The sequence below is a fragment of the Rattus rattus genome, chromosome 16 (genome assembly GCF_011064425.1).
Source record: "Rattus rattus isolate New Zealand chromosome 16, Rrattus_CSIRO_v1, whole genome shotgun sequence".
NCBI lineage: Eukaryota > Metazoa > Chordata > Mammalia > Rodentia > Muridae > Rattus > Rattus rattus.
The window spans coordinates 38,488,002-38,548,949 of record NC_046169.1 but is presented as its reverse complement, the minus strand read 5'-3'; the positions used below and the strand labels follow the sequence as shown (position 1 = coordinate 38,548,949).

The window sequence follows — 60,948 nt, the reverse complement described above, 5'->3', positions numbered from 1 at the left end:
TGAGCAGAGAAGGCACTCTCCATTTCAAATTACTTTCTTAGGATCCTTGGCACCTTCTCCTTGCGAAATATTTACAGAAAATATACATTTAAAAGGGGGATTTAAAACAGAAACAGAAATCCAAGCAAAATCCAGCAAGCTCTATACTGGCTTTTGCACAAGATGGTCTGTAATATGTTATCCTTTCCATAAAAAGAAAAAAGCAAATTAAGATTTTTTTAAAAAGGGGGGGTGCCTAGTGATATAGTCCTTTAATCCCACCTACCAGGAAGATCAAAAGTTCAAAGCCTTGAACGTGAGTTCAAGGCCTTGCCAACTTAGTGACATTCTACCTCAAAATAAAAGATACCGACTGGCAAGGTGGCTCAGTAGGTCAGAGTGCCTGCTTTGCAAGCCTGAGGTTCTGAGTTCAATTCCCAGGGCCATGGAGAACTGACTCCTGAAAGTCATCTTCTGACCTCCACATTGGACCTTGGCATGTGCACACTTGCATTCGAGAACCCTCACATGCACACTCATCAGAAAGACACACACACACAAAATAAAAATACACTACCAGCCTCGGTGGTGCATGCCTTTGATCCCAGCACTCAGGAGGCAGAGACAGACAGATCTCTGAGTTTCAGGCCAGCCTGGAACTTGCTACAGAGTAAGTTCCAGGACAGTCAGGGCTACACAAAGAAACCCTGTCTCAAAAACGAACGAACAAACAAAACAACCAGAATTAAATACATTTTAAAAACACTAGGGTAGGGGTTTAGTGGCACAGCCTTGTTCAAGCAGGTGCAAGAACCTACATTCCATTCCAAAAGCCACTTAAGAGAGGCAAGAGGAGCTTGTTTGTGTTGTCAGAGGGAACCGAGCCAGTTTATCATGAGTTCAAGTACACTCTGGACTACATAAACTAGTTCCAGCTTTTAAAAACTATGCTCACACGAGGCGCCAAAGAGCTGACTCATCAACTACAATTCTTGTCACCAGCACCCAAATCAGTGGGCTCACCTGCCTACAACTACAGTTTTAAGATATCTGACACGTCTAGGTTCCACAGGCACCTGCGCTCACATACACATTCCAGCACAGACACACAAGTGTCATACTTCACTTTAGATTCGTGTGGTGTGTGTGTGTGTAACTAAAAAAAAATTTCAAATCATGTAATCTTGGTTTTTTAACTACATGCCTCAATTTCAGCCAGATCCTGCACCAGAAAACAAAAGTTGCAGAGTTTGTAGAGCTCTCCAGCACCTGGGTGGATCTCTGCGAGCTCTGTCCAGCCTGGTCGCTATAGTCGACTTTACCACAATAGTCTTTAGCCGTAGCTAATACCACTGGATGGAAATATGGACGCTGAAATAGAATTAGGGCCTCTCTCTGAGCTCTTCTTGTTCCTAGTAAACTCTAGATTCAGTCAGGAAACACAGGCAAGGCTTTCTTTCAGGTTTTCAAATCCTAAACCAGGCGGGACTCCTTAAAAAACAGGCGTTTTAGAGTGCGTCCCACTAATGTGTCTCCTGCCGGCAGCCTTCACTCGGCTGGTGACGCAACCCGACGTTCTCCCCGCCCGCCGTCGCCGGGATATCAAGATGGCGGCGCCCAGGAGCTGTGTTCTATGGCGCTACTGCGGCCACGGGTGGTCGCGATTAGCAGGAGACTGCAGGCTCCCCGGGTTTCGTAGATCCTGGCTGGGGGCCACGCTGAGTGCGCGGTCCTTGTCCCAAGAGAAGCGAACCGCGGAAACTCACTTCGGGTTTGAGACGGTGTCGGAAAAGGAAAAAGGAGGCAAAGGTGACAGGGCGAGAGGGTGGATGGAGCGACCTGTTGGGCTTCTGTATGGTTTCCTTTACTCATCCAAGTGTTGATTTGATGCCCTGTTGGTCCTGACTTCCGAGGAATACCCACCTCCCAGACCCAGCTTTCCTTTCGAGGCCCATTTTCTGTAACTGCGATTGCAGGCATTTGAGACGCTGGACCTGGCGAAGCGTCCCCCCGCCCCCTTTTTGACAGCATTTCTCTGAGTAACTTTGAATGCCCTGGAGTTTGATATGTAGGCCAGGCTAGCCTCGAACTCACAGAGTTGCACCTGCCTCTGCCTCTGGAGTGCTGTGTCTAAAGGCGTACACCACCAAACCCGGCTTGCCCCCTTTTTAAGCACTGCACGACCCTTAACTCGCATCAACTGCGAGATTGTCATAAAGGACACGTGCCCTCGTAGACATTTTTTCCCACCCATTTTTCACTTCAGTTGTCCACCAGTGACTGTTGTTAATACTTTTCTTAGGATATACAGAGTTAAGGTTAAGCAAGAAGAACTTGCACAGTTTAAAATGGTAACCAGGAGCTGGGACTGTGGCTCAATTCGTAGAGTGCTTGCCTGTCACTCCCTGCAGCTCAGTTCCATTCCCAGCACTACATAAATTGTGTGTGATGGTGTAAACTTGTGTTCAACACCTGAGAGGTGTATGTGAGTGGATTAGAAGTTCAAGTTAATTCTCTACTATACTATGGATCTGAAGCCAAGCCTCAGACAAGAGTTTAACCCTACAGAAAGAAATACAAACTTGCTAGTAAGTTGGAGAACTACTGTTCTACCACAGAATTTACATTATTTTCTCACTAAAGAGAGGCACTATCCCCTCCATTTAATCAAACTACTGTTATGTACTTAGGAAGTAGCAGTGGAAATAATTTTATAATTGAGGAATGATACTAAAGGGTCCCAGAATTAGGAGGTTGAGAACCACAGATTATAACCATTTCCAAGGGATCTGAAGGCTTCTTCTGGTCTCCATGGGCACCAGACACACATGTGACTCACAGACATATATGCAGGCAAACACTCAGACACAACATAAAAATTAATGTCTTTTGAAAAGCCCAACAGATGGGATTTCGATAACGTTTTAACCGTTCTTAATGTTGGCTCAAAAGTTTAAATCCTAAGAAAAATTACGGTTTTGAGGAGAGTAATAGTGTTTTGTTTTTGTTTAAAAATGTAACAGGGGTGATTCGAGCACCTTATTCCCTCATCATGGGGCCTACCGTAGCGACTAAGCCTTCTTCCTATGTGTTGGCAGATTCAACCCTTTCTAAGCTTTCATTTGGAGCGTGGAGAGGTAGCTTGGTCAGCTTCTGGCCCCGGTGCTTTCAACATCATGAAACACCTCCTAGAACCTATTATATTTGTGTGTGGTGTGTGTGTGGTGTGTGTGTGTGTGTGTGTGTGTGTGTGTGTGTGTGTGTGTGTGTGTCTGACTGTCTGTTTGTCTGTCTTCTCTGTCTGTCTGAGAGCTCTGTGAGGTCTGTCTGAGAGCTCTGTGAAGTCTGTCTGTCTGTTTCTCTGAGAGCTCTGTGAAGTCACATGACAACATGCAGGTGTCAGTTTTCTCCTTTGCCATGTGAGTCCTGGACCTCAAACTCACATCTCCAGCCTTGGAGTGCTCCACCCACTGAGCCATCTCTCTGGCCTTGTGATTTTATTCCCTGCCTTCTTCCTCTGGAGCACCCTGAACCTGACTGACACAACCCTCGAGCCTCCCCTAGGTTAGAGAGTTCACCCTCACTCACAGGGTTCCTCGGCTGCGTCCCGAGTCACCTCTTCCGCATGCCACTGCACTGACAGGCGTCCTCCTACCAGTTTCTGTTCCCATGGTGCTCGTTGCTGCTCTTTTTCTTTGGTTTTTGTTTGTCTCAGTGCTGGGGATTAGCCCCGGGCGTCCGTCGTTCAGTCATGATCTACACCCTCATTCCCTTGTTCTCTCCCTTTTTGTTGCTCAATTTCCTCTTTCATGTCTCTAAGCATGCAACATAGTGTTGTAAAAATTTAAAAATAAAAGTAAAAAGGTAAAAGTAAAAACAAAGACGGTGAATGTTTTCCCTCAGGGTGTTTTTCCCTGCTAGGGTTCCACACCTCACTGCCCCAGATATCTGCTGGATATCTTGGCATAAACTCAGCCCAGCCACACACTTTCTTATACTGAGACTCTTACACAAAAGAGCATACAACTGGTGTTTTTACCCTGCTAGGAGAAAGAAGGGAACGGTTTAGAGACAAGATGGGGAACTGAGAAGGGTTAGAAGAGACAAGAGATGGAGAGAGAGGAGAAGCTAGGAGTCGTTGTAAGAGAAGGAGAAACTAAAGCATAAAAGAATTGATATATTTGGGAGAGTGAGTAAAAAACTCTCCCAAATATAGAGAGAGGAGAAGCAAGACTTCTCCTCTCTCCAGTCGTTGTGGAGAAGGAGAAGCTGGAGACCTGGCAAATAAAAGGTGCAAGGATGGATGGTTCTCCTTTGTCCATGTGTAAGTCAATTATATCCCCACCAATTGGATCTAAGATTATTGTGTGGTGTGTCCTTTTGTGTAGGAGTCTCAGTATAAGAAAGTGTGTGGCTGGGCTGAGTTTATGCCAAGATATCCAGCAGATATCTGGGGCAGTGAGGTGTGGAACCCTAGCAGGGAAAAACACCCTGAGGGAAAACATTCACCGCTTTTGTTTTTACTTTTTTATTTTTATTTATTTACAACAACAACATAGGTTTGTCCCGAAGAGACAAGGAAACAGTAGAAGTATTAGGCTCCAGCCTGAGCGCAAACTGTGTATAAAGCCCATGACATAACTGGTCACTGATTAGGACCTGAACCACTGCTTCCCTTTCTGCCTTCTTTTCTTCTAGACAGGGTTTCTCGATGTAGCCTCAGCTGTCCTAGAACTCACTCTATCGTCCAGGCTGGCTTCATACTCAGAGAGCTCCGCCTGCCTTTGCCTCCCTGAGTACTGGGATTGGAGGTGTGTACCACCGCCTGGTCCTCCTATTTTCATAATGAGTCATGGAGTGAAGAACTTCCTGAAGCTTGTATTTCATGCTCATACTCACGGCTAACCCAACCTCAGGTTGGGGTGCTGGCGTTGGACGTTGTTAGTTAAGAGGTTTATTTCTTTTGTGGACTTTTTTTTTTTTTTTTTTAATTTTATTTAATGTATATGAGTGCACCATCTGTCTTCAGACACACCAGAAGAGGGCACCAGATTCTGTTCCAGATGGTTGTGAGCCACCATGTGGTTGCTGGGGATTGAACTCAGGACCTCTGGAAGAGCAGTCAGTGCTCCTAACCACTGAGCCATCTCTCCAGCCCTCTTATGTGGACTTTTAAGCCTTTTGATACAAGGTGGTGTTGAGGGCTGAGGAAGTCACTCTCTGATAGGGTTCTTGCCTGCTGTGTGCAAGGCCCTGGATTCAATTTCCAGCATCAGGAGAGGGGGAGACATAATGTTAAGATGTATCTTGGGCATCGAAAATTTTGGCTTAGTGGCACCGTGCAAAGACAGGCCCTTTCAACAGGGAAAGCTTCTCCTTCTCGTCTTCACTTACATTTTCTCAACTTGATTCCCCGAGTCACTCCTGCTAGTCACAGTGTGTCTGTCCTGCACCCCCGAGTCACTCCTGCTGGTCACAGTGTGTCTGTCCTGCACCCCCGAGTCAGTCACTCCTCTTGGTCACAGTGTGTCTGTCCTGCACCCTGAGTCACTCCTGTTGGTCACAGTGTGTCTGTCCTGCACCCCCGAGTCACTCCTGCTGGTCACAGTGTGTCTGTCCTGCACCCCCTGAGTCACTCCTGCTAGTCACAGTGTGTCTGTCCTGCACCCCCGAGTCACTCCTGCTAGTCACAGTGTGTCTGTCCTGTACCCTGAGTCACTCCTGCTGGTCACAGTGTGTCTGTCCTGCACCCCCGAGTCACTCCTGCTAGTCACAGTGTGTCTGTCCTGCACCCCCGAGTCAGTCACTCCTCTTGGTCACAGTGTGTCTGTCCTGCACCCTGAGTCACTCCTGTTGGTCACAGTGTGTCTGTCCTGCACCCCCGAGTCAGTCACTCCTCTTGGTCACAGTGTGTCTGTCCTGCACCCCCGAGTCAGTCACTCCTCTTGGTCACAGTGTGTCTGTCCTGCACCCCCGAGTCACTCCTCTTGGTCACAGTGTGTCTGTCCTGCACCAGTCTACCAGGTGTTTCAGAGCGTGGCCAGGAAGTACGACCTGATGAATGACATGATGAGCCTCGGCATCCACCGTGCCTGGAAGGATTTGCTGATCAGAAAAATGCACCCGCTGCCCGGGACCCAGCTGCTCGATGTGGCTGGAGGCACAGGTAATGCTGTGTTTGACATCTGTCTGCTGCTGAAGTGGCTGCCTCACCCACCATTAGGTTGAAGGTCAGTCAGTGTGTGTCAGCCTCTGAGAGAGGACAGACATGTTAGTCCAAAGCAGCTGTGTGCCTGGCACTTTTCTGTTTGTTTGGTTTTCAAGACAGGGTTTCTCTGTGTAACCCTGGCTGGCCTCAAACTCATAAAGATTCACTTGCCCCTGCCTCCCAGTGCCACCACCCCTGATGTGCTTGGTGCTTTTCTCTCTCTCTTTCTTTCTTTCTTTCTTTCTTTCTTTCTTTCTTTCTTTCTTTCTTTCTTTCTTCCTTTCTTTCTTTCAAGGCATGATGGTACATGTCTTTTTTTTTTTTTTTTTTTAAGATTTTTTTTTTTTTTTTTTTTTTTTTCGGAGCTGGGGACTGAACCCAGGGCCTTGCGCTTGCCTAGGCAAGCGCTTTACCACTGAGCTAAATCCCCAACCCCTCTTTCTTTTTTTTTTTTTTTAGATTTATTAATTTTATGTATGTGGGTGCTGTATATCCATGTATGCCTGCATGGAACAAGATGGTTGTGAGCCACCATGTGGTTGCTGGGAGTTGAACTCAGGACCTCTGGAAGAGCAGTCAGCACTCTTAACCACTGAGCCATCTCTCCAGCCCTTGCCTGGCGCTTTTCTAACAGAGCACCTTACAAGGTGAAAGACCTGAGTTCTGTGACACTTCATTCTCTGAATGACAGTTACATCTGTTTTCATTGTTGTTTTGTGGCATTCAGGACTGTGTGGTCTTGGCTGGCCTTAAAATCACCGGTTAACAATCCAAGATGGCCTTACAACTCCTTGCCATCTGCTGTCCTCCTGCCTCTGCCTCCCAGGTGCTGGGACTACAGGCCTTGGACACCACACCCAACTTGGGTTTTTTTCCCCCATGTTTTTTTCCCCCTCGATGCTGGGGAGTGAACCTAGGACTTCACAAATACCATAGTTAAGTGGTGTGCTGTGGAGATCTGCCCCAGCCTGCTCTGTCTTGTTTGGCCTTTAATCCACTTTCCTTCTGTTTGGAGAGAAGCCTTTCCTCACATTACATAAGCTACTTAGGCCACCTTCTTTTTTTTCGGATCTGGGGACCGATTAGGCCACCTTCTTATCCGATCAATCCACTCCCACGTAAGGTATCAATCATACTGTAGGTCTTTGTTCCCTGTTGCACACTGAGTACCTGGGAGAAAAGTGTTAAGAAAGTATGTGTCAGAAAGCCTTTAATCCCAGAAGGCTGAGGCAGGAGGATTCAAGCCAATTCAAAGCCAGGCTGGATGCTAGGCTGTGGAACCTGTAGGGCCAGACTGGGCTGCAGATCAAGCCCCAAATCTAGAGGCTAAGGAGGTGGCTCAGTGGTCAAGAGTGCGTACTCCGGGCAGGGCCTCACTGTGTAGCCCCGGCTGTCTCGGAACTTGCTTTATAGAGCATGCTAGCCTCACAGATCCAAATCCTCTGCCTCCGAGCACTGTGGTTAAAGGGATGTGTCACCACTGCCCAAAGTACACTGAGAATCCTGATCTTCAGAAGGTGTGGGCCAAAGAAACAGACTGTCATCCCTTGCTACATAACAGACGTGAAGACAGCCTAGGCTGCATGAGCCCCCATCTCAACCACGAAACAGCAACAACAACAACAACATTAATAGAGCACATGCTTGGGGCTAAGGCGTGCTCAGCAGAGGACATTGGTCTAGGTTCATTCTTCAAACCCTTGGTTGATGGCAAGAACCGGGCAACAACAGACCAAGCCAGCCTCACACGCCAAGTGCGTTGTCACGCTGCAGTGTTGTGTAGGAGTGATGACGGAGTCTGGGGGTTTGATCCTCACTGCACAGCGATCCGTAGCTAGACCCACGGATGTGGAACCTGCAGCAGCAGAGCCACCCTTTACTGCTTGTATTTCACACAAGGTTGTTTCTTGTTTCTTAGAGCTGGAGGCTTGCAGTGTTGCTGAGGCTAGCTAGCTTGGAACGTTGTACGTAGATCAGGCAGGACCTAAAGATCCACCTGCCTCCCAATCCGTGGGATTGCAGGCACGTGCTTTTTTTGTTTTTAAGAGACAGGGTTTCTCTGCGTAATAAGCCCCAGCTGCCTTGGACTCACTTTTTAGACCAGGCTGGCTCGGTTTTTTTGTTTTGTTTTGTTTTCCTTTTGTTTCTGAGATGGGTCTCCTGCTGACTTCAAAGTCATATATTTGAGGTTGGCCTGATCACTTCCTCCACCTCCCTAGAGCTGGGATCACAGGCATGCAGCAAGCTTGGTGTTTGGCATGCACGGCATGACGCTCTGAAGTTCGTGTGTCCTAGTCAAGCCCTCTCCCAACACCCACAGCCCTTAATATGAAAATTATTGTAAGCACCAGTTGTGTGGGGTACACATATAATCCGTGGTCACACGAGGACCTGGAGGTCAAAACATCCTTAGCTACACAGTGAATGCCTGGTCAAACTGGGCTACGTGAAGCAGTACCAGGGGTGGGGGAGGGAGGGAGGGAGGGAGGGAGAGGGAGAAGGAGAGAGAGAAAAATAAAGGAAGAAAAGTAGGGGAGAGAGAAGGGAGGGAGGGAAGGTTTGTCAGTTTAGTTTAATCAGGAGTGGGAACATACGTCTGTAATCAGCTCAGGAGACCACAGCCGGAGGACCAGGAGTTGAAGGCCAGCCTGGACCACGTAGACATATCCTTCATTGGGGTGGTGGTGAGGAACTGTCTCTGCTGACAGGCGGGTAAACGCCCATCCTCGACTGAGTCCCCTCTTTGCCTCTTTTCGCTCTCGGCCTGGAGACTGTTTCCTCAGTCTTACTTGCATCTTTCCTTCTGTTGGCTCCCGCAGGTGACATTGCATTCCGGTTCCTTAGTTACGTTCAGGCGCAGCATGAGAGGAAACAGAGGAGACAGCTGAGGACGCGGCAGAATTTATCCTGGGAAGAAATTGCCAGAAAGTACCAGAGTAAAGAGGACCCCCTGGGAGGTTCGCTCGTCATGGTCTGCGACATCAACAGGGAGATGCTGAAGGTCGGAAAGCAGAAAGCCTTGGCCCAGGGACACACGGCTGGTGAGTCCCGGGCAGTGAAGTGCAGGCATGTGTGCATGTCTGCATGTGTGCATGTCTGCATGTGTGCATGTCTGCATGCGTCTGAGCCAAGTGCTGAAGAGCTCAAGATGGCGGTGTACTTAGCGCAGCTCATAGGCGTGCTCCAGAATCAGAGCACGCTGAGCCTCACCAACAGCCTTGCGAGGCCCACAGAGCGCAGGGATCTTTTTTCATTATGACTTTTTTTAAATGCCCGTAGGTGTTTACCTTGCATTTGTGTCTCTGCAGCATGAGGGTGCCTGGTGCCTCAGAGGCCAGAAGAGGGCATCAGGTCTCTTAGAACTGCAGCTACAGAGGGTCGTAAGCCAACTGGATGTTGGAAGTCAGATTCGGGTCCTCTGGAAGGACAGCCAGTGCTCTGAACCGCTAAGCCACCTTTCCGGCCATTGTCAGTTTTTTAAATTATGGCTTTTTTTTTTTTTTTTTTTTTTCCGGGGCTGGGGACCGAACCCAGGGCCTTTCGCTTCCTAGGCAAGCGCTCTACCACTGAGCCAAATCCCCAACCCCAAATTATGGCTTTTACTTAATGGAGGTAGGGGGGAATTAGCACTCCTGCGGAGGTCAGAGGACAACCCATGGGAGTTGGTTCTGAGTATCGAACTCATGTCGTCAGGGTTGGCAGCAGCCACCTTTACCCACTGAGCCATCTCACTAGCCCTTAAGAGTCTTCTTTTTCAAGTTTTCGTTTGTTTGGTTGGTTTGGTTTTGAGACAGGATCTTAACTGTATATATAGCCTTGGCTAGCCTGGAGCCTACTCTGTATACCAGGCTGGCCTTGAACTCACAGCAGGATCTTCTGAAGTCATATAGTTTTCTTTTTCTTTTTAAATATGTTCCTAGTGCTGGGGAGTGAGCTCAGGTTCTTGCACATGCGGACTATGCTACCTCTGATTTTACCTCTGGCCATTGAATGTTTCAAAATGCTTTCCCTAGCCAGGTGTGGTGGTGCATACTTTTTTTTTTTTTTTAATAATTTATTTAATACACCGTCACTGTCTTCAGACACATAAGAAGAGGGCATCAGATCCCATTACAGATGGTTGTGAGCCACCATGTGGTTGCTGGGAATTGAACTCAGGACCTCTGGAAGAACAGTCAGTGCTCTTAGCGGCTGAGCCATCTCTCCAGCCCCCGGTGGTGCATACTTTTAATCCTAGAGTTTGGGCGGCAAAACCAGGTCGATCTTTGTGATTTTTGAGGCTAACTTGATCTACCTCGTGTGTTCCAAGCTAGTCCATTTTTGACAGGTTACACGAAAGCTTGCCCCTAACATTTGCAAGGTCACCAGTGTTGCCGGATGACCCAGCTTCCCGGCAGCTGGACTGACTCTTCCACTTTGGCAGCAAGGCAGTGCGGGCAGCCAGAGACGGGTGTATCACAAAACGTCCTCTGGGCATCGTCAGCATTCCCCTCACCCCCCCAAGGAATGTCTGGTTATTTTAGGCCAATTGTTGCCCTCCTCCTCCTCACACACCAAGAAGGAACTGCCTAGACGAACTGCAGCCCACTTGGCCTTCACGATGAAGGCCTCTTTGTCAGCTGTCCACACTAGTCAGAAGGCAGTCACTGGACAAAGCACTGTGTGTCTTACTCCTACTGACAAATGTGTCTGTCCCCTCTCTGGTGTCAGCCATAAGAAGCGAGAGAGCAGTAAGGACAGATGTTTTCTCTCTGGAACCGTCTCTTCCACAGTGTAGCTATGGGCCTGCTCAGGAAGCTGTCGTTTGAGACAGGGCGTCACATTAGCCAGCCTAGCAGCTCAGTCTGGCTTGGAGCGCCTGGTAATTAGTCCTTCCTCTGCCCGCCTCACTATGGAATGGAAAATAAAGCCACTTAGCAGTGTTTTAGCTGGGGCTGGAGAGATGGCTGAGCGACTGAGAGAGGATACTCCTCTCGCAAGGGATTCCCAGCATCCAAATGGGCAGCTTACAGCTGCCTAAAACTCCAGTTCCGGGGGCTCCAGCACCCTCTTCTGACGCTCGTGGGCTCCTCTGCATTTGTGGTTCACATACACACTCCAGCTTGTGCATGTGAACGTTAAAGAAACAAACTCAACCAAGCCTCTAAGCTAAATGATTGGAACCTGTCCTTTGCCAGCATTAGTCAGCATAGAGCATTAGACACCGACACTGACATGGACAACATTTGGTCCAGGGTGCTGCATTAGTGTCATCAGAGCCCTTGGGGGCTGAGGCAGGTGGATCTCTGTGAGTTCACGACCAGCCTAGACTTTCAATGGCCAAAGAATGTTCTTATTTATTGATTTTATGTGCACTGGTGTTTGCCTGCATGAGTGTCTGTGAAGATGCCGTATCTCCTGGAACTGGAGCTACAGACAGGTGTGAGCGGCCATGTGGGTGCCGGAAATTGAACCCAGGTCCTCTGGAAGATGCGCCGGTGCTCTTAACCACCAAGCCATCACTTTAGCCCCTGGAGGTTGGTTTTATAAAAAGGTAAAGACTAGAGAAAATGAGGAGGGGAGAATCAAGAGCTGATTGGTTGTTGCAGAGTTGCCGTCTGCAGATGAGGCTGGAAGGGCAGAGACCGGTCAGCTGCAGGCCCTTCTGGTGATGCCTTTCCTTTTGTAAGATTCAAGCCCTCAGCTCTCTGCCTGCTTTCACGGCGTTCATGTGGCAGCTTGAGTGTGAGAATTTCCTGGTGCTTTTCAGTCTGGCAGGCGCACTCACGCACGCACTCACGCACTTGAGCACGCCCACACATGCAAGAACAAAAGCGTGTTCTGTGGCGGTCAGAGAACAGTGAGTGAGACGTGGCTCTGTCCCTCCACTGTGTGTTTCCAGGGGGCAGACTCCGTGTCAGACTTGGCGACCACGCCGTCTCTGCCGAGCATCTTGCTGGTATTAGTTACTCAGTCCCACACCCTTCAGGAACATCACGCTGACAAGGATCTATCCTTTTCCGAATTCAGAACTAGGCCAGTGATGCAAGCCTGCAATCCCAGATATTTTGGAGGCTGAGGCAAGAGAATCAAAAGCTCCAGGGCAGTCTGGGCTTGGTGAATGAGTCCTTAGTTAGCTTTGGACAATTTCATTCAATTTATCCCGAAATGAAAAGTTAAAAGAGAGCTGGAGATGGGAGTAGTGCCATCCATGGACAGTCCCAGCACTCAGGAAGTGGAGGCAGGAGGATTACTGCAAGTTGGTAGAGGCACATGCCCATAAGCCTATGACCCAGGAAGATCAGAAGTTCCAGGTCATTCTCAGCTGCATTTAAATTTGCTCCCAGCATTGGTCTGTCCTCCTGTCTCAGAGAGAAGGGGATGGAGTTGATGCTACCCTGAACCCAGGGATTTAGGGACCCTGACTATCCACTCTGCCTCTGAGCCTTTAACATTTTACCTAGTCACACATTTTCTCTGTAAAGACTTGATTTGTTTATATGTATGCTTTTCTTGCATGTATGTTGGTGCACTGAACACATGCCTGGCGCCCAAAGAGGTCAGAAAAGGGTGTTGGATTTCCTAGAACTGGAGCTACAGGTGTTTGTGGCCACCAGGTGGGTGCTGGGAATTGAACCCAGGTCCTCTGTAAGAGCAACAACTACTCTTAACAACTGAGTCATCTCTCAGCCCAGCCCCTCTTCAAATATTTCAACATAGAATCCATGGCTAGAGGATTTGAAGATGTGATAGCAGCTGTAGACATAGGAACGTGCTAAACTCTGTACTCGTCGCTCATTAAAACCTCCGGTCTATTTCCATTTTACACATAAACTGAAACAGGCTGGAGTAACAGCGCAGTGATCAGGAGTACTCCCACTCTTCCAGGGGCCGGAGCTCAGTTCCCAGCACCCATGTGAGCCGTTTGTAACTCCAGCTCCAGAGGAACCAATGACCTCCTGACTTTTTTAGGCCTAGGCCTTAACCACATGTGTGGTAGGCACGTAGATAAATAAGAAACCAAAACCAAGAGTATTTTTGAATATATCACAAGGGCTGGGAGTGTGGCTCAGTGCAGAATGCTTGCATAACGTATGCAAGGCTCTGAGTTTGCCGCCCCGCTCCCAGCTAAAGTAAAGGACCTAACAGTAGATGAGAGTGGTCTCCAAAGGCCGTGGCCCTTCAGCACAGTGCTAACCATGCGGTTCCTGGTTGGGGAAATTGCTTAGGGTAGGGTAGATGTGTAGCTCAGCTCAGGGGCGGCACCTGCCCAGCCCAGAGTGCCAGGGTTTGTCCCCCGGCACTGAGAGAGAAAATGCTATTTATTAGATGACTGTCCCCAAATAAGGTAGGTTCTCAGAATTGGAGGATGGCAGTGAAGGCAGCCGGAATACAGTGAAGGCAGGGATGTCATGCTTTCTAATGCAATCCACGGTCCCCACAACACAACACCTATGGTCCCCACAACACCAAGCATTTCTCAAATTCTCCCTTCATTTCTGACATGGCCCAGACCTTGCATCATGGGCTTCATGTCACTGGACGTCCCCACCACACTGCCTAGGGCACTAGCCTTTTATTTGGTGTACCACAGAAGGCTCGATTCACTGCTCGGGTGCATGGGAAACTGCTTCCTCCTGTCCCTCTGCACACCAGAGTCGCTTTTGTCTTCCAGGACTTGCGTGGGTGCTGGGAGACGCAGAAGAACTGCCCTTTGATGATGACAGATTTGATGTTTACACCATTGCCTTTGGGATCCGGAATGTCACGCACATTGACCGGGTATGAAGGGCTGCATGCTCTGCCTCTGTGACTTTGAGGATAACGGTGTCCCTGGAGTGGACCTACCTCAACTGAGGATAGGGAAGGATCCTCTCTGGGTCCAGTTCTGAGGAGGAAGGACTGTTTTAAACTTAGAGGTCTCTTTCTCCTCCTCCTCCTCCTCTATGTATTTATTTGTGGTGTGTTTGTGTGTGTGTGTGTGTGTGTGAGAGAGAGAGAGAGAGTGTGTGTGTGTGTGTGTGTGTGTGAGAGAGAGAGAGAGAGAGAGAGAGAGAGAGAGAGAGAGAGACTGTGTGTGTGAGTGAGGGGCATGCTGGCCCTATGAAGCATGGCTGGCTTCTACGTAGGTGCTGAGGATTTGAACTGAGGTCCTCCCGCCCCACAGCAAGTGCTCTGAGCTATCTCCATAGCCCTCTTCTCTTTTAAATATATACATAATTTTCATTGATGTGTGTGTATTTGGGCCTGTGTGAGTCTGTGTGCCCCCTGAGTACACAGTGCACTTGGAGACCAGAGGGTTGGGTCCCCTGAAGCTGGAGTTATAGGCAGTTAAACGTCATCTGACATGGGTGCCAGGGACTTGAACTTGGGTGCTTTCAGCCACCGAGCCATCTCTCCAACCCAGGAGTTAGTTCTTTTTTCTTTTTCTTTCCTTCTGTCCTTCCCTCCTCCTCCTCCTCTACTTCCTCCTCTTCTTCCTCCCTTCCTCCTTCTTCCTTTTCCCCACAAGACAGGGTTTCTCTGTGTAGCCCTGACTGCCCTGGACTCCTTCAGTAGTCCAGGCTGGCCTGGAACTCAAATCCAGCTGCCTCTGTCTCCAAGTCCTGGAGTTAAAGGTATGTGCCACCACTGCCTGGCAGCAGGTTTCTTCTTTCTAAGTTGCCAGTTGTTTTAGTCAGGAAATTGAGTCAGCATCACAGAACAGTTCTTGGTTGCTCAGGTTGCCGCCTGCGTTCTCTGGGTGGTTGGGCCTGCTGCATCACTTCCTGTTTCCTCTTGGGAAGCTGTGTAAGTTTGCAGGTCAGAGGTGTGATCAGACACAGGAAAGGCCTTAAGGCAGAAGGGAACATCATAGGTCCTCTACAGCAGACAGGAATGCTCTTCTCATAATAGGATTCCACTCTTTATTTCTACCTGAACATTCTGTTCAAAGCATTTAAAGTCTGTTTGCTGCTGGCTTCTGTGGTGTGGGCTCCACTCTGTGACTCCCCGACTTCCTTTGCAGCGATTGCTCTGGTTTGAGTATGGGTCGCACTTTCCAAAAGACCTGCGGGAGCTGCTGTGGAAAGGTTCTATGTGCCTTTAGGTGGGTCTGTTAAGTGTATGCATGCCTCCTGGGGTGTGGAGGCCTCCCCCTCCCCTCTCCCTCCCTCCCTGTTTGTTTGTTTTGGTTTTCTCTCTCCCTTACTTCTTCCTCTCTGTCAGTCACTCTTTCCCTCTCTCTGTAGAACTTGGAAACCAAGATCAAAAGAGCAGGGTAGCTGGTGGTGGCTCACACCGTTAGTCCCAGCACGTTGGAGGCAGGGGCAGGCAGATTTCTGGGAGTCTACCCAGAGAAACCCTGTTTTGAAAAGTAAATGAGGGGTTGGGGATTTAGCTCAGTGGGAGAGCGCTTGCCTAGCAAGCACAAGGCCCTGGGTTCGGTCCCCAGCCCCGGAAAAAAAAAAAAAAAAAAGAAAAAGGAAAAAGGAAAAGTAAATGAACCAGATAGAGGGAGAGCAGGCAGGGTAAATTCACCTGCTACCGAACCTAGCAACCTGAGATCAGTCCCCAAGACATACAAGGTAGAAGGAAGGAACCAACTCCTACATGTAGCGAGAATTTGGTTTCTTTGAAAAACAGAATACAAGAATACAAGACTATGTTTTCACCTTAACCCCAGTTGTAGGCTATAGGGCTGCTTCACATCGTTCACAGCAGCTATGATTTGCCTCATGATTTTGCCAATTGCGGATCGTTTCTGCAATTAGGTGATGTTTGGAATTCTGGGATCTTTCAGAGGATGTATAAATGCTGGTTCCGCAAAGGCGGGTTGGATTGTTGGTGTGAGTTATTAAGTAGTGGTACACAAAGAAGAATCAAGAATAAGAAATCAGACATCCTGACTGCAAAGATGAGACGTGCCCCAAGGAACTGGATACCGTAAGCAGCAGGAAGCAGTCTAACTACAGGGCATGGGACTTAGCATCTGTGACTGACCAGGCTGTCACAGACCAGGCTGGCCTGAGTTCAGAGTCACCTTCCCCTGCCTCCCCAGGGCTGGGCTCAGGTGCGTGGCCACACTGCTCAGCTGTCTATTCTGTAGGCAGCTGTCGTGGCACATGGCTGTAATCTCAACACTGCAAAGGCAAGAGTTCAGTCTGAGACCTGCTCTACATGGTGAATTCCAGACCAGCAAGATCTAAGTAACAATATCCTGTCTCCACAAACAAACAAACAAACAAACAAACAAACAAACAAACACATCCTTTTTGTTCTTTGGAAGCAGAGTCTCTAACCCAGGCTGGCCTGGAACTCGCTGTGTAGCCGGGGCTGTTTTTTTTTTTTTTTTTTTTTTTTGCCGGGGCTGTTTTTGAACTGCAGCAATTCTGTTTAGTTTCTCAGATGCTAGAATTATAGACATGGGCTACCACATCCAGCTTAAAAAATTAAGACTTACTAAGACTTTAAAAAAAAACCCTTTTTTTGGACAGAATATGCTATACAAATTAATCCTTTTTTTTTTTTTTTTTTATGATTTGGATCTCAGAACAAATTAATCCTTAAATAATTACCTCTTTTTTTTTTTTTTTTTTTTTTTTTCCGGAGCTGGGGACCCCAACCCATGGCCTTTTTGCTTTCTTGCTAGGCAAGTGCTCACCACTGAGCTAAATCCCCAACCCCAATTACCTCTTTTTTATGTAGCGGGAAAGTATCTTTCCACACTCTACGCTGTGTCTGACTCCAGTCTCCTGGGGTTTCCCCACACTGCAGAAAGCCAAGCCACTGAGTGCCCTCCAGTTCTGACGCTGGCTACCTGGACTTACACACACTCCTCCAGGCTCAGGGCTCCGTCCACCAAACTGCCCTCCTGTTCAGATCTGCATTCCTCTCTGCCTTGAGAGGAATCAGAGGGGCTTTGCAACCCTCTGTGGGTCTGATCATTTGCTAGGGTGCAGCTCTTCTAAGCCAGGCATGACAGGATAGGCCTGCAGTTGCAGGATCTGGGAGGCTGAGTGAGTCCCAGACCCGAGTCCAGCCAGAGCCTTGCTGCCGTTTCTGAGAAAAGGTCTCACTCGGTAACCCCGTCTGGTCTCAAGCTCACCATACCTGCTCCTAGTTCCAGACTGCTGGGGTTAAGGCATGTAGTACCTGTGCGAGACCTGTCTCAAAGAGACAAAAAAAATAAAAAAATTTTTTTAAAAAGGCAGTCTTGGGGTTGGGGATTTAGCTCAGCGGTAGAGCGCTTGCCTAGCAAGTGCAAGGCCCTGGGTTCGGTCCTCAGCTCCAAAAAAAAAAAGGCAGTCTTTGTTGTTTCTTGGCTCTGAGGACAGTGGTTTGCTCTTCTGTGTAGACCCATCCCGTGCGTCTTCACCAGAGTGTGAAAGCAGACGTCCCTCCCTGTGACCCCGGAGCCTAAACTGTAAGCTCAAACGATCCTGTCTTGAAGCTTCTGTGCCGCGGTTTGCTGCAGCCCAGGGCGGCCAGCACTGCGCTTTGTAGCTTGGTTTGGATGGCCTCCCTGCGTCTGTAGACAGGTTATTAATTTTCTGACTGAACGTGTCTTTGCCAGTTGTGGTGGCTCACACCTGTGATCTGTCACTCCAGAGGCAAGTGTAAGGCCAAAGGGGTCTCTGTGATGACTTCTCAGCCCACTACCAGGACAGTGACAAGACTCTCTCTCACAAACAAAACTGGAGGATTAAATCGAAATACTTTGTGAGTAGGGTCAAAGTTGAAGATTGTGTCGATGAGAACTTCCTTCCCCAATCAGCCGTTCTGTGCCGTTCCCATGTACTCCCCAGCTCCTGTGTACCTTTGCAGAGATGTTTCCTGCCTATTACGGTCAGGCGCGGTGGCGTAGGCCTGTTTCAGTCAGGCTCGCTGGCGTAGGCCTGTAGTCCCAGTGCTTAGGATGGGTAGGGAGGTGGCTCCCCAGTTAACTGATTTCTACGCACACAGGAGGATCAGTGCGCAAGGCCATCCTCTCGGCCTACAGCAAATTCAAGGAAACTATATTCAGGGTTGGGTTTGTTGTTTTGTTTTGCAAGATGTGACATGGCTCAGCCTGGCCTCCATCTCCAGTTACTTTTACTTCTGCCTTCCCTAAGTGCTGCGGATGCAGCCCTGTGCCTCTGTCATGACCAGCTGCGGGGCGATTGCGCGCGCGTGTGTGTGTGTGTGTGTGTGTGTGTGTGTGTGTGTGTGTGTGTGTGCGCTTCTGTCTATGTTTGTGTCTCTGATGTGAATCTCTGCAAGTCTAAGAGACAGTGTGTGTGTCTTTGTGTGTATGAGTGTGTGGGGTGATTGTGTGTGGTTGTGAGTGTGTATGTATGTATGAGTGAGTGTGCCTATATCTGTGTGTGTGTGTGAGAGTGAGAGTGAGTGTGTGTGTGTGTATATGTGTGTGAGAGTGAGTGTGTGTGAGTGAGTGTGTGTGTGTGTGAGAGTGAGAGAGTATGTGTGAGTGTGTGTATGTGTGAGAGAGAGTGAGTGTGTGTGTGTGTGTGAGAGAGAGTGAGAGTGAGCGTGTGTGTGTGTGTGTGTGTGAGTGTGTGTGTGGTTTTGGCAGGATGGGGTAACGCCCTGGCACATGTGTGGAAGGCCCCAGGGATCCAACTGAAGATGCCGGGTTTGTGACTTTCCCTGATTGGCCCCTGTCTCACCGCCCCCTCCATCTTAGCTTCTGAGACAGGTCTGTCACTTAACCAGGTCACCTACTGCTTCGAGCCTAACCAGCTGCCAGTGAGCCCTGAGAATCCCCCTATCTCTGCCTCTCCTGTTAACTCCTAGAGGATTTGACCTTAAACCCTTAAGATCTGGAAGCACTGGGGTTGGGGATTTGGCTCAGTGGTAGAGCGCTTGCCTAGGAAGTGCAAGGTCCTGGGTTCAGTCCCCAGCCCCGGGGAAAGATCTGGAAGCACATTTCCTACTGAGCCACCTCCAGGTCCTAATTTCCTTTTTTTTTTTTTTTTTTTTTTTTTTTTTTTTCTTTTTTTTTTTTGGAGCTGGGGACCGAACCCAGGGACTTGTGCTTGCTAGGCAAGCGCTCTACCACTGAGCTAAATCCCCAACCCCAATTTCCTTTCTTTTTAATGGGAATATTAGCACACTAAACATTTCCCCATCGTATTGCTTTTGCATTTTTTTTAAAGATTTATTTATTTATTACATATAAGTACACTGTCACTGTCTTCTGACACACCAGAAGAGGTCATTGTATCCCATTACAGATGGTTGTGAGCCACCATGTGGTTGCCGGGATTTGAACTCAGGACCTCTGGAAGAGCAGTTGGTGCTCTTAACCACTGAGCCATCTCTCCAGCCCTGCTTTTGCATTTTTGAGAAAGGATCTCATGTACCCAGAGCATGCTAGAATTCAATAAGCAGTGCCGCTGACCTTGCTCACCTGCTGCCCTGGTTCCCAGAGCGCTGGGCCTGCAGTGTGGTTCCTCACACCCAGTCCAGTGCAATTTTAACTTTAAAATCTGATCAGGAGGCAAGACAGGCAGATCTCTGTGAGTGTGATGCTAAGTTGGTCTACACAGTGAGTTCTAGGCCAGCTCGGGCTGCATAGTGAGAGCTTATCTCAAAATAAGTAACTATATACTGAGGGAAAGGCCAGATACGTACTGGGGCTTCAGTCAAGTAGTTGAATATTTGTCTGGCATGTGCAAGGCCCTGAGTTCAGTCTCCAGCACCCTAAAGACACACACACACACACACACACACACACACACACACACACACACACACACTATAAACAGTGATTGTGTATGTCTGTGTGCACAAGAATTAAACTCAGGGCTTGTATACATGCTCGTTAATAGTCTCATTAAGTTAACCTGGCCTTAAGTGCACCCAGTAACCCAGTCTGGCCGTAAGCCTACAACCCTCTGTGCTCAGTCTCCCGAGCAGCTTTCTCCTCATGGAACTGTGCCTCTGTCTGTATCAGCAACTCTCTCTAGCTGTGGTCCGCAGTGGCCTGTGATGAGGGTGATGTCTGCACCATGACATCTAGGATGTGAAGGGAGGTCACGGGTGTTAATGCACTAGGAAGCTAACGAGCCTCTGCCTGCTGGAACCGAGGAGAGGTCTGCTGAGGCTTTCTTCTCGCTTTTTCACCCAGGCTCTCCAGGAAGCCCATCGAGTCCTAAAGCCTGGAGGACGGTTTCTCTGTCTGGAGTTTAGCCAAGTGAATGACCCCCTCATCTCCAGGTCAGCACCGGCGACAGGACTTTATAAACTTACCCACAAAAGGCTCTCCAGCCCACAGTGGAGAGGAGGTCGTCAGTGAGCCACAGCCACTGACTGTGAGTTCAGAGGACCCAGAGGAAGGGGTCCCTTCAGAGGTCAGTGAGTCCCACGTGGAAATGCACAGGCCAGGAGAGCCTCAACCTATACCCACAGGCCTACTCAGGAGACTGAGGCAGGAGGATCTCCTCCAGTTCAACACTTGCTTTGTCTAATGAGTTCCAGGCCTGGCTAGTCTATAGTCTCATTAGACTATCTCAAACCCACTGGCCAACCAAAAACTTAAAATCAGGAAATTGATTTCCAGCATCCTTGAAAAAACCAGATGTCATGGGCTTGTGATGTCACAGATCAGATGTCACTGGCTGTCATAGGCAGATCCCCCATGCAGGCATCAAGAGGCAGGGTTGGCTGCCCCTCCTCCAGTTTTCTGGAGCTTTGTCCCAAGCTGTGGGCCTCTCGACCTTACTCTTGGCCTACTTGCCTTGTTTCAGGCACTTGCTTAATCCCTGCCTTACTGTGTCCTGATTACCATGAAGGGATGGAATCAACCACATTAGTTCCCCCTCTCCCTCCTTCCCTCCCTCCATGTGTGTGTGTGTGTGTGTCTGTCTGTCTGTCTGTCTGTCTATGTCTCTGTGTAGACAGGGTTTCTCTGTGTAGCTTTGGCTGTCTTGAAACTCGATCTATAGACCAGGCTACCCCACCCACAAACACACTTTTCCTTGTTACTGGTGCAGTAGCCAGGGAATAAGCCCAGAACCCACTCTAATCTTTCTCGTTTTCAGGCTTTATGATCTGTACAGCTTCCAGGTCATCCCTGTCATCGGTGAGGTCATTGCAGGAGACTGGAAGTCCTACCAATATCTTGTGGAAAGTATTCGCAAGTTCCCAAATCAGGTACAAAGCTTTTTTGACTGCCAACAGGGTCCCCAAAGGTGCAACCCAGGTATGCCATGTATCTTTTCTTGTGTTTCAGGAAGAGTTCAAGGACATGATAGAAGACGCAGGCTTTCAGAAGGTGACTTACGAGAGCCTGACTTCAGGGATTGTGGCCATTCACTCTGGCTTCAAACTCTAGCTCCTTTGCTATTGTGGAGCAGAAGCCAGGCATTTCTACTGAAGCCCAGGGCTGGAAGATCATCTCCCTGATGAGACAGTAGCTGAGCATCCATTCCTCTTAAGGCTACAAAGCCTTGGATTCCTGTTCTGCATTGACCAGGCTCAAAAAGGAAGAAACCAATTGCTGCCTTTTTTGCAGCTCTCATTAGTAGCTGCCCAGGCTGCTGAGGCCTTCTCCCACGATTGTCTGGCCTAGCTGTGCAGTGTGGGAGTCGGGTAAAACCAGCAGGAATGCAGTTTTGAAGCTTATGCGCAGCTTCTCTATGACAGATGTTTTCTAGAGGGATAATGGATCACTGGGACCCTAGGAGAATTTGAACCAGCCCTTCAGACTAGAATTGAATCTAGGGCCAAAAGCCACAGCCCACCGGTGAGGTGCTCAGTGGTGAGCATCTATGAGATCTGGGGCTGTGGATGCAGCACAGTGGAGCACGTGCTTGGCCTGTTGAGGCTCTGGGCTTGGTTGGTGCTCACCAGGAACAAGTAAACAGAAGTAGAACTTGTGAAGCAGTAAAGTTTACAATTTGGGTGTGGTTGTTACTTTCTTGGAAGAGGTGACACAAATGTATGTCTGCGTCCTGTGTCAGTGCTTGGCAGAGACACCATGCTCTGTCCCCAGCACTTACTTGGTGGTTTACAACTCTAACTCATACTGGGGAATCCAACGCCCCCTTTAGACTTGGTGGGTGGGCACTGTGCATACACACACGCAGGGATATACATAAAAAGTTAAATAAAAATCTAAAAACGTATGAGCCCTGGGATGGCACAAAACCGCGACCTCAGCACCTGGGAGGGCTGCAACAAGCTGAGCCAAGCCTGCAGAGCAAGTTCCAGGCCAGCTAGGGCTGTGTGCTGAGCTCATACTCCTCCCGAGAAGCTGAGAAGGAAAAAGAACACGGAACACATAGCCCATCTCCTCCAGAATGGCCAAGAATGGCCTCGGCAGAGTGGCCTCACTGCCCGCCTCTGTGGTGTTGGAGAAGTCTGTGTATTCTAAACCGACAGTAAGAAACTGCAGAAGCCAGTCAGGTGGGCCAGTGCACACGTCTCATCCCAGCACTCAGAAAGCCGAGGCTAGTAGTCAGTACAAATGTTTGAAACAAACAGGGTTAATTTGAAAGGGCCTCAGGTTGCTGTTTGGTTCAGCACACTAAGGGGTCTATAGAGACCTCACCTAGAGCTAACTGCTGAAGTCCAAGACTGCAGTAAAGAGAGAAAATGCCAAACCTTAGACAGCGCTGTATGTGTCTTTCAGCCAGCTGGAGCCTCCTGGCTTTTAAATTAACAGGAAGGAGCAGGCACTGGGAGAAATTCCATACACCATCAAACCAATTTTATATCTATAGCAACGTTTCTCACGTCTGAACCCGAGAATAAGTCACCAGCTCTTGACAGTAAACATGGGCCCTATCAAATTAGATTAGACTCCTCAGTGTCCCGCCATGTGGCCTTGCACCAAATCAATTAGTTTGAGGGCCAAAATCCTGTTGGGTTTCAAATAAATTGTCAGGTCATAAGGAGGAAGAGGGACTCAATTCATGGGAACATTTTTACCTGTTCAAATAGATAAACTGAATTGCCCTATCTGTGGTCACCTGGATCCAAGAACCCCATCTCTGCAGATAGGAGACAAATGTCGACTGTCACAAAAGGGTCAAACAATCAGGAGGGGTGCCCATCTGCACCCCCAGCACTTGGAAGGTGAACCAAGGAACAGTAGTTTAAGGTTATCTTTAACCTTACAGTTTGAGGCCACCACCAGACTTCCTAAGACACTGTCACACACAGAAAACAGGCTTGCAAGATGGCTTAATGAATAGACTTGCTGCAAAGTGAGTCCAGAATCTACACAGTAGAGAACCTCTGACTGCCACACACAGGCACACAAACAGCAAAGTTCCACACTCCTGGTCCTCACAAAACACAATGTCTAACCGAGTTCAAGTGGATAGAGAAACTCGCAAAGCTAACCTGACGTTCTCTGTAACAAGCATCTTCTGCCACTCTGTGTAGCAGCCTTTTGGCTTCTTAAACATCACAATGACAGCAAGGGCTACCCAGAGAAACTCTCAACTCTCTAGATCTCAAGATCTAGAGTAAAAACACATTACCTGTGAAAATAGGAACCGGCAACCCTACAGGGACTCTTGCCAATCCCAAAGTAAGAGTGGGTTGGCTGGGGTTGGGGATTTAGCTCAGTGGTAGAGCGCTTGCCTAGCGCAAGGCCCTGGGTTCGGTCCCCAGCTCCGAAAAAAATAAAAGAAAAAAAAAAAAAAAAAGTGGGTTGGCTGCTTCAGCCCCTACCTGCGGAAGTCTCCTATGCAGGCTTTCCTCCTTAAGCTAAGGTAGCTCTAAATTGACAACAGGGAAACTTGGTGACTACAGGTTCCACAGCTTTACTTAGTGAACATGACTCACAGCTTCACCTAACTGACTTCTGAGCGCAGCCAGTGAAAGCAACAGCCTAGCAGGCTAACTCTTAAGGTACTCTAATCCAGGCTGGCCTAGAACCAACACTACTCCTTCCTTAGCCTCCCAAGCGCTAGGCTGACAGGGATGGGGCCTCAGACCTGTGGCTAATAACCCAAATAATCTGGAAAAACTGGTGTGGCCTGCCAAACATTCCATCCAGAGAACTAAACTGTCTAATCCTACAAAACATGAAGTCCTCAGACTTACCAACTGGTCAAACTACGTCAACCCTATCTTCCTTGAAACAAACTAGCAGAGACATATACATCTCCAACAGATTTATTTTAAAGGAATGACCTAAGGGAGAAAAAAATGGGGGTACAGAAGTATGGACTAGAAAATAAATACAAATGTAAGCTGTTTTACTAATTTTATAACCACAAACGTGTACAGAGAATGGTGCCCTGTACAAAACACAACAGATTCAAACGAGGTGTTCCCTTAGCAAGGCTGAAGATTCAGTCTCTGGTATTTGGAATTTAGGATGCAGTCCTTGTTTTTGGATGGATCACTGGGTGTTTGGCACAGTCCATGCTATTAACCAGATTTGAACAGGAGAATGGCCACCTGACCCAGGTAGAAGTAGATGAAGTGTTTGGTCTCGTGTGTCACGTAGCTACCGAAGTTCCGGCCCACGATGCAGTGCCAGGTGGGGTTGTACTTCTTGTCAAACTCCTGGGAGGAAGAAAACGGGATTTTAGTGGTACACCTCGAGGACTCAGTTTCTAGGACAGCCAGAGCCTGTGGGACCAGAAAGGGAGATCCTGGCACCTGTAACTGTCTCCACACCAGAAGAGGCAAGCGCTCTCCCTACCGCAACCCCAGCAGTTTCTTAAATAATGTTCCCCTGGCTTTAAATCACCTACCTAGAGCAATAATACAACATGCTTGTAGCCCGAGATGGAGTGGGAGTGGGAGCTGAGGAGATCAAAGGTCATTTTCAAGGACAGTTCTGTTTCAGTGACTGCACTTCTTGACTATTTTGGGTGTTTTTCTTATTTGGGTTTTTTTTTTTGGGGGGGGAGGGGTGTTCTATGTAGTCCTTACTACCTTGGATCTCGATATATAGACTGGTTTGGTCTCAAAAAAATCAAAGAGATCTGCCTGCCTCTGCCTTCCTAGTACTAGGAGGGTTAAAGGACCTCATCATTTGCAGCTAACCTGAACTTCAGCAATTTGATGGCGGCAGATGACGTCAGCACTTATCAGGCTGTTCCTAATAACTATCCTACCATTGTATTTGCCATGCACCCCAAATCCAGGAAGACAGTTGCGTCCCACCCCCGCCCCAAGGACCAAGTCTCAATTACCATCTAAATCAAGCTGGGCTGAAAAATAAAGCTAGCAACAGAATCTAACAGTTAAGTATCCTTTAAAATCGCTCTCCTCCACGTCTTAAAGATAAGTAAGTTAGAGACTATCTGCTCCCTGGTTTTACCACCCCAGTGGGCATTAGAACTAGATAAATGTGTTAATTTTTTCACTAGTTGGATGGAACCAGGGCCAGAGATGATGTAAAATCCTTCAGGGCTCCTGGTATCTCATCCGGCAATCGGTATTAAAACCTCATTTGTTAAGCAGAATGTTTCTTTACAATCCAGATGCACATTCTGCTGCGTTTGTCAAAAAAAAAGGTATTCATTTCTGTTCCACGTGAGTCTTTCATCCTCCCGTCCTCCGCTGGAACCCCTCCCACGGCTCCGGCTCCCAGTTTCCTTCCAGCAAACACAGCTTGAGAAGTTGGCAGTCTTGCCAGCTCTCTACAAACTGCCATTTACCAAGCCTCCTCCACCCAAGCCCCCAACCACCACTGCCACCCACTTTCTCTGAACTGTCGACTAACTCCCGGCTGGAAGGCTGGCAGAGATCTCCTCCTAGCCCGGCTGGAAACACCCACGCAGGCGCCCCCCACCCCCACCCCCCTCCGGAACACCCAGATGGATCCTCGGCGCAGGAATCCTACAGTAGGGGGAACTGCTCGCTGCTCCCTGATCTTGGAAACCGTTGCTAGGTGGCGCTTTCCCCCAAGGAGCTGGGGGGGTTTAAAAAAAAAAAAAAAACTTCTGGCGTTGAGGGTCTGGTCTTCCCCAGAGGAACGCAAAAGCCATTTGCGTCCTTTCTAGAACTATCCATACCGAGCCGCCCTGAGGGCCGCCGGGAAACTCTGCCAGGCGCGCCCAGGGAACGCAGAATCAGGGAGAAGGAACTATGCCGTGCCGGGTCCTCACCTTCTTGATATGGGCCGCGATATCCTTCTCTATGTTGTACTTCTCCAACGCCTGAGTAGCGCACTCCACCGAGTCCTGTTGCATCTCTTCCGACATGTCTGCATTTTTGATCACCGCCTTCCGGTCGCACATGGTTACCTGAGGGACGAGGCGCGGGAGAGGGAAGGGTCGGGGTGCGGGCCGCGCTCGCTGCCCTCCCGGCCCGCCCCTGAGGACGACGCCCCCCACCCGCTTTTGAGGCACAGCTCCCGAGGCCCGCACCACAGGCCCGGGGGACGGGCAGGACTCGAGCCCGGTCTCACCGTGGAGCAGGGGCCAGCCGGCTGCTGCGAGCTCCTAGGGAAGGTGCTGGCGCCGCTCAAGCAGCAGTGGACAGCCGGTCGCTACCGAAGCCGTGGCGCATCTAAGCAGCCCCACGCCAGCCGCCGCCGCCTAATCCCTAGGCCCCGCCCTGTGCCCGCGGCCCCGCCCCCGGCACTCGTCGCTATTGGCTGATCACAGCCCCAGGCCTCTCCCTATTGGTCCGTTGATTCAATGGTTCCCTCAGGATCTTTCTCCCGCATTTTGTTGCAGACCACAATGCACCGCGCACGGCGTCGGTTGCCCAGGCGATGCGCGGCACGCGTGCAGGCCCACACACCCTGGAGGCGGAGCCCGAGTCGAGTGGCTGGCTCCCGGACCACCCAGCAGTCTAGAAGGCTGTGAGGGCGGGCGTCTTCCGCTAGGGCCCACTGAGGTTAGCCCTGGGTGTGTTCTGGAATCGCAGGTTCTAGAAGACCAGGAGCCGCCGCCCCAGGTGCCGCCCACTTCCACCCCCAACCCGGGGTCCGCACGATTTAAGGCCTTTGACAGGTGGCCTCGAGCCTAGAGAGGTTCACCAAAGCGAGGGCGAGCCACCGATTCAGTCGCACTCAGAATTGTAGGGCTTGCTTTAAATCTCTGCTGTCTCATTCCCGAAGTTTGTCAGTGCGTGCGTGCGTGTGTGTCTGAGGAGGCCCTGGGCTTGAGAGGCAAGTTCTACGTTCTACCACTGAACCCTGTTTTCTTTCTTTTTCGTTTTTCTGCGGTGTCCTCCCCACCCTACCCTAGCACGGTCTTCCTAGGTAGCCCAGGTTGATCTGAGGTTCGCAGTTCTTTCTCGGCCTCCCCCCCCCCCCCACACACACACCCCGTGCGCCCTCACACCAGGTTAGTTTCCTAATTTTATGACGTGACACTATATGTTTATCTCATACTGTAGCCCCTATGTAGCTGGTACTGATCTAGAATACCATATAAGTACCGATAGCCTAAGGATTGAAGGAGAGATTCAGGAAGGAATCATCTCCAGGAGGGAGAGCCTGGAATGTGGGTGAATGTCCAGTGTGTACAGGTGAGGCTTCTTGCTTGGATACACTCTCCCATTTTGGCAAAGGTTCCAGGGAAAGGATTTATTCATAGAGAGGAAGAAGTATCTTGATGGACAAGAAAGTGATCCTCGGGGTTGGGGATTTAGCTCAGTGGTAGAGCGCTTGCCTAGCAAGCACAAGGCCCTGGGTTCGGTCCCCAGCTCTGAAAAAAAGAAAAAAAAAAAAAAAAAAAAAAGAAAGTGATCCTCAGGGGTTGGGGATTTAGCTCAGTGGTAGAGCGCTTGCCTAGGAAGGGCAAGGCCCTGGGTTCGGTCCCCAGCACCGAAAAAAAGAACCAAAAAAAAAAAAAGAAAGTGATCCTCAGAGGTGTCTCCTGTGACACAGGTACATTTATGACTAATCGTACCTACATAATAAATAAATAAAATAAGGCTGACGGTAAAGCTCTTACCTCACATGCACCATATCCTGTGTTTGAGGATACCCAGTACTTCAAAACGAAAAGGTGGTCAAAAGCTTCGGGAGTAGAGTCATCTAGCACTGTGTAAAGCTGTTTTGTCTTTTATTTGTAACAGGGAACCAAGTGTAAAAGGAAACCACTTGATAGGTGTGTGGGAGCATTTAAATGGATGAACACTTGTGGATTCTCAGCACAGTGTGACTTAACAGTGCTGAATGAATCTTGATGATTAGTGCTGACCCATCAAACCTTAAAATCTGTAGTATATTTTTGAAACCCCTTAAATAATTTCCAGGTTGTATAACTCCCAAGTTTTCGGCTCACATCTCTGCATTTTTCTCATCACCCACATTCTAACCTAGAACCGTCGTTTTGTTGAGAAGGGTCTATTACGTAGCTGGAGCCTCAAATCACGGAGAGCAGCCTGTCTCTGCCTCCAGAGTGCAGGGATGGAAGGCGTTCACCACCACAACTGGCTGACTCGGGGAAACCCTTTTATACTAAACTGCCCAGAGGCATCCCACTCCAAAGAGAAAACAGTTGAGAGTAATGAGGACTTCCTCACTTAAAATATGTTAGTCAGTCAAAGGCGCTTTTTGGCTTCCCCTCTGATCTTAACTAAAAGGCCAGGCCACGGAGCCATTCCAGCTCCATTTTCAACGGCAGGATTGTGGAGACTGGTCGATGTTTTACCAGCTTTGGCCTCCCACTCAGGCAATGTAGACATGAGCTCCTCTGCTGATAGATCCAGGCTCGATTGGTCATGTTTACATTAAAGGCTAAAGTACACAGAGTAGGAGTGTAGCTCAGTGGTAGCGCTGCTCAGTCAGTAGAGCATCTGCTCGGTATGAGCGAGGCCAGAGCCCGTCTGTTTGATCCCCAGCAGGCTAAGGGAGGGAGTCAGAGCACTTGGGAGATGGGAACCGAAGGATCAGAAATTCAAGACCAGCTTTGGATAGATGGCTACAAGGCTAGCCTGGGCTACATGAGATCCTGTGTAAACTCCCTCCTCCCCAATAAAGTAAATAAAAAGAGACAGCAGCAGTGTGTGGGTGCTGGTCTCTGCTCGCCGGGGCACCCCTCACAACAGCTGCGTTTGAGACTCTCCTCGTTTTCTTCCTTTTTAAAAATGTTTGGGGCTTGGGATTTAGCTCAGTGGTAGAGCGCTTACCTAGGAAGCGCAAGGCCCTGGGTTCAGTCCCCAGCTCCGAAAAAAAGAACCAAAAAAAAAAAAAAAATGTTTATGGGCGTTTTGGTTGTATGTCTGTGTGCCACACCCACATCCGTGCCTGGTGCTCAGAGAGGCCAGGAGAGGGCATTGGATCCCCTGGGTCTAGGATTTCAAAGAGTTGTAAACTACCATGTGGGTGATGGGAATTGAACCTGGGTCCTCAGAAGAACACAATGGCTGAGCTATCTTTCCAGTCCCAAGGGGACCCTCTCTATTAACTCAGAGCTGCACAGCTGAGGATTACCCTGAATTCCTGATCTTCCTGCTCCCACACATCAAGTACTGGAATTTTAGGCACGGGCTCATGAGCCTTGTCTCACTTGTGAGGTCAGGACAACCGTGTGGGGCTGGTTCTCTCCTTCAGTCTGTATGGACTTCCTGGAGATCACCTTCTGGTTCTCCAGCTTGCACTGCAAGCACCTTTACCCTGGAACCATCTTCCTCGCCCCGTTTAAATCTCATCTTCTAAGAAGGGGCGGGGGTGTCGTAAGACCCGGAAGTCTTATACTTTCAGTCAGATTTCCTGAGTCCATTCTTTTTCCTGGCATGGGGGAACCTAGGGCCTTTCTCTTCCTAGCCAATGGCTCTACCACTGTGCTACATCCCTAGCCCTAGACAGTGAATTGGGTGCTGAAGCTGGAATAGGGAACAGGAGAGGCAGGACACACACGCGGACACTCACCAGGAAGGACAATCCCTCTGGGAAAAGCACAAGGCGAACTTCACAGAGGAAATCTACATGGTGGTGAGAGGCAAACGGGAACTTGGGGGAAGGAGCCACTTCAGCTGATACCTAATTAGATAGGGCTAATTAGATAATTAAATGGCTCAGTTGGTAGAATCTTTGCCTAGTGTTCACAAGGCCCTGGCTCAATTCCTGTACCCCTTAAAACTGGGTTTGGTGGCCAGTTTTAACTAATGTAGGGAAGATCATCTTGAATTTCTGATCTTCTTGCCTCTGCCTCCCAAGTGCTGGAATTACAAGCACACCACTATGTTCACTTTATCCAATGCTCACACACACACACACACACACACACACACACAAATGTACTTGGGCGGGGACGTCCTTTGTTAGGTAGACTGCTGGCCTCACACTTCCTAATGTAGCTAGGATGGATTGAGCTGCTGCTGCTTCTGCGTCCACCCTCCAGGTGTTAAGAGTACATGCCTATGCCACCATGTTGGCTCTGGTACCATTTGGATTGGCTCTTAGAGGGGCTCCATTTACTGTGGAGAGTAGGGGGATTCCATGAGAGAAAAGGAGAGAGGGGGCTCAGATGTCTTCTGTTCTGGGATAATTAGAGCCCCCTGTCAGACAGACAGGCAGACAGACAGACCAAGCATCGGTCATTTCTGGATCCTTTCTGGATCCTCTGGAACTGCTGCTGGTGTCACAGTAAAGCCCCCAAGAGCCCACCACACAGAAGCATGCAGACTTCCTAACTACCACGACGTTTTCCATCTCTATGTCTCTTCTATCATCACTGATTCTTTCAGTTTTTACTTTTACGTGTGTGTGTGTGTGTGTGTGTGTGTGTGTGTGTGTGTGTGTGTGTGAACCAAACCCACATCCTCTGCAGAGGCAGTAGGTGCTCCGGTTGCCAGGCAACCTCCCCAGGCTTATTTGTGATTCTTAACCTTCTGTCATCTGATTGGACAGAGGAAGGCATAGGGCCTTAGTGAAGGACAGCTCAGTGTCTGTGAAGGTGTTTCCAGAGAGGATGAACCCAGGTGGAATGTAAGAGGGGCGACCTTCATGTAGGTGGGCTCCTTGCCTATCATGTGAATGGGCTGGGGTTAAAACCCAGTTAACAGGAAAAGGAAAAGGAAACAAGGAGGCAGAGAGAGAGAGAGAGAGTAAGGCAGAGGGCACAGGCGTCTGTGCTCCCTGCTGCCGAGGCACTGTGGTGTGGAGAGCTCGGCCCTGCCAACCTTTCCTGGCCAGGAACGGATCTGAACTCATGAGTGAAGAACCTTTCCAGCCAAGCGTGGTGGTGCACAGCTGTAACCCCACACTGGGGAGCCCAAGGCAGCAGGAGTCCCTAACACGTGTCCAGCCAGAGCAGTGTGACCCGGCCTCGGCTCAGCGGGTGAACGATATCTGCCACCGAGCCTGGACTTTGGTTTAATCACTGGACCCTAAATGGTAGAAGCTGACTCCCAGTTCTTCACTGACATCCCTACGTGATCTCCCCATAAAACTAATGCCCTTTATTTTTTTCTCTTTAAAAAGCATCTCGCTATGTAGCCTTGGATAGAAATTTAATAATTACTATTTTCTTTTAAGTAACTGTATTTCCCTTTTTTCTTTTTCTTTCTTTCTTTTTCTGAGTCAGGGACTTAGGTAGTTCAGGCTGGACACAAATGTGTATGTAGCCAAGGATGACCGAGAAGTTCTTGCCAGGATTACATAACTGTCACTGTGCTCGTTCGTGGTGCTCGGACTTGAACTCGGGGCTTCATGCACGTCGGACTCCATTGTTCTACCAATGGAGCCACATGCCCAACCCCAGATTACTTTAGTCATGTCTATCTAGTAATTCCAGTTTTGTCTGTGCGTGATTGCCATAGCCTCCATGGAGGTCAGGGACAGCCTTCAGGGGTCTCCCCCACTTCACGGTATAGGCCCAGGGGTGGAAGCACCTTTACCCACTGAGCCGTCTCAGTAGGAACGTTCAAGTCAGAGTACTGGCAGCTGAAAGAATATTATTCTGCTTTAGCCCAGTGTGATGGCACACACGGTTTGTCCTAGCGCCCAGGAAGCAGAGGCAGGTGGATCTCTGTTGAGTTCAAGGTCAGCTTCATCTACAGAGTGAGTTCCAGGAGATGTAGGGCTATGGAGAGACCATGTGTAGTGAGTTTTATTTAACAACCCAGTTATGTTCTGTGACTATGTTTCCATTTTAATCCCAGGTGTGGGATACAGGGCTGCTTCAGACTCCACAGCTGCTGACTGTGATTTGCCTCGTGCTCCAGGAGGGGTGAGATTTTGCCAGCTGCAGACAGTTTAATTCTGGGGACTCTGGAGAGGGCCTGAGAAGGCTGCTGCTGCTGCTGCTGCTGCTGCTGGTGGTGGTGGTGGTTGCGTTGTTATGGTTTCTCAAGTGGCTGTAAGCAAAGAGAGGAGAAGAAATTGGAGATATCCTGGTGTAGCTAATCGGCAGGAGGAGGTCTAAAGAGGTCTACACCTCCTTCCCCCTAACCTTTCTCTCCTACCTAGTGTTGTGGGGTTGGAAGGGATCAGGGTAGGATAAAGACTGAAAAGGAGGTATAGGTGTAAGAAGCCAATAACATAGTTTTAAAAAAATATGCTGGAGCTGGAGAGATGGCTCAGTGGTTAAGAGCACTGACTGCTCTTCCAGAGGTCCTGAGTTCAATTCCCAGCAACCATATGGTGGCTCACAACCATCTGCATTGAGATCTGATGCCCTCTTCTGGTGTGTCTGACAGTGTACTCATATATATTAAATAAATAAATAAATAAATAAATAAATAAGCCAACAACCCTGTCTCAAGGAAGAAAGAGAAGGAGGGAAGGAATTCTAGAAGGGTCTCATTAGACAGTTCAGGTCTTGAGCTAAAAATTCTCCTCCCTACCCCCCAAGTGCCGGGATTACAAGTGTGTAAAATCCTCACCTGACATCTGGGTTTTATTTATTTTTTTTAGACATAGCCATTATGTTGCCAACGGGTTTCAAGCTCCAGGGCTAAAGTCACTCCCATGTTGCAGATCCCTAAGTCGTAGGACAGCACTCGGCTAGGTCTATTCATTGTTTACACTTCTCAGTATCACGTTCAATTTTCAATGTATTTTACTTGAAACAGAGTCTCATAGCCTAGGCTAGTCTTCAACTTGCGACTCTCCTGCCAGTACCCTGAAAATGCTAGGCTTGCAGATGCATGGTATTCAACGAGAGGAAGATTCTTAGATGAAGTGCACAGAAGGGTTTCAAAAAGTTTTGCAAGTGCCTTGAAATCGGGAATGAAAATGTGTGTGGCACTCAGACATTTCTCCAGGGAGAGGAGCCATGGATCCTACACAATTCACAACAGGCTGAACCCAAGGATGAAAACTACCTGCTTGGGGCACCTGACTGTTCAGATGAGTGTATGTCATTCAGCCGAGTGCTGGGAAAGAGGCCCATCACATAGTGCAGTAACTCACCGACTTTATTTTATTTTTTTATTTTTTGGTTTTATTTTTTGCTGCTTTTTTTTGTCTGAACATTTATTGGGGACCAGGATTGCCTAGAACCAGATCTGGGCCTTTTCAAGCTTCCCTAGGCAAGTGCTCTACCACTGAGCTAAATCCCAACCCCTTTTTTTTTTTCTTAAAGTATATAAAGGCAGGTTTATTGGGACGCTGCTCTCAGGCAGGCAAGTTTACTGACCCCAAGGATTGAGGCCAGGGGAGTCGCCATGGGAGTGGGGAACAGACGGGCGCACTAGGAGAGAAAGAAGAAGAGAGAGAAAGGCAGAGAGACCAAAATGTCTCAATTATATAGGGAGGAGTGTGTGTGTGGGGGATAAGATTATCTTTTAAGTCACATTTAGTGTGTGTGTGCCACCACACGTGGAGGTCAGGGGATAACTTTCAGAAGTTAGATCTCTGGGTTGGGGATTTAGCTCAGTGGTAGAGCACTTGCCTAGCAAGCGCAAGGCCCTGGGTTCGGTCCCCAGCTCCGGGAAAAAAAAAAAAAAAAAAAAGGAGCAGAAGTTGGATCTCTCCTTCCGCCATTTGATATCCAGGCATCAAACTCAGGCAGTCAGGCTTGAGGGCAAGTGTCCTCCCACACTGAGCCATCTTGCCAGCTCAGCTTCTAATTCTTCGGTGAAGAAAAACAGCTTCCTCATATCTTGTGGCAGGGATTATATTACAGTCTCTGAAGACCTGCTCCAGGTACAATAAATGGTAGTTGCTGCTGTTGCACAGTGAGGCGTCACCCCGTGCCAAGCATCCTAGACACGCGAGCCTGCTCGCTCCACACCAGCTCTGAGGTAAGAACTGTTTCCTCATACCCAGAGGAGGAAGATGAAGTCGGAGAAGTGAAGTCCCTCACCTAAAGTCCCACGTTAGGAAGTGACAGATCTCAGCCTTGAATCTGGTCTACGTGGCCCTTCCCACATTTCTAGACATTCAGACTCGGGTTTGAGAAGACAACTCTGTCCTTAAAGATTCAAAGCGTCCTCAGCCCTGGTAACAGCTCCCTAAACATGCATTAGCTAGATGACTGGACGCAGGCACCAGAAGATGATCTGTCTTCTTTTTTGGGGAGGTGGTGGTTACAGGAATTGGTGCGGGCTAAGCTAGGGCCGGAACTGAGCTACACGCCGGTCTCAGAGTGGATCATGCTGACGAATCCAGGACCATCTCCTTAGCTGTGAGTACTCCCGCACTTGACTCAGTCTTTGGCTATCCTGATCTTCCCTGGACTGAGGCCTTTCACCTTTGGCCAACAGGCTTCCTTCCCTAGGGCCCTGGAAAGCAATTTCAGGTTGCCACATCAGGTAAAGCAGTGGCTCTCACCCTTCCTAACGCCGCAACTCTTTAATACAGTTCCTCGTGTTGTGCTGATCCTGGCCATAAAATTGTTTCATTGCTACTTCATAACTGATTTTGATAGTGTTAGGAACTGTAACGTAAATATCTGAGATGCAGGATGTCTGTTATGTGACTCCTGAGAAAGGGGTCAAGACACACAGGCTTAGGAGCCACTGAGGCAAACAGATTCCTCACGCACCATACCTGGCAGCTGTTGCTATCCTCAAAGTCACCAGAGAGGATAGCAGCTTGCCCTGCCCTCCACCCACTGCTCCCTGTTCCCAGCCCTCTGCAGCCAGTTACCCTTCAAGCTCTGTGAGCTCTGGAGCCGTTTGTTGGATCAAGAATTCCTTGACCAACCTAACAGCTTCACTCCTCCCTAACCTGAAGAAAGTATAAAGTGACCTTGTGGTTCAGAGTTGACTCAGAATCACTTCCCAGAAAGGACAGGCCTCACGGGAGAGATCGCAAGGTCTGGCTGTGACAAAGGCATGTTGGTATGTAGAGGCTGGTACCAGCCTGGGGCTGGCATGGAGCTGAGCTTTGGGGCCGAGAACTATGCTGCAGTGCAGGACTGAGACTAAGACAATTCAAGGAAGAAGAGCCTCCCTACCAGCCACGAGGTATGCCCCAGCCTTATACGGAAGAGTAAGTGGATGGACTGCTCTCCATGGGGCAAGTCAGGCATATGCAGCGATACTAATAGGCCCCTCAGGTCCCGTCAGTGGGCAGAGCAGTCAGCCCACAGTAGATGAGAAAAAGACAGACTGAAAACAGCCTTGGGTGTACATCCCAACGAGGCTTCCTCTTCTAAGTTCTACAGCAAGCTAGTCTGTTTCTCTGCTCCTCCCATTCTTTAAAGGAACCGTGCTGGGGGAGGGAGACTGCCCATTTAGGAGTTGTGAGGACCTGCAGCTTTATAAACTCAGACACAAGTAAATCAGTACTGGGGAGGCAGAGCTGTGCAGATCCTTGGAGCTGGTTGACCAGGTAGCCCAGTAAAATCGATAAACTATGAGTTCAGTGAGAAATCTTCTCTCAAAAGGAAAAAGTGGAGAAGGGCCAGGCTTTAGCTCAGAGGTAGAACACTTGCCTAGCAAGTACGGGGCCCTGGGTTTGGTCCTCAGCTCAAAACAAACCATGTGCACATAAATAGGATTTTATTTCTCAGGGTCTCACTCTATACCTCTGGCTGTCCTGGAACTCACTGGGTAGACTGGGTTGGCCTTGAACTCCAAAGATCCATCTGCCTCTACTGCCCTGATGCTGGGAGTAAGAGAGTGTGCCTCTATGCCTGGCTAGGAAAAAAGTCTTAAAGCCAGGCATGTATGACAGAAACCCTAGCACTGAAGGTGGAGAGAGAAGGATCAGGAGTTCAAGGACAGTCTGAGCTATGTGAAACCTGTCTCAAAAATCACTTCGCAGGATGTGGACTGAGTCTGAATGTCTCTGACCATTAGAGATCTCACACTCCGCCCCCTCCGCCCCACCCCCAACAGGCTACAGAGCAGGTAGGCCACTCCAGTTTAATTTCTTTTTTTTTTAAAGATTTATTTATTATATGTAAGTACACTGTCACTGTCTTCAGACACACCAGAAGAGGGCATCAGATCCCATTACAGATGGTTGTGAGCCACCATGTGGTTGCTGGGATTTGAACTCAGGACCTCTGGAAGAGCAGTCGGTGCTCTTAACTTCTGAGCCATCTCTCCAGCCCCTCCAGTTTAATTTCTGTTGCTGAGATGAAGATACAAGTTATCAGAAATGGAGCGTTCATCTTACAGTTCCAGGGAATCAAGGCAGAACTTGAAGTGGTCACATCAAATCTACAGTCCAGAGCAGAGAGAAGTGTGTACACAACTGCTTGGGTAACTTTCCGCTTGATCCCTCAGGGCTTAGCCGAAGCCCCCTGCATAGGGAATGGTATTGCCCAGAGTAGGCTGGGTCCTCTCACTTAGACAATGCCCAGGTCATATCAACTCCAGTACTGACTATGGGAAGGACCTGTAGTCTCCCCAAGAGCCTGGGGACCTAGAGGACCTAATAGGTGATCTCAGTATTACTCTGTAATTATATGCAAAGTAGTCCTTACTCACCCTAATTATTCCACAACTGTAAACAAAGGAAGAGGTACTTGGAGTTTGATTCCAGCCTCTTTTATTCTGACTCACTGAGAGACAATCTGACTAAAATTTCATAGTTCCTAAGACCTTCAGTTGGAATGACTGGGGTGTGTCTAGAGAGAACTTTGTACCTGCACTATTCTCTGTGCTGCAGAAATGCAAGAGAGCTCTGGACATGGTGGCTGCTGCCTCCATCGCAGCACCTGGAAGCTCAGTCAGGAAGAGGATCCATACATTTGAAGTGAACCTGGACTACACAGGCGACCCTTAAAACGACAGAGGGGAAATAAAGGGATTGATAAGGTGTGTTGTAGCATGTCTGAGGCCCCGGGAAGCAAAAACTCTTCCCTCCAACTCGGAGCTAGAGAGATGGCTAGGCTGCTCTTCCAGAGGAGGTCCTGAGTTCAGTTCCCAGCACCTGCATGGTGGTTCACAACCATCTGTAATGGGGAATAATGGCCTCTTCTGGCATTCAAACATACATGCAGATAGAGCACTCTTACATAAAACACATACATTTAAAAAGCAAACCAAAACAGGCTCAGGGCTGGAGAGAGAGCTCAGTGGGTAAAGTCACATACTCCTCTTGCAGAAGATCTGAGTTCGGTTCCCAGCAGTTACACCAGGTGGCTCACAACCGCCTACATCTCCAGCTTCAGGGGCTCTGATGCTCTCGTCGCCTCTGCAGTCACCCGTACATGGCGGGTACCCCACAACCCAAATGGGTACATAATAGAGTGAGGGTGTGAGAGAGGTAGAGGCGGGAGCTCAAGGTCAACTGTACAGGCTTTGGGGCAGGCCAGCCTGAGCTAACAAAACCAGAGGTGACGAAGACTTGGACCAGGGCAGCAGTGACTACTGGGGTGAGAGGTGGTTATCCTCTGGCTGTCCTCTGAAGGTGGAGCTGGCTGCTGATAAGCTCCGGTGTGTACAGAATGCAATGGAAGCACATCGTGGTTCCATCTGGTCGTGCCAGTTCACACCTGTCGTCCGGCTGCTAGGAGAGGGCAAGGGCCTTGTTCGTGCCCACTGATGAGTGCGAGACTAGCCTGGGCACCCTAGTAAAAGCCTATCCCCAAGATTGCCTCAGCCCCGAGGCCCTGAGCAGTAAGGAACCAAGATGGGGAAGGCCGGCAAAAGAAACTGTTGTGCTGTGCTAAGTCTGACACACTGCTTAGACCTCCACGGTAAGTGTCGGGTGTGCAATTGGATGTGTGAGTCCTGGTGAGTGCAGGCCAGAGCTGTAATCTGGGGAGTCACCAGCTTATGGGTGACATTTAAAGCCCCAGGCTTGGATGAGGTCACAAGGGAGGGGTCCGTGTAGACAGAGGACATGCTGCTGAGTCAGTATCCCCTGTTAGCTCAGACGAAGCCGCGAGCAAGCGCAGGGATACGGCCGAACTTCATTTGGCACCTGTCCAAAAGAAACCCCATTCTTTTCTGGTTCCTCCCTCCCTGCCTAAGTGCCATCGTATCAGGATGACGGTAACTCTGGTTGGTCTCCAACTCACAGGCACCCTCCTGTCTCGACATGCATGTGTGACAGCCCTCGTGAAGAGGTCAGACAACTCGAGTGATTTGGTTCTCTTTTTAACCATGAAGCTGGCCGTGAACTCCAGACATCAGGTCAGGTAGCCAGTACCTCCGTGATCTCTCAGCCCAGGGCCTTTGACTCCCTCCCTCCCTGCCTCCTCACTGCTGCAGTTACCTGCCCGGGACACCACACCCAGCTCCATTCATTCTTTCCAGCATCTCTTAAGCACTTGGCTGGTATAAACTACCCACCTCGGCACCCAGAGCCTGAAAGGACAGGACAGGGCAGTTCCTTCCCTAGGGAGGGACCAGCAACTGAACGTAGGTGTGACCGGATGTGGTCGGCTTTGAGGGAGGCAGTGAAGGAGAGAAGAGGCCGGACTAAAGCCCCACCCTGGGAGGTAAGGCTGCTGTAGGAAGTATTGGTGTTGCCTGCATGTATGTATGTATGTAAGGCACTGCATCCACGGGCCTTAGAGGCAGCTCTGAGCTGTCTGATATGGGTGCTAGGAAGTGAATCACGTCTTCTAGAAAAACAGTAAGTGTTCTGAACCACTGAGCTCTCCAGCCCCATCCTTCGGCTCTCTCTCATCATGGCTTCAGGGGATGATGGGAGGTTCCGACTGAGCCATCCTAGCAGCCTGTAATTCGGAATGTTTGTTAGTTTGTTTTTGCAGTGTTAGGCGTTGAACCCGTGGCAAGCAAGCCCTCCATACTGGCCGAGCTATGTCTGCACCTCTAAGATCGGGTCTTACCGACCCCAGGATATAGAAGCTAGGTCCTCTGGCCTCCAAAGAGCTGGGATTACAAGCTTATGCCACCCCCCCCCCCAGCTTTCTTGCTTTGGTTTTGTTATTTTAGAGACAAGGTTTTGCCGTGTAGTCACCGTGGTCCTGCCATAGCCTCCGAAGTGGCGGGAATACTCCCCCACCCCCCACCGCACCACTGTGAATGTTTAACACAATCTAGTATCAACAAAACGCCACAGAGAGCTGTGTTAAGATAGGGCGTTTTAGAGAGGCCAACAGGCAAAACTACTCAGGGCAGTAAAGGAACAAAGCCTCCAGAGGCACAGGCTGAAAGGGAAATTACGGGAGTGGGCCACGCAGGAGTGGGCCACGCAGGTCTGCTCGCCTCTAACCTCACAAGGAGAGCTGGCTCAGGCAGATGGGGAGGTGGGAGGCAGAGGAGCAGAGAGGGAAAACAGCTGGTGCAGAGGCCCAGAGGGCACAGGCATCCGGCACAGCCTGGGAGCCTCGAGGGGAGGGAGGGCCAGGCAAGGGGGAAAGCTGTGGAGGCTCCTGAGTACCAAGGCAAGGGTCTGGTGATAGATGGGCCTCAGCAGGCAGCAGGCCCTGCCTCTAGCATCCAGCACAGTGCACAGGAGACTTCCATAAATATACATAAACATACGGAACATGTATTCGCATGTGCATGGTCTTTGTGAGGAGCACACACCAAGCCCTCTCTAGTGGGTCCTAAGGTTTCTTAACTTTTATTTATCTATATATTTTATGTATGAGTGCTCTGTCTGCATGTATACCTGCTTGCTAGAAGAGGACATCAAATTAAGGTTTCTTTCAGTTTGGAGTGGCTCACGGTTCTAATATGGCTACAGCTCTGCGTTCCTGCTGCCTAGACTTTTGGTCAGTGCGATTTTGCTCTCCTTCTGACCTCTATTGCTATTCACGGCTCCCCTTCTGCAGACTCGGAGACCAGACTCCGTTCAGTCTCCTCCCACCTCCACACCTCCAGCCTGGCTGGCTTCAAGGCCCCTTCACAATCATCCCATTCAGAGACGCACAATAAACATTTGTATGGTAAAGGCAATGCACGCTGACTTCTACACTCAAGACTTACACATACATTCTAACCCAGCTGGCTTCTCATTTATGTTAGGCACTGCACCCTAAATTACGTCTGTCTCTAAGTAACAACCATTACCCCACCTCCACCCTACGACTGCGTAGCGCCTGGGGCATCAGGCTATCTCCTGAGTCTCTCTTTGTTCCTGTTTTCTTTCTGTGGAAGCTTTTCCCTCTCCCCTCATTTCCTGCCTGACACCATCTGGTTGTTCTGGTCTCCATTTAGAAGCCACGCCCTCCAAAGAAGTCCTCCCTGACAGCTGCCTGCAGCCAGGCTGAAGACCTGCATACCCAGTGTTTCTTGTAAGGACTATTTGCTCCAGTTGACTTTCTAGTTGTCTGTGAAGGGTGTGAGGCCAGACAGCAGGCCTCAGCCAATGTTGTAAGCCCAGCACGCAGCACTCGGCTCCCAGGCAGGTGATGGTGTGGCTCAATAAATGTTGAGTGAATGAACGTATGTTGGATAGGCAAAAGAGATGGGGAAGCCACTCACGTCCCAGATACCATAATCATACATGCTACAGAGCATTTGCCACACCTTCACGGAATGTTGCCATAGCGAGAGAAAGCTGAAACAAAAGTCAAACAATAAAAATGTAAAAACAAAAACAAAAAAACAAACAAGCAAACAAGAAAAACCAACTAGGTCTCTCGCTGCCTAACTCCAGGGAATGTTAGTCAGTGTGACATTCACAAGAGCCCTGCACACCCATGTCATGTGCCTCCGGAAGAGGAGAACCAGCCAGTTAGTCTCAGCCACACACACAGCAATTCAGCCACTGTTCATATGTCTCTGACTTTCCGCTACCTGAGTGCGTGTATGTGTCTGTGTGTGCTCCCATGTTGCATGTGTGATGTGTGTCTCCTAAAAGCCTGGCTTTGGGTTAGCTTTTTTAAAAAAAAAAAAAGTTTGTTTATTTTATGCGTACCCTGTAGCTGTCTTCAGACACACCAGAAGAGGACATCGGATTCCATTACAGATGGTTGTGAGCCACCATGTGGTTGCTGGGATTTGAACTCAGGACCTCTGGAAGAGCAGTCAGTGCTCTTAACCGCTGAGCCATCTCTCCAGCCCTCTCCCCGCTTTTTTTGCTTTCAAAATTCTAAAAGAGGGGCCAGCATGATGTCCCAGTTGGTAAAGCCTTGTGCCACCAAGCCTGACCATCTGAGTTTGATCCCTGGCACCCACATGGCAGTGGGAAAGAACCCACTCCTACAAGTTGTCCTTTGATTTCCATGTTCAAGCCATTGCATGCCCATGGTAAACACATATAATACATTAGTTTTTAAAAAGTGTAGTTTTAAAACAACCTTCAGAGTAAGCGGGGACACAGCTCGATCGAGAGCACTCATATCCTCACGGAGCCCCAGGTTTGATCCCTGGCACAGGATGAAACAGGTATGGCGGTGCAGGTCTGTAACCCTGGTGACGACACAGATGAAGGCAGGAGGATCAGAAGCTCTAAGGTGAATTCTGGGCCAGCCTGGGCTACTGAGTGAGCCCCGTCTCAAACAAACGAACAACCCACCCCAAACAAGGCAGGGCTGGAGAGATGACTGCAGTGGAGAGCACTCAGCCCTCTTCCAAAGGCCCCAGGTCCCATTCCCAGTGCCCAAGTTGCAGTGCACAAGCATCCGTGACTTTAGTTCCAGGGGACATGACACCCTCCGATCTCCTGCACACTGGCACACACATACATGCAGACAAACACCTATGCACATAAAATTAGCTAAGTACAATTAAGTTTCTTAACTCAGTTTCTCGATACCACTAGGCATGCTTCCTGTGTGTATGCGCATGCGCATGTGCGTGTGTGAGCATTTGTGCCTATGGAGGCCGGCAGTTGACTTTAGATACCTTCCATGTCATTCTTCACTTTACTTTTCGAAGCAGGAGCTCACACACTGGTCCGGACTGGCTGTCAGGCAAGCCCCAGGGCTCCTCTTCTCTGCCCCTGCCCAGTGTACCACATGTAAATTCTGAGAGGTCAGCCAGCTTGGCCGCTGAGCCAATTCTCTGTGTTCGCTCCCTTTTAGATGTGGGGATGACCCATGACCAACCACACGGGGCTCAGAACAGTTCAGTCACTGGGAAGTTCTAGGCTGGTGAGGCAGCTCACTCGATAGGATGCTTGCCGCGCAGTACAAAGCGCTGGGTTCAAACCCAGCACCCCATAATCCAGTCCTGGTGACACACACCTGTAATCCCAGCACTTGGGAGGTGGAGACGTTAGGATCAGGGGTTCAAATTCAACCTCAAGTATCTATGGAGTTGGAGGCCAGCCTGAGTTGCGAGAGGACCAGGATCAGACATAACCGAATCAGTGAGGTGGCTCAGCAGGTAAGGGCTCTGAAGGCCCCTGCTGGGAGGGCATGGGGATATAAGTTCAATCCTTGGAGCCCACATAAAGGTAGAGGGAGACAAGCAACTGCATAATGGTGTCCTCTGACTGCCATGTGTGTTTAAAGAATAAAACCAATTTAAAATAAATAAAAAGGCTGGGCGTGGTGCCACAGGCTTTTAACCTCAGTGCTTGGGAGGCAAATGTGTCCTGTAAGTGAGGCCACAGTTATTTATTGTCTATATCTGATCTAGGTAATGAGTTCTAGGCCAGCCAGAGTTACGTAGAGAGTCTCTGTCTAAAAAGTAAATAAAAGATGCCTTGGGGAAGGGGGACACCTTTAATCCCAGCACTTGGGAGGCAGAGGCAGATGGATCTTTGCGAGTTCGAGCCCAGCCTCGTCTACAGAGTGAGTTTCAGGACAGCTAGGACTACACAGAGAAACCTTGTAGTGAAAAACCAAAATAAATAAAAGACAGGCATGGTGACCCATACTTTTAATCCCAGCAGTCTGGAGGCAGAAGCTGGTAGGTCTTTGTGAACAACAAGCTAGTCTGGTCTACATCTTGAATTCAGTCAGGGATGGAGAGGTGGCTCAGTGGTTAAGAGCACTGACTGCTCTTCCAGAGGTCCTGAGCTCAATTCCCAGCAACCACGTGGTGGTTCACAACCATCTGTAATGAGATCTGATGCCCTCTTCTGATGTGTCTGAAGATGGTTTACTCACATGTATTAAATAAATAAATCCTTTAAAAAAAAAAAAAAAAGAATTCCAGTCCAGGCTACATAGTGAGGCCCTATCTCAAATAAACATGAGGTATAGTGAAGACCCTGACTTTAACAAATTAGCAAAAACAAGGCTCACAGCTGCTACAAATTCAGGACGCTCCTTGCTTAAAATAACCTCATACAAATGGAGGCGGGGCTCTCTCCCCACCTGTCTGGCCACATGCAAAGAAACTGCCCTTCCTTATTGCACAATAATTGAAAAACATCTTTTTTTTTTCTTTCTGCTGTCTCTTTAGAAAACACCAGAGGAGAATTATGTTCACAACAGACCGCAAACCTTCTTGAATTTTTCTCTCCCTTCTGTCTTCTCGTCCTCCCACACTTGGCACTTGTCTTCCTCAAACTGCCTGCTCCCCGTTCCTAACTCTCTCTAATCTCCTAATTTAGCTGCGCTGCTGGTTCTTCCCAGCCTCCTCTGCGTGGCTCATGGCTCATAAGTATGCAGCTCTCCAGAAATCAACGCTTCCATCCCCCCTCAGTCAAACTCCGGACTTCATGCGTGCTAGGCAAGAGCTCTAGTACTGAGCCGCAGTCACAGACTCGTCTCTCAAATGCACTGGAACTCGAGGTGACCGGACAGCAAGCCCTCTGGCTGTCCCAAGCAAAAACACATTCTAGTGACCCAGCCCACAACTCTCGGTGCTAGCCTAGACTCCAGGGTGACTCATTTTCCCACCAACTGTCTCCTTATCACTCGCTCCCCCTCCTGCCTGCTGGGAGAAGTTCATGAAGAAGGAAAAAAGAAAGGGTTGAAGATATGATGCCTTTGGCATGCATTTAACTGGACACTGCCCTACTCTCTTACAGAAAGTACCTCATCGTTCACTGAGGTAATGCCTCCAGATGCACTCAAGGCTGGCTTCAAACACAAGCTCCTCTTCCTCAGCTTCCTGAATACTGGGATTCCGGGCATTCGACATTACGCCCGACTCAGAACATGACTCCTAGCAGGCTTGGAAGGTCAACAGAGTTTCATTCTGAAGCCACTGATGTCTAGTAGAGTGTGTGTGTGTGTGTGTGTGTGTGCATGTGTGCACCAGTGTATATCTCCCTCCAGCCTGACCTGGAGCTCCCCCACATAATCAAGGATGACCTTAAACTTCTGAGCAATCCCTCCCCATCTCCAGAGACTGCCGGTTTGAGCCATTGCACCCGGTTTCTGTGGTGCTGGGTCTTAAACTCAGGACCTTGTTTATGCTAGGTACGCACTGCACGGTTCCATCTCGCCTGTCTCCCTGGCCCCTCTACCTGAGGTCTTTTGTTGTTGTTGTTGTTGTTGTTTGTTTTGGGAGCAGGGTGGGGGTAGGGGTGGGCAAGAGCTCACCAACTGACTAGGACTGGCAAATGAGCACGCTCAGCACGCTCAGCTCCCGAGAGTCTCTTATTTCCCAACAGCACCGGGGCCGGAGGGCTATCTCAAACCTGACTTGTGCACACACAGGCACTGGGGATATAAACTCAGGTCATCCTGCTTTTGAGGCAAGAGTTTTACTGACTTGAGTCATCTCCCTGGCCCTGTCTGTTTGGAGACAGAATCTCAGGTATCCCAAGCTGAGCTTGAGCTCCTGCCACATATTGAAATCGCAGGAGAGCGCTGCTATAGCTGGTTTCTGCAGGGTTTTGGACAGAATCAGGGTTCCCCATCACACGTGGGGCAAATGCTCTGCCAACTTAGCTACGTCCCCACCCACTTGGTTCTGTGGTTTTTTGTTTGTTTGTTTGTTTCCAGACTAGGTCTCAGTGGGCCTGGAACTGACTATGTGGTCCAAGTTGGCCTCAAACTAGAGATCATCTTGTCTCAGCATCCAGGGTGCTGGGATTACAGGCTCGTGCCTTGATTCATGGAATCTTTCTTAATATCATTATTTTCTCAGGTAGGGTTTTACTGCTGTGAGCAGACACCATGACCAAGGCAATTCGTATAAAGGACAACATTTAATTGGGGCTGGCTTACAGGTCCAGAGGTTCAGTCCATTATCATCAAGGCGGGAGCATGGCAGCATCCAGGCAGGCATGGTGCAGGAGGAGCTGAGAGTTCTACATCTTCATCTGAAGGCTGCTAGGGGAATACTGGCTTCCAGGCAGCTAGGATGAGGAGGATCTTAAAGCCCACACTCACAGCAACACGCCCACTCCAACAAGGCCACACCCATTCCAACATACCTCCAAATAGTGCCACTCTTTGGGCCAAGCATATTCAAATCATGACAATTATATTATTGGAATGAGTATCAAACTTCCATATATATAAAATTTTATTTTATTATATATTTTTTGTGTGTTTGTTGTTTGTGAGATAGGATCTTACATAAGCCAAGCTACCTTCTGCTCATTACATAGTTAAGAATTCCCAATCCTCCGGCCTCTACCTCTCAAGTGCTGGGACTGCAGGCATGTGCTGTCACCCCTGATACTTCCCTAGACTCCCTGCATGGAGGGCCGCTGCGGTCAAGTGTGGGAGGCATGCCTAGTCGCTGTCATTAGGTCGTGTAAGTGTGAATCTGCTTCCCGTCAGAGGGTGTGTGTTGTCTGCTGCCCTTCTACTTTTAGCCTTCCTTCCTCAGGTTCTCTGTTTCTTAGTTCAACATCATCCACGCCTTAGACTACCTCCTGCGTCTCTATATCAGTTCGATTTTTGCCATCAATCTATCTTGCCCTGACAGACACCTCTCCCCTACAAATCCCCCGAGCCAGGAACCCACACTTCTTCTTCGGCCTCATCCTTGGTCCATTTCTAAGTCCTGGGATTTCTTATCCAGCCCTAAGGCACTGGTCATCTTCCAGCTTCCTGGGAGGCTGAAATGGGAAGACCCCAGGTTCAAGGCTAGCCTGAGCAATTTAATGAGATGCTGTCATCAAATAGATGATGGGACTGGAGAGATGGCTCAGTGGTTAAGAGCACTGACTGCTCTTCCAGAGGTCCTGAGTTCAATTCCCAGCAACCACATGGGGGCTCACAACCATCTGTAATGGGATCTGGCGCCATCTTCTGGTGTGTCTGAAGACAGCAACAGTGTACTCACATATATAAATAAATAAATCTTAAATTAAAAAATGATGGCCTGAGGTCCAGGAAAATGGCTCAGCCTGGGTGAAGGTGCTTGCGGCCGAGCCTGACGACCCGTTTGCAGAGAATCAACTGCTTCAAGTTGTTCTCTGACCCGCACATGTGTGCCTTTGACATACACACTCCCCTCTCAGCACTAAATAAATAAATACATGTGATATAAAAAATGAGAGCTATTGGTATAGTTTAGTGACCAAGCATGTATAAGGCCTTAGGTTAAATCCCTGGTATCAAAAACCAAACCAAACCAAAACAGAAACCTCTGGGGCTGGAGAGATGGCTCAGTGGTTAAGAGCCCTGGCTGCTGTTGCACTGAGTGCCCCAGCACTGAGAGAGGAGGGCGGAGAGAAACCAATCCTTGGAGTTTTCTGGCCAGCTAGTCTAGCCAAATCAATGAGCACCAGGTTCAGTGAGATTCTGTCTCACAACACAAGATACATACTGAGGAAGACATCTAACTTCAACCTCTGCTCTCCACACGCAACACCCATGGGCATGTACACACACAGAAACATACACACAGACACACACACACACCCACCCATACACCCACACACACCCACCCATACACCCATACCCCGTACATACATACACACACACCCATACCCCATACATACACACACATACACATACACCCATATCCCATACATACATACACACACACACCCATACTCACACCCAGACACAACAGACATACAGACATAACCCATACATACACACACACTCATACACAGACACACACACACCCATACTTACACATAGACATACACACACACCCAGACACACACATACATCTATACCCCATACACACACACACACACCCGTACTCACACCCAGACACACACATACATCTATACCCCATACATACACACACACACACCCGTACTCACACCCAGACACAACAGACATACCCCATACATACACACACACTCACACACAGACCCACACCCGCACACACACATACACCCATACTCACACCCAGACACACACACATCTATACCCCATACATACACACACCCATACTCACACCCAGACACAACAGACATACCCCCACACAACAACACAACCCCACACACCCACACACACACACCATACTCACACATAGACATACACACACACCCAGACACACACATACATCTATACCACACACACACACACACACACACACACACACAGGCACCCTTCCTTTTAATTACAGTCTATGAAGTCAGCTGCTCTTCCTTCCCTCTGTGCCTGCTGAACTTCCTGGCTACGTCCCACTGATCCTTCATGTCTCCTTCTGGAAACATCTTTAGGAAATTTTTCTTCTCTTACTTTTAATTTCCTTTTTAGAGTGCGTGTGTGTGATGTGTGCTTGCCATGATGCACAGGGGTTGTGGGGCTTTTAGGGTCCCATTTGAGGTTTAATAATAAAGACACGGAGAGACATCTTTGTAGCGGTTGGAGCTGTTGGCCTGTTTGCTGGGGCAGCCTCTCAGCCCGAGTCTCTCCACGTGGCTCTCATGCCCTATATCCTCCCTACCAGCTTCTTTCTTCCTTCCCTCTGTCTGCCTGGTCCTCCTGCCCCAGCCTCGGCCACCAGCTCATTAGTCTACAAAAAGCCACATCTGTTCAGCCGTATTCGTCTGTGTGTTGTCTTTGGGAAAAAAGGGCCACCTGACCTTTTCCATGGCTGCTTGCTTTTTAACATGGTAATTGCAGAGAATTGTCTTCTGGGCAGGTGAGGAAGGACAAGCATTTACTCATAGAAAGCAGGTGATGGGTCACAGAGATGGGGATACCAAATATTCTGCCAGCACAGCAATTAACTGAAAACACAGGGGCACACCAACATAGCCATTTGATAAAATGTGTATGTGTGGGCTGGAGAGATGGCTCAGTGGTTAAGAGCACTGACTGCTCTTCCAGAGGTCCTGAGTTCAATTCCCAGCAACCACATGGTGGCTCACAACCATCTGTAATGGGATCTGATGTCCTCTTCTGGTGCGTCTGCAGACAGCTACAATGTACTCATATATAATAAATAAATACATTAAAAAATGTGTGTGTGTGTGTGTGTGTGTGTGTTTGGGAGGGTGATAGATTACTCCAACATACATGTGTAGGTCAGGCCAGAAACTGGTGGGAGCTGGTTCTTTCCTACCACCATGTGGGGTCCTAGGGAATAAATTCATGTTGGCAGCGAATACCTCCACCCACTGAACCACCTTGGCGGCCTAAGATCTATTTTTCGAAAGCTTATGCCTGTGTACTGTACATGTGTGTACATTTCTATGCATGTGCCCATTCATGTGGGTACGTGTATGGACCGGTGTGTGGAGGCCAGAGATTGACCCTTTACCTTGTTCTTTCCTGACAGGCTCTCCCAGTGAACTCTGAGCTCGCTGACTAGCAAGACTGGCTGCTGGGGAGCCCTCCGGCCTGCCCATCTCTGCCTCAGCAGCAGCTTTCACTGTAGCTCTTCACTTAGGCTCTAGAGATTGAACCTGGCTCTTTTCTGCTTGCACGGAGACCATTTTACCAATGAGGCCACCTCTCCAGCCCCTCCCCCTAGGGTGTCTTAGACATGTTAGGCAGCACCCCAGTGTGTTCTCCACTACAACAAGGACTTTAACTGACGGCTTAAGGGCAACCTCTTGGTAATAAAAACAAGGCCTAAATTATAGTTTGAATTCAGAAATGTTGAATAACTAGACAGATAAATGTTTCCCTGCCTACAGTCTGTGCCTCAGCGGAGTGTGAACACGCAGCTGCGATTTGGTCTGACTTGTGCTGGAATCTACAAAAGTCAGAGTCTGGCTTTACGGGAACGGAATCCGCCCTTATGTTCCACGCTGGGACGAAACTGTCTCCTAACAACCTAGCTAATCCTGAGCGGTCTCTCCACCTGGAGTCCTGTCAGCTGACCCTTTTTCTCCAATAGCAAAGGCAAACAAACAAATAAACAAAAAAATCGTTGTAAGTAATAACGACTTAGAAATGATAAATTGAGAAACATATTAATACAGCTAAGCACATTCTGAAAAAATCTAGGTTTTGAATGCGTTTTTTTTGGAGACAGTATTTCACTGTGTACCCTTGGCTGGCCTTGAACTCACTACATAGACCTGTCGGGCCTTGAACTCATGACAGAAACCCATCAGGCCTTGAACTCACTATGTAACCCCCTTGCCTCTACTTCTCAAGTGTGAAATTAAGGATGCATGTCAAAGGCCTTTAAAACACACCCAGATTCAAGATCCCCTCTGGCCAGGCATCTTTCCTGCTCGTCTTCTGGCCCTGAGAAGAGCAGTCAGAAGCATTATATATGTTCCAGACGCAGCGACACGCAAGTTAGATTTGAGAGACCACTTATCCCGTTTTATTCTACTTATAAGCCGAGTGCAGGCTAATTACAGTTCGGTAAACACAGGAAAAGTACAGAAATAGAGGATCGTTGCCACGAGCAGATGTCTTGTCCAAATATAGGAGAGAGAAGGCAAAGAGGTAGTTCCACGAACATTTGGAAGGTTTTCCTGCTCCCTTTTTATATTTTAGCGCTCAGTTAGGTTTTTGTTTTGTTTTGCTGATGCAGGCTGGGTTGCCCTCGGACGCCGTGTGCTGCTGAAGGTGAACTTCTCCGCCCACATCCCCAGGGTCAGGAGCACAGGTGGGCAAAGACCTTCACATTGCTTTGAAAAGTTTCTATGCTTTTGGGGAAGGGGGGTTAGAAGCAATACCTAGTTACATATATGTATTTTTTTTTTTTTATGTATGTGAGTACACTGTAGGTAGCTGTCTTCAGACACACCAGAAGAGGGCATCAGATCCCATTACAGATGGTCGTGAGCCACCATGTGGTTGCTGGGAATTGAACTCAGGACCTCTGGAAGAGCAGTCGGTGCTCTTAACCGCTGAGCCATCTGTCCAGTCCCAGAAAGTATTTTAACAAGTATATTTTGCACTTTATCGCTCACTTATTCTGGCAATACTGGAGATGGCACCTAGGGCCTCGGGCACAGCAGGCAAGCGCGCTGTATTTGGAATGAAGCCTCCAAGCTGCATTTGTATAGGTAACTGGTTAACAGGTTCCTTTAACAGATTAGCAAGAGATCAACAACGGGATAGATTACCTTCAGAGTACATATGTGGATACAGCTCTAAACACCATTTAAATTTATTTCAGTTAACTGGGAGGTGGTGGCCCATGCCTTTAATCCCGGAGATCAGGAGGCAGAGGCAGGCAGATTTCTGTGAGTTTAATGTCAGCCTGGTCTACGGAGTGAGTCCCAGGACAGCCAGGGCTACACAGAGAAACCCTGTCTTGACAAAGCACTAAACAAACAAACACAAATATATTTCAATTATAACTAAATTATTATGACGTCAGTACATCAAAAACATGAATTAACGATTGTATAACAGTCCATGATATTGTGCCGATTCGTTGACTCCATGTTACCAGGAGTTTAATGGGAAAGATTGTTCAGGACTTCCTTTATTTTGTGGGATGAGTGTGTTGCTGAATGTGTGCACATGTCCCAAGCTCATGCCTGCTTCCCAGGCAGGGTGGTCAAGACAGGTTGCTGGATTCTCTGAACTGAGTTAGGATGGCTGTTAGCCACCGTGTGTGTGCTGGGAGCAGAACCCAGGTCTTCTGCAAGAGGAATAAGTGCTCTCAATGCTTAACCAGGCCTCTAGCCCAGAACTTTTATTTTTTTCTCTTTTTTTTTTTTTTTTCGGAGCTGGGGACCGAACCCAGGGCCTTGCGCTTGCTAGGCAAGCGCTCTACCACTGAGCTAAATTCCCAACCCCAAACTTTTATTTTTTTAAAAAGATTTATTTATTTATTCTATATGAATACACTGTAGCTGTCTTCAGACACACCAGAAGAGAGCATCAGATCCCATTACAGATGGTTGTGAGCCACCGTGTGGATGTTGAGAATTGAACTCAGGACCTCTGGAAGAGCAGTCAGTGCTCTTAACCACTGAGCCATCTCAAGCCCAGAACTTTTATTATTTTCTAAGAAATTATTTCTCTTTCTTTGTTTGTTTTTGAGACAGGGTTTCTCTGTGCATCCTTGGCTGTCCTGAAATTAGCTCTGTAGTCTGGGCTGGCCTTGAACTGCCCCTCCCCGCTTTTAACTGCACAGAATAGAGGATGAACATAAACATACACAATTTGAGGCTTTTTGTTTTTAAAGATGTATTTATTATATCTTCATCGGTGTCTTTGCCTGCACATATGCCTGTTTGAGGGTGTCGACCTCCTGGAACTGGAGTGACAGACAGCTCTGGGCTGCTGTTTGAGGGTTGGGTATTGAACTCCAGTCCTCTGGAAGAGCAGCCAGGGCTCTTAATCACTGGAGCCATCTCTCCAGCTCTTGGACATACAGTTTTATGGTGTAGCCCTAGGCTGGGATCCAAAATGTTACAGAGAACAGTTGAAACAACATCAGGGTGAACACATACTGCCGAGGGTTACAGCTAACTGTCATCTTGCTATTTTTGGCTTATATCCCTCCAGGCATCTAGGTTTGAATAATTTTTCAAGACAGGATGTAGCCCAGGTTAGCCTAGAATTTTCAAGTCTCTCACCTTAGCCTCTAGAGAGTGAGATTACTTGCATGCATCATAGACACTTTTTTTTTGAGGTTGGTCTTAAAAAAAAAAAAAAAAAAAAAAAAAAAAGCACGAATAGGCAAACTCTACAGTGATGGCTGTGGTAATATTATGAAACATTATATGCTTATTCTCCACAGATTTCTCTTTTCTCTCTTTGAGACCGGCAGCTAAGCTTCAGCCCTTGAGAATCCGCTTAGGTGCCTGTTTAACAAATCAAAGCAGGGGGTTGGGGATTTAGTTCAGTGGTGGAGCGCTTGACTAGCAAGCGCAAGGCCCTGGGTTCGGTCCCCAGTTCCTAAAAAAAGAAAAGAAAAAAAAAAAAAAATCAAAGCAGACCTGGTCTCTAGGTCAGTCCACCCTCACCCTGCTTCCTTCAGTCCTTACCTGTTACCGGGCTTGACTCGTATACCCCGCCCTCCAGGCTAGGGGCTAGGCTGCCTTTCCCCTAGAGGCTCTTCCCTATATAATCCAGACATTTTTATTACCTTCCTCTTCTTGTACCTTTTGGCCTCCAGCCTGCTGCACCGTTTCCCCTCTCCCTCCCGCCTCTCCTTACAGGGCTCGGTTCAGCCTGGTCAAGTCCACTCTGGACTCTCCCAGATGTGCCCCGCTCAGAGTATGCTCTCCCACGTATCTACAATAAACCTTCTCCGCTATACCTAGGAGCAGTCGTGTTCTTTCCTTTTATTTCCCTATATAAACCAGGCTGGCCTTGAACTCATGGACATCCTCCTGCCTCTGTTCGGAGTGCTAGAACGAAAGGTTTGCACCACCACGCTCGGTTCTCCATAAACGCGGCAATCCACTCGGCCTTACACCTCGGGTCTAAGGAAAGGACTACTGACCTGGGACTGAGGGCCAGCGCTAGGCAGTCTGAGGGTTTCTGTGGGGTTGGCATCCTTTTCCTCAGGCGCCCCCTCACAGAAGGACAGTCGCACGCCCAAGCGGGCTCAGTGCCCTGTCAGCCGAGGCGGCGCTGGGGTCGCACTGCCCGGACCTTCCACTCGCACCCCTTGGGAGACTGGCCCTTGCGCACGCGCACCTCGCGGCCGCTGCCCCTTTAAGATAGCTTTAAAGTCCTCCGACCCCTGCGGCTTCCGCGCTGCGCTCCCACAGTGCAGTGCGGCTGAGCGCCTCGGAGCCCGCGGGGGAGCAGCGGCGGGGGGGGAGAAACCCGGGCTGAGGAGGCGGCTGCGGGAAGTGGGCTGCGGCGGGCCCGCGGCGTCGGGCGGTGCGGATGTCGGGCTGGGCGGACGAGCGCGGCGGTGAGGGCGACGGGCGCATCTACGTGGGCAACCTTCCGACCGACGTGCGTGAGAAGGACCTCGAGGATCTGTTTTACAAGTACGGTCGCATCCGCGAGATTGAGCTCAAGAACCGGCACGGCCTCGTGCCCTTCGCCTTCGTGCGCTTCGAGGACCCGCGGTGAGGATCCCCGCGTCTCGCCTTCCTGCGGGCCGGCGCCGGGCCCGAGCCCCCTCCCCTCTTCCTGGCTCCCTCCCCTCCCCCTCCGGGCCGCGCCGACCCCTCGCGGCGCCCCGGGTTGGAGGAGGCGGCGGCGGCTTCTTTCCCACAGCCTTTGCCTGTTGTCACTTCCTTCATTAGAGGGCCCCGACCCTCCAGACTTCCCTCGACGAGGGTTAAAAACCGGCACTTTCCCCTTCCTCGGGTTTGGGAAGGCTCCCTAAGGAGAAGCGCCCCGAAAGGGGAGCGGCCCAGAGCTTGGGAGCCTCGGGTCCCGGGTACCCGCCCTGCAGAGGACTCGGCCTAAGGAGACATTCGTCCACCCCGCCCCCCCCGGGTCCTGGGCCCTCGCCGTTTCGGGGGAACAGGCAACCGGCGGGGACTGGTTGCCTTTGGCGGCTGTAAAGGGGTGTCTGGAGTGGTCCCCCACTTGGGCGCCCCGCTGAGCCTGGTTTCCTGTAGAAGGAATGGGATTGAACCGGCAGGGGGAGGGGGGATGGAGCGCCGTCTGTGATTTCATCCCCGTCTGATGTGGGAGGTCCCTCCAGAAGTTAATTGTACCGGGGATGTGGGAGAGCTGGGTTCCCCCAAATGCGCGCCGAAGATTGGTCTTTGTGGTTGTGCAAAATGCTGTTGGCCCTCGGGCGGAAGAGGCCGGAGAGTAGGCTTTGGTTAGAAAAGCTCCGCACTGCAGTGGTCCCTGCCCCTGGGACGGTCAGTAAGGACCTGTTCCCTGTCTTCTCAGCATCCTTGGGAGGAGAGCTTCATCTCTGCCTGCCGACCCAATGTGGTTCACGGTAGAAGTACTTCGCACTTCGATGGTTGAAGACTTACACAACTTTTTTTTTTTTTTCTTTTTTTCGGAGCTGGGGACCGAACCCAGGGCCTTGCGCTTGCTAGACAAGCGCGCTACCACTGAGCTAAATCCCCAACCCCAACAACTTTTATCCCTAAGCTTTTTTTTTTTTTTTTTTAACAAACGAATGTGAGGAAATCGCGGCTCTAATTAACAGTGCCATTGTGTATTTCGAACAGTCGAAGTTCTGTGTCAAGTGCCACGCTGGTAGTTAGCATTTTCAATATCCCGTGAAGCAGAGATTGCTGCCTCTATTTCCCAGATGAGGAGATTGCGATTGTGGTTAATGCAAGAGGTTAGTTAGTTGGTAGGTGTTTGTAGAGGAGCTAGGTAGGATTTGAACCCCGTTACTACTGCGCGTTAATGTTACATGGTCATGGTTTGTGTTTTTCCTTTCGTCTTAGTAGAACTATATTCTGCTCAACTTGGGAAGTTTTAAAGGAAGTGCTTAAAATTATTAGCGTCCTGCTTAGTCCGTTCGATAACTCGGTTGCATAGGCTTTTTTTCTCAATTAAGAGTTATAAAAGCGGGGTTGGGGATTTAGCTCAGTGGTAGAGTGCTTGCCTAGCAATCGCAAGGCCCTGGGTTCGGTCCCCAGCTCCGAAAAAAAAAAAAAAAAAAAGAGTTATAAAAGCTTCAACGGCTAACTCAAATTCTTTACATACAAATCTGCTTTTAGTCCTTAATACGCCTGATCCTTCGGGTCCATTATACATGCGCTCCAGCAGTCAACGCTGTCACTGTCGTGTTCCTTGATGCCTTTGCTGTTTGTTTTAGACACGGTCTTAGAGCTCTGACTGGCCGGAACTCGAACTCACAGAGATCAGCTTGCCTCTGGCTCCCATTGCTGGTGACGTGAGTCGTGGAATCCAGCCTTTTTTATTTTACTTTTATTTTTAAGATTTATTTGTGTGCGTGTGTGTGTGTGTGTGTGTGTGTGTGTGTGTGTGTGTGTGCATATTACCTGTGTGTGTTTGCTCCACACACATGCCTGTTGCCCAGGGAAGTCAGAAGAGGTTGTTGGCTTTCCTGGGACTGGAGTTACTGATGGTTGGAACCACCATGTGGGTGATGGGACCAACAAGTGCTCTTGGCTGATGGGACATCCTCGGGCCCTCATTTCATTTGTCTTTTAAGTTTGCAGTGACTTTTTAAAGAATTATTTATTTATTTCATGTATATGAGTACACTCTAACTGTGCTTCAGACACACCAGAAGAGGGCATCAGATCCCATTACAGATGGTCGTGAGCCACCATGTGATTGCTGGGAATTGAACTCAGGACCTCTGGAAGAACAGTCAGTGCTCCTAACCGCTGAGCCATCTCTCCAGCCCTGTAGTGACTTTTTGAGACGGTCTTTCTTTGTAGACCACGGTGGTCTCAACTCCCTGCCTCAGCCTCCCCAGTGTGCCATCATGCCTGGCTTCTCCCATAAGCTTTGTCTTGTGGCGAAGACTATTGAGGGGCCAATGCAGGACGTTTTCAGCCTTCCTGTAAACAGTTCTCCATGTGGTGATGACCTCCAGCCATAAAAGTATTTCCCTTGCGACTTCATAACTAAATTTGCTACTGCTGTGGGTAGTAATATATTTGGGAGATAAAGGTTTGCCAAAGGGGCCAACAGGTTGAGAACCACTGCTTTGGAGAAAATGCTTGTCATGTTCTGATAAATCCAGTTCATTGGCAAAACCAGTTACCTATCAACAATTATTTTAATCCTGTGGATCAGCCTCCCTGAAAGACTAATTCGTATGTGTATGGGCACCTGGTACGAATGGCATATGCACAGTGGAGGTCATAGGTCAGAAGGAGCACAGGATCCCCCTGAACCGGAGCTGCAGACGTTGAGAGCTGCTGTGTGGGTGCTGAGAACCAAAGCCTGGTCCCTGGAAGAACAGTGAGCTCAGCAGGGGTGCCAGCTCCTGAGTCAGCTCTGTATAGCCACTCTGTTTATCTGCACTTCTCATCCCTGGAGAAAGACCCGCGCGCCTGACAGCTGTAGTTGTGCCTTCGGGACGATGAGTTTGGTTTGCTGCCTTCTCGTGTACACATCACATCTTTTGCTCATATTCAGACCCCTCCATTAACTGTCAAGTTGGTTTTCTTTTTGTTTGTATTTCCCAGTTTCTAAGTATATTTTGCATTTGAGAGTGTGTGCATGTCTGGCTGAGCCATCTTGCTGTCCCAGCTGTAAAACTTTTGAGTAGTGTGAAGGGCCCTCCCCCGTGAGCGGAGGTAGAGCAAGCTTGTGTCTGGTGTCCACCCTCCTGTTCCCGCCTTGCTCAGTTCCTCACACCCTCCGTTGAGAAGTCACGCAGCCTCTTGGGCAGCACTAATTTCGGTCTTTTCCTTGCAGAGATGCTGAGGATGCCATCTATGGAAGAAACGGTTATGACTACGGCCAGTGTCGACTCCGGGTGGAATTCCCCAGGGCTTATGGAGGTCGGGGAGGGTGGCCCCGAGCCTCGAGGAACGGGCCTCCTACAAGACGATCAGATTTCCGAGTTCTTGTTTCAGGTATGTTCTCACTGCGTTCAACAAGGTGGTGTGTGCGTGCGCACTGCTTCAGTCTAGCGTCCAAGGAGTATTGGCCTAGTGCTGAGGATGTGGGACATGCTGGCCTCTCATAGCCAGTGCTCACGGGCATTCAAAAGCTCAGTCCTGATTAGTCAGGGAGGCAGGTGTCCTACGACTGAAATTGTACAAGTAATGGAGCCTTTGTGGGACAGAAACCTATTTCTTCTTTTGTTTTGAAACCGTCTCTATGTAGTCTTAGAACTCAAACTGTAGACCATACTGACTTCAAACTTACAGAGATCCCCCTGCCTCTGCCTCCTGAGCACTGGGATTAAGGCGTGGGAGGCACTGTGGCCTGATAAGCATGTTTTCTTAGAGCTTCTTACTGGTGAGAGGGCAGGGTGATGGGAGAGAGAGCATTGGCTCTAGAATTCTACAAATGTTTTCTCGGAAGTGTTCCTTCATAGACATCACAGGAGCAGATGCAGACAACGTAGAGGCATGGGGGTTGTGGTGGAGGACATAGTGCTTTTCTTTATAACTGGTGTCAACAGAAGTTGTGTAAAATGCAGATTTCAGGTGTGTCTTTAAAATAGCAACCCCATGTTAAGATCTGAGGCCTCTACTGTTAGAGGAGAGTTGAGGGGCCTGAGTGGAGTGAAGTACATTGAGCCTGGCACCTTTTAAAGTGTGACTGTCCCACAGTCACAGTAGTGCCTAAGAGTGGTGGGATCTGTCTTCCTTTGTCCCTCTTAACTGTTAACCCTAGGACTCTGTTCCCTCCTTCACGACGTCATACATTATCTTCTTTTCTCTCCATGCTGCTCTGAAATCCTGCTTAGAAAACTATTAGGAAATGACTGCGGCCCTGAGCTGTGAGCGGTAAACACAGCCTTTGAGAGCAGGAGCACATGTCCCTTTCATGACATCAGGTAGGGTTGTATGACTCCCAACTAGCTCTAGCATCTGAGTGTCCCCTCCCCCACTGTAGTGAGGAATGTTGGTGATCTCTTAACGAGACACTGTGCTCTGTTGGCCATTCTTGCTGTAAAAAAACAAACATGGATTCTTGGGCTGTTCCCTCAGCTACACTTGGCTTGTTTCAAAACTCATGTCTGGGGAACATACGTTCAGCAAGAAATACTTTGTACTAATAAATTTCATAATGGATGAAACCTGGACCTGGGTTTTGGGAGTGTCACACGGATTGTGAAGCACAGAGTGGTAAATTCTCAGAGGTTGTAAACCTGTGACAGGAGGATTTGTCTGCTTTGTTGGGAAGCTTTGGTCTCTGGACAATTAACGTGGACTGCTTCTCACGGTGGTTTACCGTATACTTAAGTATATTTCTCTGATTCTCTGCCCCTTGTAAGGATTTGTGACTTGGGAACCCTTAAGGATTAAGTGCTGACAGAGCGTAGACCACCATAGGTATTTCCAGCGCTTGGCAGGGCAGTTAACATGGCTGAGGTCTCCGTTCTCTGCCCAGGGCTTCCTCCATCCGGCAGCTGGCAGGACCTGAAGGATCACATGCGCGAAGCTGGGGATGTCTGTTATGCAGACGTACAGAAGGACGGAATGGGGATGGTTGAATATTTGAGGAAAGAAGATATGGAATATGCTCTGCGGAAACTGGATGACACCAAATTCCGCTCTCACGAGGTGGGTTCGTGACGCCTCTGTTAAGTCTGATTCAGCAGTGGCCATGAGTGGTGCTTTTCCACTTGATGACTTCACTGTACCTTGAAGCCTGTCCACAGTGAACGGAGCGGAGGGGCTGCTCTGTTTACGTCCTCTGTGTGAGGTGGGGAGTACGGGTACCCCCGTCTGTGTAACACGGGAAGTGTAGTGAGGCGACTGCCAGGGCCTTTGCTCATTACTGATTCTTCCCTTTTCCGTTTGCTTGGATTTCAGGGTGAGACTTCGTACATCCGGGTGTATCCTGAGAGGGGCACCAGCTATGGCTGCTCACGGTCTCGGTCGGGGTCCAGGGGCCGTGACTCTCCATACCAAAGCCGGGGCTCGCCACACTACTTCTCTCCGTTCAGGCCCTACTGAGGCGGCGGCGGGAGGGCTCCCTTCAGGTTTTCTTGAAGAGCTGAGCTGCTTTGTGCTCAGTGTCTACATTCCAGATCGATAACTTAGCGTCTTAGGAAATTCCTTAATTTCTTTCCCCCCCCTTTTTTTTTTCTTTTTTAAGGAGCTACGTAATTTCGACCAGAGCCACTGTGCTAGCAGGGACATGTTTTAGACTGCAGAGATAGAAGTCATGGCTTTGGTTCAGGAACAAGTTGTATATTTTTTCACCCCTGATTATGGGACAGAAATCAGTGCTGCATCTTTATGGGTTGCTCTGCTCTGGAGATCAGCAGCCACACGGCCGAGTCGCCCACTGTGTTTAGAAATATATTTTAAATGTTTAGTAATTGTGTGTAGTTGTCTTTGATTGAGTACATAGGTTTCATCTGACAGACCCTGACCAAAGAGCACTACCGTGAGTTGTCAAACCAGTGTGAAAGGAGCAGAGACACCATCACTTTACTGGAGTAATAATGGTGATTTTAAAATTCAACACCAAAGGCAGACTCTTTTTTTTTTTTTTTTTTTAAAGATTTATTTATTTATTATATATAAGTACACTGTAGCTGTCTTCAGATACACCAGAAGAGGGCATCAGATCTCTTTACAGATGGTCACGAGCCACCATGTGGTTGCTGGGAATTGAACTCATGACCTCTGGAAGAGCAGTCGGTGCTCTAAACACTGAGCCATCTCTCCAGCCCAGGCAGACTCTTTTTAAGATTGGTTTTTATTCACATGTTTATGCCACATGTGTGTTAGTGCCTCCGAGACCAGAAAGACAGCATCAGCCTCTGCAGAGCTGGAATTCTAGGCGGTCAGAGCCTGACTCAGCTCAGACTGAAGATCAGGACATTCTGGGCTTTCGTTTATTTGTTTTTCTGCTTTTTTCTTTTCCAGAGAGGGTTTCTTAGAATAATTCTGGCTCTGTAAACCAGACTGAACTTGAACTCAGGGCTCTGTTTGCCTCTGCCTCCCAAGTGCTGGATTAAAGACGGGAGCCACCACACCTGGGTTAGAAGTTCTCAGTCACTGAGGGATCTCTCATCCAGATGTGGAGTTCTTACAATGCAGAACTGAGGCTATAAAGGAAACTGCTTGCACTAATTCACTGAGGGGGTTCATGCCTCCCATCCCTGTGCTTGGGAGGCTGTAGCAGGAAGATAGCTGTGTGCTCAAGGCCAGCCTGATGTGTGGAGAGGCCCTATCTGAACAAGGGGTGTGGGGGACACAGACATTGCAGATAAAGGAAAGAGAAAGAATGAAAACTGGCCCAGGACTAGTTTTACAAGATCTCTTTTCAGAAAGGAACTATTTGGCTGGTGTTCATATGCATGGTGTATGGGGGTGGGGGGGTGGGGTGGGGTGGGGTGGTGTCCGGTGTTCATGTATACAGTGTGTGAGAGGGTCTCTGTTCATGGACACTGAGTGTGAGGTGGGGATTGGATAGCTTTCTGAGAAAGAAAGATGATTCTGAATGAGGAGATCCCATGCTGTAGTTTACTTTGATATTACTCAAATCTAGCCATAAAACAAGCCCTATGTAGGAATAAGGTGAGTGGGTACCCAGAAACAGATGGTGATGGGCTGGCTCTCCACGGAGCTGGTGGAAAAGCAACACAGGTCATCTGTGTCTTACATGTAAACAGAAAAGTCCACATGGATACGTTTTGACAAGGTAGTGTTTTTAGGGGCAGACAAAGGAGGAAGATGTTTTCCATACAGAACAGGCCTGAGCATTTGATCCACATCCACGAAGGGGGCTTGTAGTTTTCCGTTAGCTGAGTTTTCTAGCTCTGTCTTCAGATCGATTACCAGGAAGTGGTAAATGTCCATTATGCTAGAATTCACAGTAGCAGATGGCCACCCCTGTGAGTCCACGATGTTGACAGGG

At 49.1% G+C, this 60,948-nt stretch overlaps 4 protein-coding genes across 5 annotated transcripts in view; 2 read left to right on the top strand and 2 right to left on the bottom strand.

Annotated features, from left to right (window-relative positions):
* The first annotated feature begins 1,573 nt into the window (after positions 1–1,573).
* On the top strand, positions 1,574–21,901 carry Coq5 (coenzyme Q5, methyltransferase). Its single transcript, XM_032886839.1, has 7 exons — positions 1,574–1,788; positions 5,996–6,145; positions 9,007–9,228; positions 13,842–13,948; positions 20,277–20,365; positions 21,190–21,301; positions 21,381–21,901. The coding sequence occupies exons 1-7, from the start codon at positions 1,587–1,589 to the stop codon at positions 21,480–21,482; spliced, it is 984 nt and encodes a 327-aa protein (XP_032742730.1). The 5' UTR covers positions 1,574–1,586; the 3' UTR covers positions 21,483–21,901.
* A 2,360-nt stretch (positions 21,902–24,261) lies between these two features.
* Dynll1 (dynein light chain LC8-type 1) lies at positions 24,262–26,664 on the bottom strand. Its single transcript, XM_032887306.1, has 3 exons — positions 26,529–26,664; positions 26,227–26,364; positions 24,262–24,673 (listed from the first exon to the last, which is right to left on the bottom strand). The coding sequence occupies exons 2-3, from the start codon at positions 26,356–26,358 to the stop codon at positions 24,536–24,538; spliced, it is 270 nt and encodes an 89-aa protein (XP_032743197.1). The 5' UTR covers positions 26,359–26,364; positions 26,529–26,664; the 3' UTR covers positions 24,262–24,535.
* A 26,612-nt stretch (positions 26,665–53,276) lies between these two features.
* Positions 53,277–59,401, top strand: Srsf9 (serine and arginine rich splicing factor 9). 2 transcript variants are annotated; one of them, XM_032887302.1, is made up of 5 exons: positions 53,277–53,561; positions 55,235–55,312; positions 56,815–56,975; positions 58,465–58,637; positions 58,890–59,401. In XM_032887302.1, the coding sequence occupies exons 1-5, from the start codon at positions 53,374–53,376 to the stop codon at positions 59,031–59,033; spliced, it is 744 nt and encodes a 247-aa protein (XP_032743193.1). In that variant the 5' UTR covers positions 53,277–53,373; the 3' UTR covers positions 59,034–59,401. The 2 variants fall into 2 exon arrangements, with proteins under 2 accessions (XP_032743193.1, XP_032743194.1); XM_032887303.1 differs by lacking the exon at positions 55,235–55,312.
* A 1,131-nt stretch (positions 59,402–60,532) lies between these two features.
* Gatc (glutamyl-tRNA amidotransferase subunit C) overlaps positions 60,533–60,948 on the bottom strand; it is a 6,828-nt gene continuing 6,412 nt past the window's right edge. Inside the window, exon 3 of the mRNA XM_032887305.1 lies at positions 60,533–60,948. This exon is cut by the window's right edge and continues 73 nt beyond it. The gene's annotated coding sequence lies outside the window, so the exon portion shown is untranslated.

Bases quoted from the DNA above. Each gene is read 5' to 3' on its own strand.
- Coq5 (XM_032886839.1), top strand. From the start codon at position 1,587: ATGGCGGCGCCCAGGAGCTGTGTTCTATGGCGCTACTGCGGCCACGGG. The intron at 6,146-9,006 runs GTAATGCTGTGT...TGGCTCCCGCAG, and splicing joins CGATGTGGCTGGAGGCACAG to GTGACATTGCATTCCGGTTC. The intron at 13,949-20,276 runs GTATGAAGGGCT...TTTTTCACCCAG, and splicing joins ATGTCACGCACATTGACCGG to GCTCTCCAGGAAGCCCATCG.
- Dynll1 (XM_032887306.1), bottom strand. From the start codon at position 26,358: ATGTGCGACCGGAAGGCGGTGATCAAAAATGCAGACATGTCGGAAGAG. The intron at 24,674-26,226 runs GTGAGGACCCGG...TCTTCCTCCCAG, and splicing joins TCGCGGCCCATATCAAGAAG to GAGTTTGACAAGAAGTACAA.
- Srsf9 (XM_032887302.1), top strand. From the start codon at position 53,374: ATGTCGGGCTGGGCGGACGAGCGCGGCGGTGAGGGCGACGGGCGCATC. The intron at 55,313-56,814 runs GTGAGTCGTGGA...TTTTCCTTGCAG, and splicing joins TGGCTCCCATTGCTGGTGAC to AGATGCTGAGGATGCCATCT. The intron at 56,976-58,464 runs GTATGTTCTCAC...TTCTCTGCCCAG, and splicing joins TTTCCGAGTTCTTGTTTCAG to GGCTTCCTCCATCCGGCAGC.